This window comes from Thunnus albacares, chromosome 13, assembly GCF_914725855.1.
Source record: "Thunnus albacares chromosome 13, fThuAlb1.1, whole genome shotgun sequence".
Taxonomy (NCBI): domain Eukaryota; kingdom Metazoa; phylum Chordata; class Actinopteri; order Scombriformes; family Scombridae; genus Thunnus; species Thunnus albacares.
The window spans coordinates 17367678-17433684 of record NC_058118.1 but is presented as its reverse complement, the minus strand read 5'-3'; the positions used below and the strand labels follow the sequence as shown (position 1 = coordinate 17433684).

The 66007-nt window shown below is 39.9% G+C and overlaps 4 protein-coding genes across 7 annotated transcripts; 3 read left to right on the top strand and 1 right to left on the bottom strand.

The window, feature by feature from the left end:
- The first annotated feature begins 11275 nt into the window (after window positions 1-11275).
- Window positions 11276-20683, top strand: ubtd2 (ubiquitin domain containing 2). Of its 2 annotated transcripts, none has more exons than XM_044371274.1 (3): window positions 11276-11446; window positions 14339-14575; window positions 19077-20683. In XM_044371274.1, the coding sequence occupies exons 1-3, from the start codon at window positions 11377-11379 to the stop codon at window positions 19586-19588; spliced, it is 819 nt and encodes a 272-aa protein (XP_044227209.1). In that variant the 5' UTR covers window positions 11276-11376; the 3' UTR covers window positions 19589-20683. The 2 variants fall into 2 exon arrangements, with proteins under 2 accessions (XP_044227209.1, XP_044227208.1); XM_044371273.1 differs by lacking the exon at window positions 11276-11446 and adding an exon at window positions 11590-11693.
- Window positions 20684-23395: 2712 nt separating this feature from the next.
- il12bb (interleukin 12B, b) lies at window positions 23396-27533 on the top strand. 2 transcript variants are annotated; one of them, XM_044370898.1, is made up of 9 exons: window positions 23396-23494; window positions 24080-24173; window positions 24300-24401; window positions 24954-25136; window positions 26111-26216; window positions 26331-26500; window positions 26625-26785; window positions 26912-27030; window positions 27142-27533. In XM_044370898.1, exons 2-9 carry the CDS (start codon window positions 24080-24082, stop codon window positions 27167-27169), a joined length of 963 nt encoding a protein of 320 aa, XP_044226833.1. In that variant the 5' UTR covers window positions 23396-23494; the 3' UTR covers window positions 27170-27533. The 2 variants fall into 2 exon arrangements, with proteins under 2 accessions (XP_044226833.1, XP_044226832.1); XM_044370897.1 differs by lacking the exon at window positions 23396-23494 and having other exon boundaries at window positions 23816-24173.
- A 158-nt stretch (window positions 27534-27691) lies between these two features.
- ublcp1 (ubiquitin-like domain containing CTD phosphatase 1) lies at window positions 27692-36697 on the bottom strand. 2 transcript variants are annotated; one of them, XM_044370042.1, is made up of 11 exons: window positions 36594-36697; window positions 32705-32984; window positions 32189-32280; window positions 31740-31825; window positions 31519-31634; window positions 31090-31188; window positions 30642-30679; window positions 30285-30383; window positions 29542-29658; window positions 29307-29434; window positions 27692-29114 (listed from the first exon to the last, which is right to left on the bottom strand). In XM_044370042.1, the coding sequence occupies exons 2-11, from the start codon at window positions 32856-32858 to the stop codon at window positions 29087-29089; spliced, it is 957 nt and encodes a 318-aa protein (XP_044225977.1). In that variant the 5' UTR covers window positions 32859-32984; window positions 36594-36697; the 3' UTR covers window positions 27692-29086. The 2 variants fall into 2 exon arrangements, with proteins under 2 accessions (XP_044225977.1, XP_044225976.1); XM_044370041.1 differs by lacking the exon at window positions 36594-36697 and adding an exon at window positions 33324-33458.
- Window positions 35828-53052, top strand: LOC122995069 (RING finger protein 145-like). Its single transcript, XM_044370040.1, has 12 exons — window positions 35828-36027; window positions 41369-41620; window positions 43871-43979; window positions 44550-44641; window positions 45587-45822; window positions 45964-46139; window positions 46649-46789; window positions 46926-47108; window positions 47403-47550; window positions 47818-47940; window positions 48069-48302; window positions 48510-53052. Exons 2-12 carry the CDS (start codon window positions 41437-41439, stop codon window positions 49170-49172), a joined length of 2289 nt encoding a protein of 762 aa, XP_044225975.1. The 5' UTR covers window positions 35828-36027; window positions 41369-41436; the 3' UTR covers window positions 49173-53052.
- Window positions 53053-66007: the final 12955 nt, after the last annotated feature.

Here is a 66007-nt window from a genome sequence, read left to right as displayed (position 1 = left end):
CTTGTGAAACTGACTGTGGGACTGCAGACTGATCAGAGCAAAGTTCAGATTACTGTGGCTGCAGTGGCTGGCATGTGGGGAAGGTGGTGTTTCCTTTGCATGAGAGAAGTCACAAAGACCTTTCCTCCATTTTCTCTATCTTGTTCTCCACTTCTAATAATTTCTCTTCAATTCACTGTTTTTCTTCTTGGAATGACAGATCCACCAAAATCAAAAGCTGCCCTCCACTACAGGGAGGCCACTATGTTGGTTGCCTGGCAATTGAGGGGTTTGATTTGTTATTTTGTTTAGGCTCATTGCAGTTGCAGATTCCCACCTGGGTGGGAACCCTGGCAAATGTAGCAATATGGTGGCAACACAGGAAGTTTGCGTGACAGTGTCAAGGTCCCCCTTGAACTTTGTCCCCACTGTCCCAATGACAGAAATACACACACATGCCAATCTATAGTTTCACTGTTTCAAGATTCCCCATAACCTCTCTTTACCTTGATTTGACCCCCTCTGGTGACTTTAAAATCCCTTTGAATAAATATGGGTCAAATCGACCCAGAACACCCTCTGTGCACAAAAAGTTATACAAGCTGTGCCAAAAATAAATTATTTCGAAATATCTCCATTTTTGAATTTTCTGGGCCACTTTACAAAAAGTCATAAAATTTCAGGCTTAAAGAGGCTCTGGGGTGTTTTTATTGTTTTCAAATGTCAAAAAACCCAATCCTAACCCTAAGCCTAAACCTAACCCTTAACCTTAATCCAAATTTGACCCGATCAATATGTAAGGGTTAAGAATTCTTGACACCAGCACTGAATCGAGCATTTTGACATGAAAATAAGAGCTACCAAATCATAACTATAAATGCTTTAGTTCCCATTTTCATTAGACTTCTCACACTGGGGAAGTAAACACCATACTCACCAAACCCTTGCTTTCATTGTACAATACACTTTGTTTGAAATGCTGCTGGTGTGTACAACTCAGAAGTGTCCTGTCACCATCCTAAGAGATCCAATCACGGCATGTTAACAGCATCGGATTACCCTGCATCAGGCCAGATTAGATTTAATTAGATTAAGATTAGATCATCACTTAGACACCTTCTTCTTAGCCAGACAGGCCACTACACACCACATCGACAAAGAGGAGGCAAGACTGAGCCACTTTAATTCACACTGGCTGTCTGAGGCTGTCGTTTCTCCTGTTGTTTCATTGTGACTTTTATTATCCAATCATGCCAGGACACATTAGGAGACATCTCTGCTAGAAAAATCTAATTTGACTCACACTGCTACAGAATAATCCAAACAAGACATGGAGGTGGCTCAGGCTCATTTTGTGATCACAATTCTGTGCTGCCTGGAGGCAATCCAGCTGTGACACACACAATGGCAATGTAAACATATATGGAGAGAAATAATGTGGATACATAAGTAGAGGGAGATGCATGGGAGATGTAGTCTAGATATGTATGTATTATCGGTGAGAGTCATGTGAAATAGATCTCAAGAAAGTATATTGAATTTTAAGTACAGGGCCTCCGTCTTCAGAAGTTTGTACCAAGCTACCGATAAAATACCTATTTAATCCTCCCCCTGTCAAACAGGAGACTCCACTGGTTTATTTCATTATGTTGCTAATTGCCCTTTAAGCTCTGCCAAGCCCTACTGGATTTTTCCACAGCCAAACTGCATTGCTTATTGCAGAGAGCACTTGTGGAGACAGAGTACAAACACGTTAGCTGAAAGGTTGTGATGTTGCACTTAAGGAAGGGAAGCGCAGGATGATGGTTGCATCTTGACCCCTGACATTTCATAAAACTACCTATCCAAATGGTTTTGTTTTTGTAAGGTTTTCCCATTGTCTATATTAAAAACACCTTATTCTTTATTCACAAATGCATTGATAGTTATCTCCGCTCTTTCCAGTCCATATTAGTGCATTTTCATTTGATACCCAGGCTGCTATTGCAGAACAAAATTTATGAAACGTTCGAGGCTTCTCAGACGTCATCAAGATAAGAAATATTACTATTTGTGTTCATTATGTATTATATGAAAATAAAATACAACCCTTCACTTTGTCTTCTTGCTGGTAGTGCCTGAAGCTCTGCTGATCTTGATGAAATCTCTTCTGGTCATGTGGGTAATTGCTGCGCAAGTTGAGCAACCACACAAACAACTGACTAAAGTAAATGTCTGTTTAAGACTGTGAATAGCCAAACTATGACTACAGAGGTGTCCTTGTAAAATCTGATTTGCCCCCTGAAGCAGATTCATCTCTGCAACATGGGTTATTAGATCCACATTTAAAGTGCATACTGTGGCTTCCGAGGTTGATCATAGCGTTTTATCTGACAAACTGAAAGAACACAAACAGCTTAAAACTGTGAAAATCCAGGCCATAATCCATTTCATAGATATGATCATAATCTTTTATATAAATAAATGCATTTATTTACAGTAAATGGCCATGTCTTATTATATAAATGTCAATATTCTTGCAAATGTTACCATGCAATACTGCTTCAAACTGAGGCTTTTCTTCAAAAATTTCCTGCAGTGGCAATGAGATGTCAGGTGTTGGCTGCATTTGCCTTCAATGTGCCAAAGAGTTTTAAATAAATAAATTCTACAGCAGAGGCAAAATGGTACATCTGATTGCTCCAACAAGTCCTCCAAATTAAATGACACATAAGTCGTTTGACTATGCAATCCAGACCATGCAGACCACGACTATGGGAGCATTTTCTAAACATTCAGTAGTCGGCAGGACAACATAATTTGTCGAATCATTGTTAAAAATAATGACGTTTTATGATGCGACAGCGATGTGGTTAAGGTCTGGTTAAGTTTAGGCACAAAAAAACACATGTTTGGGATTAGGGAAAGATCATGGTTTGGGTTTAAATGATTACTTGAAATGTGGTGTGGGTTAAAGTTACTACTTCCATAAAATTAGGCAGCCTTTGTCATCATGGCAACAGTGAACACCCCAACAACTGTAATTACGGTTTTAAAAAAATTGTTCCAACTTGCAGTTGGAAGAGGGGAGCGAACAGCTGTCTCCTGTAGAGAAGTCCACTAAGTCCACTTTATGCAAGATGGGATCCCACCAGCCAGTCAACCCACCACCTCCAAATATGGAAATTTGTCACCTTATTTAGACGTCATCTGAACTTCTCCAGGTCATAATTACTACGGCTGCTAGATGGCGTCTGTTATTCAAATGTAACTATAGGTTGTTTTTGGCGACTGGCATTATGACCTATTGTGTAATTTTTCTTTGGAAAACGAAGACAGGCTTGATTGGTCAGTGCACTTAAGTTTGTTTGAAAAGAGGCCTCTGCCATTCATTTCACAGATTTTTGCATTCCACATGGTGATGTTGTATAATTCCTGTACACCAAGAGAACGACTTCATGCTATCTGTCATAGCATCCAGCCAATAGGATCTCGTATGACATATCGTACCTTATTAAGACAATTTTTCAACTTGACTTCTACCTAAAAGTGTCACATGACTACAGATTTTCTTCACTTTGAGACACATCTTCCATATGCCAAGCAAAGAATAAAAACCAGCAGTATACATTGTGGCACTAGGGGAAAAGTCAGGGGATCACCAAAGTAATTAGGATTTATCGTATGGGAACCATGAAAGTATGTACAAAAATGTAATAGTCCTTCTAGTCACTGTTTAGATATTGCACTTGACAACTGAAAACTTTGACCTGCTGGTGGAGGAAAAGAGGAAAAGTCAGTGGGCTTCATCCTCTGAGGATCATAAACGTTGTAACTAAATTTCATGGAAATCCATCCAACAGTTGTTGAGATGTTTCAGTCTGGACCGCAATGATGCGCTGACTAACGGTCAGACAATTAAACCAACACTGTGGAGAAAAACAAGGATCAAACGTGAATAACATTTAAAACAGACAGCATTTCATTTTTGAGCTCCCTACTTTAAATACTTCACTCTCCTAAATCACAAGCCAGAACAGTGAAGTTATGTAACCAAGATTGTCTTGGACATCAGTGATACACTAGTTGTGAGGTTACACTAACAGGAGTGTAATATATTAGTGTAAAAGTTTACATCAGTTGTAGCTACAGAGTATATGCAGTATATACAGCAGATGGTGTGAGAAACAGCCAGCGGACTGACAAGTCTCTGTATGACTGAGCTTTACCATAACAAGTCAAGTCTGTGTGTGGGCTTTGCTATGTGTGAGACACACACACAGACACACAAAAAGACAACAAAAGAGAGCGAGACAAACTTTGGAATGATATGATATATGAAGCCACCAGTGCTGCAGCAGTAATGCCCAAAATTAGTAAGAGGATGTCAGCTCTAGTTCTAACATCTCTCACCATATCTCTCTCCCTCTCTCTCTCTCTCTCTCTCTCTCTCTCTCTCTCTCTATCCCTCTCATAAAACTGAGTCAAATATCCCTTTCAGCTATTGTAATTATTGTAATCTAAGGTTTAATTATGGTTGTGTTGATGTATTAGTACTGTATTAGTTCTCCAAACCAGACGTCTGTTATGGTCTCATGACTAAGGGCTACTGTCCTTGTTGATATTAATGCTGATAATGTAGAGCTCATGAACATCCATTACATTATATCATAGCACCTACAGTAAGAATACAGGAAAGTGTTGAGCTCCTTTGCCTTTTGTAGTGCTGCACCCTGAGTTTAAAGCAATTTATACACATAAAAGACATCCATTACAATGTTATAAGAATTGCCAATACTTTACAGAAAGCTCTTTTGTTTTAGCAATGAATACAGCTTTGATTCATCTGTGTCAGATTATTCACATCTGCATTTCAGAATACTCCCATTATTCCTTACTGATTTGTCCCAGCTCGGTCAAAATTTCAAGGGGAGTGTCCGTGAACAGCTCCTGCATCCCTGTAAGTAGTCAGTCCATAGATTTTCAAAGGGACTCAAGTCTGGGCTTGGACTCAAGGACTTTTACATTCTTGTTCAAAAGCCAGTGCAGTGTTGAATTTATTGGATGTTAAGGTCATTGATCTGTTAGAACATAAATTCTTCCTGCAGTTTAAAGTCTTTGGCTTTCATGAGCAGGTTCGCATTAAGAACCGTCCTGCATTTGGCTTCAGTCATTGTTCGCCCCGTACCCTTAAAAGTCTCCTTGTCTCCGCACCTTAAGAGCCAAATCCCATAACATGATGCTGACTCCATGCATCACAGACAGGATGGTATTAGAGGATCATTTTCAGCTACGCATAGTGTTGAATTTTTAAAGAGACCACCACATTTTTTCCTCATGCTCTCAAAGTGTTTCACATGTAAACTTGCATGGCCTTTCACCAATATGGCCAAAGCACATCTACAGAAAGTGCCAAAAAGAAGCCATTTTTTGTTACCCAACTCTCATGCATATATTTCTGCATTTTACATATTTTGGTTTTTATGTAATACACGCAATAACACAAATGCTGTCAGAGAAAAAATGAAATGTCAGTTTTCAGACATCAGTACAAATAGAAAATTCTGAATTGAGGGTCTCAGTATGTTATTTTTTAGCACATAGTAATGACCACACACCAGTAGATGTCTAGGGTAAAAAACAAACAAAAACGTCTTGAGCTTGATGCCACTTTTATCCTCAGGGTCATTCTGTCTTCATTCTGCTTCTCTCCCACTTGTTCTAAATTTTAGACTTCCATCCTTTTCATCCTCTTCTTCCCTCTCTTATTCTGTGTCCTGTCCCCATCTCTCTCTTTTTGTTATCAGGGAAGTGTGACAGAGAAGGGCATCAGTGTGTGTGTGTTTGAGGGGGGGGGGGGTGTTGCATTTAGCTCCGACAAAGCAGGTAATAGTAAATCAATGAAAGGACAATCAACTGTGCACCGTCTGTCAGCCTCCCTCACACACAGCTGGATGTGAATGAGTTTAAAAGGTCCAAACAGCCCAGTTCCTCCAGTCATCATCAAATACATTCTGCAGTTATAGTTCTAGGTAGGGGGGGCGGGCGTGGGGGTGCTTGACAGATAAATGTAAATCAATGGATCTACTAGAAAGCCCTATCTCCCACACAGATGGGGCATTTGAACATCCTCAAATGGTCAGACAATTGGAACAGCAGCATCAGATAGATAATAGGGCAGATGTGAGGCTGCAGACTTTGGGCCAATGCGAGGACCGGGCAGTTAAGAATAAATCAATGACAAGCCTATTAACCCCTGTGTCAGCTGCTCTGCTGGCTAGATGAAAGAGTTGGAAGGAAGAGAGGCTGCTGAAGCAGAAGACAAATAGGAGAAGAAAGAGCCGAGAAAGAAGCAACAGAGATAAAGATTAAAGACAAATGCCAGATAAAGAAGAGTCAACTTCAAAAGTCTCTGAAAAGCAAAGACTGCTGGTCAACATCTGAAAAACTCCTTGTCTTTTTTAAATTCTGTCTTTTTTCCAGCTTGAAAACAGGAGCTGTGTGTATGGTTTGGTGCCTGGAGAGGAGACAGGCAGCTGGCCAATTACTGCCTCAGTGGCTAGAATGAGTGTGGCTATTTGCAATTTTCTGCTCTCTTGTTTTCAGCCTGCAAGTCATTTTTCTTTCTTTATTTTTTGCAAGCATATGCGAGTGCTACCAAAAATACCAACAGAATTGTTACAGTAGATGGTTGAGATCAGACAGCTGGACCAGCAAAAATATGCTCATAGGCTTTAATGTACTTACATTATAGCAGGAATAATGTGTTTTATTGATGTACTTTTTTTTTTTTAAATTACAGAGATTCTGTTCAAAAACTGAGGGTCTTTAATTACTGTACATCTTTAGAACATGCTTCATCCAAACCTTTTAGCCCCCATCACACACTAAAAAGTATGTGATGGTAAAAGCCTTGTCAGTGTCTCTCTGTCATTTTCTCATTCTGCCTGTCTGTCACACATTTAGCACATAAATTTGGTTTCAACAGCATACCTCAGTCTGCAGTTCAAACTCTGCAGCACCACCTACTGACTAAGCCATGTAGCAGCACAAGACTGTACATTTTCCTCTTATTACTGCAAATATTCATAAGTGACACCTCATACTGTACTTCAAAACTAAATGTTGTATCAGGCAAAGGAACTTTCCAATTGAATTACAAGGCAGGAAAATGGGTGGTATCTGCAAGAATACTATCCTAGATTAGTGTCATTATAGTGTATACCTTGACTGTAGCAGATGGTGTGCTTTCAAATTAAGGGATCTAATGGCCTCAACCTGTATGATTAATTTGAAACAAGTAAAATATGCTGGCTGTAGGCTTTAACTACACTTCGAGTCAATTCTGTCGTTTGAATCTGTTTGTAATTTAATTCTCTTGTTGGATAAAACAAAGGCACTAGAGGTCACTATATCTATTAAGAATCTCAGTCATCCAGGTCATAGCATATCCAGAAAGATTGAGTCAAAGGTTGCTGGACTTGCTTTAGATTCTTGATTGACTCTTGATTCTCATCAAAGTTTCTTCAGTCTGAATTTAAAGTTAGAAGTCACTATAGTTCTCAGAAATCAACTTGTCACAGTTTGTGTGTGTGTGTTTAGTCAAGAGCCTATTCTGGCCTTGAACAGTCAGTGTGGGTAATATTTCACAGCTTACTGTGGCTTCTGACAATGCTACAACAAAAAAAAGGCCAGGTCTTGATTTGGAACAATACAACCACATGTTTTTACACATTCAAAGCTACCTTTTAACCTTTTCATTACATGTCTGTAACAATGGGCCTCATGCAAGAGCATTTTTGTATTTTTATCTTAAAACTCTTACCTTTTTCTGAGGTTTGCTCATATGTGTGTTCCAAGTCGGATGCAACAATCTCTCTTAACTGCCTGAACTTGTGTAAATCGCTCGTTTCATCCTGACAAATTATTACATTATCCATCATATCTGTTATATTTCAGATTCATATTTTGATCATCTTTAAAGTACTGTCTGTATATACTGTTAAATATGTCTATAGATTATGTAAATTGTTCAAGTATCAATGTACATTTAATTCTACCATCCATGGATATTCATGCACCTTCCTACCTTAGCAATATCCACCTGACTTGCACTAATGTATAGTGTAATCTAGCATATTAACATCATTGAAAAGTGTATACTCAGCAATAGTATTATGGTTATATCTCTAGACTCTATTCTATTTTTATTCATTCTATTTTTCTTATAGTTATTTTGTTATTGTAGCCTATATACTTTAGTCTTCTATCTATCTATCTATCTATCTATCTATCTATCTATCTATCTATCTATCTATCTATCTATCTATCTATCTATATATGAATGACACCTGTTCATGATTAGATGCACGTTTGTGAGATATGACATTAGTATAATCCATGCCCCTAAAACAGCCATATAAGGCTTCATGTTCTGCTCCATTTGTTGGCAAGTTTCATTCACAAAACAGTTCCCAAAGAATAAAAACACTCTGTAGCATCAAGTCCTGCTTTCAGAAATCAGCAGACAAAAATGTAACAGTTTCAGAGTGTCAGTAGTCGGAGATCCAAAGCAATTAGAAAATATGAATCCAGCTGCCAACGACATGTCAACAGAGCAGCTCTGCACTGTGACAGAAGTAAAGAGGGAATGCTTTGTTAGATAAATAACATCTTTCTACAGCAAAGTGCTCCATGATAGGAGGTGGTCAAAGGATGTGACAGTCACAGAGAGAATATTATAGGCTACAGGTGATGTTGCACTGTCAGCTGCAACACAACATGATGCTGGACAAAGACCTGCAGAGAGACACTTAGGCAGCTGTCGGAGTGAGAGAAGTTTCCAACAACTACTGAAATGTAAAAGTTGCTGTGCCAAAATATGCCAATAAAAACCATAAAATCTAAAAAAAAACAACAACCTTTCAATAAATTGGCAGCCATGATGATGAAAATATAGTTAACAGAATATTAATTTTGCATTAAATTTGTTTTAGTTTTATTTTCATTTTTTGTTATTTTCAGTATCATTTTAAACTCAAAATTAATTCAGATTAGGGCATTATAAATGTAAATCAAACAAGTGTTTCTCCCCAGTGAAGAAAGGCTGAGATGATCTATTATGACTTGTACGACAGGTCTTGACCACTCATGAATTTCGTTTGTACCTCAGAGTAAATTCCAAGTATGAGAAAGGTGATAAATGAAACGTTCATAAATCACTGGTATGTGCATCTTAAGAACGAATCTGTTCATACGGGTAGTTCTTGCATGGGGCCCAATGTGGGTTTTGCAAAGTGTAAAGTTTCACACCGTCACTTATGTCAATATAAAATCACTCTTTGATCCCGAATAAAGTCACTTTCCTCAGGTCACCGATATAAAAGGTGATATTTCATCATTTGCATCCTGGACAGGAGAGTATGCCTATAGGATACTGTACAGAGAGTTTGCTGAATGTCCTGCGGTGACCTTGATTGAAGAGCATGTTATGACATGTCAAGTGTATTCTCAGTGGCGTGTACATCATATTGCATCATGCAGTCAATCAGAAAATGGATTTCCAAGTAAGCTCTCTCTTGCATAAACATGTCTTCTTTCAGTTCCTAGTAATAGGAAATGGTTGTAATTCCAGACAGCTTTGTTGTAAAATTACCCTCGCTATCCCATTGCTATTGTGTGTGTGCGTGTGTACTTGGGACATGTGAGTGACTCTGTGTGTGAATGTGGGTGTGTGTTAGTGTGTCAAATTACACTCAAGTCTCTTTAGGACAGTCCTAAAGATAGTGACCAAGCAGGAGTGTGTTCATCTGGTGTAACATTGCGGCATTCAAATGCAGACATGCAGCGAGTAAAACTGCTGAGACAGAAAGAGAAGAGAAGATTACAGCACAACGTTGTGTGGAACATAACATACTAGAAGTGAAGAGGATAGAATAGAATAGAATAGAATAGAATAGAATAGAATAGAATAGAATAGAATAGAAAACAAAATAACTACAACTACAGTATATTCAGTGTCATAAAATCTGATGTTTATGTGCAATAAATTCAAAGTATGTGTTTGTTTGAACCAGTACTGGTCGAACCACTGAAATCCTGGAACAGAATAGAAAATAATCAAATAGAATAGAGTAGAATAGAATAATAACTTAATTTCTCTCTGTTTCAAAATCTAATCAACCGATTTTGCGTGTGTTAAAACCTAAAAAATAATCCAATTAATGAAGGCCTTCTAAGAGAGACTACAATAGAACAGAATAGAACAGAACCGAACAGAATAGAATAGAATAGAACAGAATAGAATAGAATAGAATAGAATAGAATAGCACAATAACTACCTTTCGCTACCTTGTTGTAAAATCTGATCTTTAGCTTCAATACATTTAAAGCCTGTTTGTTTGAACCAATAAAACTACTGATAGTCTAACCACTGAATGCAAGAGACTGAAATAGAATAGAATAGAATAGAATAGAATAGAATAACTTCACATTTAACTCTATTTTTCAAAATCAGATCAACCTAAAACCAACCTAAAAATATTGCCCCATCGATGAAAGCCTTCTATGCAAAAGAGACTAGACTAGACTAGACTAGCCTAGACTAGACTAGACTAGAATAGAATATAATAGAATAGAATAGAATAGCACAATAACTACCCTTCACTACCTTGCTGTAAAATCTGATCTTTAGCTTCAATAAATTTAAAGCCTGTTTGTTTGAACCATTAAAACTACCGATAGTCTAACCACTGAAATCCTGAGGTTTAAGTATGGAGTAGAAACAAATAGAACACCAATAGAAATAATAACTACATTTCACTCTATGTTGTAAAATCTGGGCTTCCTTGTCATTCAAGGATAGGAGGATAAGTGATGTGATGTCTTCTTCAGGACAGGAAACAGCTTCTCACAAAACATGATGGCACGTGTCAAAACACATTATCATCAACACAGTCCAAAGCAAACTGAACCCAAAGGAGACAGCATCCTTTTTTCTTTTCTTTTCTTTTTTTTTTTTTTTTTTACAGTGTACTCCTTTGTAACCCCCCCCCCCCCCTTTTTTTTTCTCTCTCTCTCTCTTTCTCCCTTTAATTCCTCTTTCGGTCACCTTGTAACGACGTGAGCCTCGCTGTCTTTTTTTTCTCTTTCTCTCTCTCTCCGCCTTCCTCACCAGATAAGGATGATGATGCCGGCGGCGCCCCGCGAGTGAGGAGGAAGCAAGGAAGGAGGAAAGGAAGGGAGAAAGGGAGGAAACGAGGAGGAAGGAAAGGACGGGAGGGAAGGAAAGAAAGAAGGGAAGGGGAGGGGGGGAGGAGGAGAGAGACGAAAAGAGAGAGAGAGGGGGCTAGTAGATGTAGCTCTAGCTGTGGGCCGGGGGGTGAGCTACCCAGCCCGGGCTGCTCTGCCGAAACATCCATGGGTGGCTGTGTCGGGAGCCACCACGACTCCTCCGGCAGCTTAAACGAGAACTCGGACGGAACTGGAGGTAACTTACGGGGCTTATTAACGTCTTTTAGTGCCTACAAGGTTGGCTTTTTTGGGGGTGGAAGGGGGAGGGGGGCTTCCTCTGGGCTCTCTGCATGTTGTCCTGGCTGGAGGTCTGCTTCCCTTCCCTTTTATTTCCGAGCCAGACAGAGCCAGGGACATACACCGCAGCCCGCCCCGGTCTCCCCCCTGCTCACAGCGGGCCTCGAAGCGAGAAATGACGCCTCGTCTGCTCGCTACTTTACAAAGTGGGAAATATTGTCTGTGCGTCGCTGCCTCCCTTTGTTCTTTGCTGTTGACTGAGCTAGCCGGCTAAAACGTAGCCTAGTTAGCTTGCTAGCTTTTCTGCATAACAAATATGGGTCACAGACGGCGATGGCATGCAAGTGGACGCGCAGGAGTCATACAGTCTGATTTAAATGATGTCCTGACTCTACTTAACAAGTTAACGCTAGTTTACGACACGCTGCGCTTAATGTTACTAATGCATGTCGTGTTTTTTTATTGACTGTTTGCATAAGCGAAGTGGTGGAGCTTTTGAAGTGCTGCAAAGTGCAGGGGAGAGAGGAGGAGGTGTCAAAACTTAAAGGGTTGTTCAGCTTTATGATAAAGGGAAGTGTGTGTTTTTTCTAACAGTGCAACTTAGATTGCGGTTATATTTCTGCACCATCCTGTCCATTGACTGTTAACAGAGCAAAACAGGAACGGAGAACAGAAAAGCAGATCAGGTTTATTTATTGAGCTATAAACAGAATTTCATGCGATGCCAAACGTTGTGGGGTATCGAAACTGAAGCTGGGACACTTTAAAGTGTGGCTTTGTGAAATGAAAAATGCTAAAAGAAGGTTATTTTATTAGAGAACATCAGTTATTTTAAATAACTTTTGAAAATAGCTTGGATTGCAAGATCAAGTGAAACTATTTTGATAATCTAGTCTTTTTCTTTCTTTTTTTTTTAATCGAAATGCCCAAATTCTCTAGTTCCGACTTCTCAAATGTAAATATTTTCTAGTTTCTTTAGTCCTCAGTAATAGCAAACTGAATATCTTTGGGTTGTCGACTTTTGTTCAGGACAAAACAAGACATTTTAGGTTGCATCTTGGGCTTTGGGAAATGGCATTTCTCACCATTTTCTGACATTTGATAGACCAAACAACTAATCGGTTAATCTAGAAAATAATCAGCAGATTAATCAGTAATTAAGATAATAGTTAGTTGCAGCCCTAACTGGTATACAAACTGGCATAATTTTGCTGTTTATTACATGGGAACACTGACAGGAAACAGGGGGGGGAAGAGAGGGGGCTATGTCATGCAAAAACATCCCAGGCTGTCCCAGATTGTGTGCATCTTTCTCTAACTATTATCCAAGGCCACCAGGACGCCCGCTCTGTCGGGATCTTTATCAATCTGAGGTGCTGTAGACGACTGTGATCTGTAGTTTCGCAGTTGTCTGGTCTGAAAAAGGGTTCTGCCACTGGCCAGTGAGTTATTTTAATAACAGATTGAGAGATAGAGCTGAGTTGGGGGGGGGGGGGTGTTAGAGACTGAGCACTTAACAGTAGAGATGCTGAGATATAGCCTGGTTTCCTGTACTGTATGCCCTCCTTGTGAAAAAGCATGTGTAGTAACAAGAGGCTTTGCGGATAAAACAGATGCAGCTGTTACTTGACACCTTGCTTGATCATGATGACAGAGGCCATTAGACCAGAAAACATGTGAATTCATCTCTGTTTTCACTAAAGCAGGTGTCTTAACTTAGGTTTAACTGGTTCAAGCATAATGATATTTTAGTGTAAAGCTGTCTTTTTGCACAAACTGGCCCACATACGTACATCCCTAAGGATTTCTGGGGAATTACTGAAAGACAGCCAACTGGGCTATGGCGTTTAAAGGTAAATTATGGGCAGACAGATGAGCTAGAAAGTAGGCTAATGTAGAAGTATGAATACAGCCCAGCAATCACATTGACGGTAACATACAAGTAAATACACAGCAATTCAAGCAGGACTTCCTGGCAGATCACTATGACTGTCAATGTACATATCCTGTCTTATGTGTTACTGACTAAGTACCATATTCTGATGTCTTTATCATCCGTTTTTAATTGTGCAACTCTTGGTATAACAGGTAAATTATATCATTGTATACATTACAAAATAAAGTAAAAGTCAAGTATAGACAGTCAGCCAGTTAGAGGTCTTATTTACTACAAACAGTCAGTTGAAGGTTGGTGTTATCAGACTGTGCTGTGTGATCACCAGAGTACATGTGTACCAGCAGCAGGTGTAACTCAATACCTTGATCCGTCATCCTCCTCTCCTCTGTCTCTGTGTTGCACACACAAACACACACACACTTGTGCACACACTGTCCTGTACCTGTCGTCCCCTTCCATTGCGATCCAGATGGTGTTATTCATCAGCCATTCTGCTGCAGATGGAGCGCTGTCAGATGCTACAGCTATAACCTTTTAACTGGTTTTAGTGATGAAGCGTTTCTGTCAGTTCTGCTCAGTCTTATATTGTTTTATTATATAATGTTTAAACTGTCATCTGAGCTTTTTTGTTTACATCAGCAATCTTAAAAGACTGCTGATCCTAACTTCTCATTCCTTCTTTCTCATTTTCTCTTTATCCTTACTTCTCTTTTTATCCTCTGGTTATTCCTCCTCCATGTCTGTGTACTTTCTCTTCCCTACACTTCTTCTCCTTCAAACCCCTACTCTGTTCCTCTAAAAAATTTTCATTTTTATTTTCTCACCTCCCTCCATTTCCCTTCCACTGCCTGACTTCTGATTCTCTCTTCTTCATCTGCCCTCCCTCCTTCCTGTCTTCCTCTATCTTTCTTTTCTCTCCATCTCTACTTTCCTCTCTCTCATCCTCCTTCCCAGTGGCTCTAGGGCGTAACCAGCCCCTGAAGAGAGAGCGGCCTAAATGGAAAAGTGACTACCCGATGACTGAAGGCCAGCTGCGCAGCAAGAGAGATGAGTTCTGGGATACAGCGCCAGCATTTGAGGGCCGGAAGGAGATCTGGGATGCGCTGCGGGCTGCGGCCAGTGCCTTTGAGAGCAATGACCACCTGCTGGCTCAGGCCATCCTCGACGGGGCCAGCATCACACTGCCGCACGGTAACACACATCTCAATGTTCACAGTGGTAGAGTTAGCAGATAGTTTTTGGGGGGGGGGGGGGGGTTTCCCTCTCCATGAAATATCAGCTCTGGGGACTTTATGTAGGACATTGCAATTGGTGATTACCAAACTTAGGAATTTCAACTCCCTGTTCCCATGCTCTTGAGAGAAACTGAAACTGAACTGTTTAGAATTTCTTTGGAATTTGAATCTACTGGAGGTTGCAGTTCTGTTTTTATGTTTGTTTTCATTTTTATAGACTTTTAGTTTTCATTTTAAATTTTGGAAAGGGTTGTTTCGTGATGAGTTAATAAAAATCCAGGAAGAGACACGATTGCACTTTCAGAAACATCAAGCAAAGGCCTGAAACTTATGATATGCATATGAGCAACCAATAATATTAAAATGTACAAAGCTAGTAGTGTGCATAAGCCCTGCACAGACAGACTGCATCTCTGAGCTCTGTTTTTGCTACCCAACCACCTTGGGAGTTTCTGTAGTTTGTGTACAGTATGTTCATAACAATTTCCAGTCAAAACTCTTAGATGTACAATAGAGTCCAAAAGTCTGAGACCACTTCCCTTTTCACCTCAATGGGAAGGTGGTCTCAGACTTTCGGACATTACTGTACGTGTTGTGGATATGTAGAGTATGAAGTGTGACGCCGCAACCGCACAGACATTTCGTTGCCTCAAAGCAGCCAAATTCTCGCTTCAAATTTTTTCAGACTGGTTTTGGTTGATATTTTCACAACATCCCCCATGTCTCTCTAGCTAATTAATTTATGGCCCTGAAAGACCTCAATGCGCAAAGCAAAAATTGTGAAATGGCCGTGCTGAGTGATGACATACATTCTTGCCACCAGAAAACAGCCTTTACCACTGGGGGTCACCTCTCAAATATTAATAGGTCACATTAATAGAGTAAGAGTTTAGAAGCTAGAGGATGTAATAAAGCTTCCCCAGGAAATGTCTTATACATCCTCTGTAGTTTTAAGTATCTGCTGAGGTTTCATTAACAGGAAGTAAACCACAAATGTAGTAGAGTATAGAGGGGGGTTAAAGGGGTTAAAGATGCTGAACCTCTAAGTGAATCTCAATGACAGCATTTTAGAGTTTCGACTTTATCTATTAGGAGGTATATCCTGCAGAAGGAATCAATAAATAATAAATGGAAAGGGGCTTATCCTTGGTTTTCTGAAAGTAGGATTTAACGTCATAATCACTCACGTAAGTATACCAAAGATAGTGCATCTTCAGAAACACATGAGAACACTCACATAGAACAAATCAATAAAATTGACATGTCTCCAGTTCAAGAAGCCCACACAATACTTATTAACTGCTTGAGCAGGCTTTCTATTTGTGAATGTGCGTCATTCTCTTTCATACCTAATTCATATCACTTCGGAGTCACGTGACCCACTTGAGGAGAGAAAAGGTCGTCGCTTTTCCTGTTAAATGTAGGTGTTGTGAGTTTCAGAGGTTGAGCAGGATCCGTTGATATGTTTTGTCCTGATGGTGGCAGTGTAGAAGTGTGCTTTTTATGTATCAGTGAAAATAAATATGATAATGTGGTTTAAATGTGCCAGTTAAATACTTATTCTCAGCAAACATGTTTATATTAGGATCATGTACCTGTTATTCCTTACCACACTGGCACAGTATCATGTTTATTTTAAGTCAATAAATAAAACACTGGTAACTTCACTCTGGATTATCATTTATTTCCAGTTTATCACAGGGTACTTATCTCTGAGGGGCTAGATGGTAGCCTGCACCTTTCAATTCATGTTTACAGGTGAACTACTCTGCTGTAATGGTGGGCAGGAAACCAGAGGTGGACAGAATGATCCCATGAATGGGCCAATAGGGAAACTAAATCTGAAGGTGTCAAAGATGCAAAACAGCTTTACCTAAATGAGATTTGAGCATAGCAGTTACCAAAAGAACAGGCTTTTTGTGAACTTAGTTGGTGTCTTGTCCTGCTTCTTTCCTCTTAGTAGTTTGGCCAGGTCAGATCAGATCCCGCTGAGCTGCAGCTGTGGATTCCCCAGACCTGATGTCACCGTTTCACTCATCCAGCACTCCAGTACAAAAAACAGCCAGATCGCTTTAATATTTTCAACACTCACAGCTGTATACTACACCCCTGTTGCATTTAAGACTAGAGCTAAGGTAAAGGTTGGTCTCCCTGTTCTTTAGTTTTTTGTTGCCATGTTTTTCTTCTCAGTATTCCAGCTTTCCATTTGATTGTTCTGAAGCAGAGAATGGGAGCCATTTGCATCAGCTGTTGGTTAACAAATGAAAACATCCTGTTCACTGTTAGGCATTACAAGGCCTTATGTTTTCCACCATAACAAGTCAAACAACATTTTGGGTGTAAAAATACATATAAACAAATGTTTTCTTGCTTTGATTCTAACATTAAATCTCTTTACTTTAGTACTGGGCTTATCCCTCCTTTCAAGGCTTTTTATCTATCTGAAGTTTTTAATGAAATCACACAACCAAAGGCATTAGCACCACCTGCAATCCATTAGCATTCTGCAGTTGAAACATAAACACTATATTAGAGCCAAATGGAGAAGTAATAACCAAATGAGATATACAGACACAGAGATTCATATCCAGATCCTGTTTATACATCGTCAATGAACCATGTTTAACATATTAGTCTTTTGTGACGTTAGGTTAAGCTTCCACATATTCAGCTGTCTCTGCTGGTATCTTATTGTTAAATGAAAAGTGAAATATGTCATTTGACTGGTCTAAAACCAGTTTAACACCCTTGAATACAGTTAGGTGTGCTGAAATATCTGAGGACAATCTGAATCCTCAGATTTATTTGCACATGACGACATTTCGGCTGCGTCCCAGAGAAAATCTGAGAGTTTTAATGCCTTAAAAACATACCAGTTATCTCACTATGTTGGTATGCCAGCACATTATTTGGTTGCATAAGTAGAAAGAGTTTGTCTACATATTGTGAAAAGTTTTTTCACAATATGGATGAAGTATATTGTTGGAGTTGAATCAATTAGAGTTCTTTTCACACCAAATGGCTTTTGTTGAGTACTGTTAAAAGTTGCCGTACACTTGTTATCCACATTACTACGTATTTTAGTTTTAGAAACAAAGTAAGTCAAGCTTTCTGTCTTTAACTCACTCTCTCACTCACACATTGACTCTGGTGGAACCATAGCAGAACGTGTCGTGAGGACACCGAGACCTAGTGTTGTCTCGGTGTCCTCACCTTGACCACAGCAGCCGTCATCTAGAGAGTAGAGCAACATCCTGTGGGCGTCTGCTGACTCATCTCAGTTTTGCTTACCGCAAAACTCAGTGTCTCTCTAAAGCGGCTCGTGTCTCATTTTAAGTCATAAAACAACACAAGAGCAGTGCAGTGACCTTCTTTAATCATTGTTTATACAAAATGAATGTAGTTTGGAGCATCCCATGCTATTGTGGGGATTTTTGACCCTCGTCTTATTATTATTTTGTTCTGAATGTCTGAAGGGCACCGTCATTACTGATTTTACAAAACAATGCATAGGACAAACACTTAGGAAGATTTTTGGATTATATAGTATTTTGAAGGGTAAACAACTGAGGCAAGCAAACCTTGTGATTTGCCACAATAAAATTACCTGGTATTTTTAGGTATGACAAGTAGTAACATTAAAGTATTGTGAGGGGGGACCTTTCTGAAATCCCCTTGAGGACCCCTGGGGTCCCCCCAGCGAATACTGAGGTATTGAGTTTCTGTTTACAGAATACCATGACCTCTTCTCTACATCTTATTTCCCTCTTTCCCTATCAGCTCTTTACTCTCAGTTGGTCAGCAGTGACATAATGTCCTCTAATGTGTTACTCCAACAAACAAACAGTATTTCCTTTTCTCCTGTTTTCAGTTTGATTGTTCATCAGTCTTTGTCCTCTGTTAGGACTGACTCTCATTTCTCCATTCTATTGTACTACAGCATCATGAGTTATGGTTTAGGTTTTGGTTATGTTTGATGTCAAAATGTGACTTTCAGTTTATGAAAGCGATAATGAAAATATAATAGGGAACACATTTTTTAAAAATATGACATGGAGACTATATATAATAAATAATAAATTTAAAAAAAAGTGTGTGCAGTATACAAGGAAACAAGGACTTTTATTATCATCTCAGCACAGTTACATTTATACTTTTCAGTTCAATTCTACATATGATGACATGAAATTGCATTTCCTGGGGCTTTGGTGAGAAAGTAGTGTAGTACAAAAGAAGTATTTAAGAAGAATTATCGCTACAGTAAGAACATTAGATTCAATCATTCCTGTTGAAGTTGAATCCTTAAGTAACCTGAGTTGTTTCACTGAGGCTAATGTTCTGTGGCACCAGTAGACCCACTGATAGGAATGATGGCCCAATTTGTGAAAACAAACTGTTGTAAAAAGAAGAAAAATTATAATAATAATGTAAGTTGACCCTTTGTCCTTTTCCTCCAGGAGCTCTGACTGAATGTTACGATGAACTGGGGAATCGATACCAGCTGCCAGTCTACTGCCTCTCTCCTCCCGTCAACATGATTGAAGAGCGCTCTGATGAGCCTGACGGTTCAGATCCAGACTCCGGGGCCGCAGACCCGTCCACAGGCAGCGGCTGCGACCCTGGCTCAGGAGGAGAGTGCCAGCTTCGGCTGCGGCTCTCCACGGGTCGTGACCTCCGGCTGGCGGTCCGTTCCACAGACACAGTGGGCATGATGAAGCGTCGTCTGCAAAGTCAGGAGGGCGTGCCTGCCGCAACCCAACGCTGGTTTTTCTCAGGTCGGCCACTGACAGACAGGCTGCGCTTGGACCAACTCAACATCTCCAGGGACTATGTAGTGCAAGTCATCCTCAGCCAGCCGCCACCGCCAGAGCCGGTATCTACACCAGGACATACACCAGAGGCCTTTGGGCCAGTTGCAGTGGAAGGAGTGGCTGCACTGCCGCAAGAGCCCACACCGGTGGAGAATTAACTGCGCCCCCAACCTGGCAGCCTGGAGGTGGGCATACCAGTGGGCTGGCAGTATAAAAGAAGGACGATAACAAGGGAGAAAAAAAGAATGAAAGTTGATTCTGTCTTTTCTCTTTTGGTTTGTTCTCTTCTCTTCTCAGTTGTTTTTTGAAGGGCTTTGTTTGGGCAGGGGTTGGCTTGTTCTGCCAGAGAAAAAGGACTCGTGAATTGAGAAAAGACTCTTCCCTTTGGTTTTACACGTTGAAATTTTGACCTTTTTGAAGTCTTTTTAACTGTTCCTATGGAAACCAAACAACAAAACGAGAACTTTGTCGGACGGCTTAAAGGTTTTTCTTTGCAACACTGCTGTTCGAATGTTTCTGTGTTTCAGTTTCCATTTTCAGGTTCTGCTCTCTGGCAACGTTGGGTCAGCAGAAATCTGTTTGTAAGGCTACAGGGTTATATATATATATATATATATATATATATATATATATATATTTACATTTTCATTACAAACATTTTCCACTCTGACAATTCAGATAGAAATGAATAAAGATAGTTAAAAGGACCAGCGTGTAAGATTTAGTGGCATCAAGCGGTGAGGTTTCAGATAACCAACTGAGTACCCCTCCCCTTCCCCTCGACTTCCAAGCATGTAGGAGAACTTATGGTGGCCACGATACTCGTGAAAGGCCCTATAGAGGGTTCATTCTAAGCTAACAAAAACGCCACGATTCTTATTTTCATTGGATTATACACAAATTAAAACAGACTTCTGAATATTTTATTCCATTTCTGCCAAGTCTGTCCCGCTAGATGCCATTAAATCTTACACACTGCACCTTTAACACTCTAATGACAGTTATTCAGGCAGTTGTCTTTAATTATATGTGAATGAATCAAATCAAAAACCCCTCATCACTTGTGGATTAAGTCAGTATGCCAACAGCTGTAAAGAAAGGTTGGTATTTCTAGTTAGCAAACAGATGTGTCCTCCCTCCTGTCAAGAGTTTGCAGTCAGGGCACATGACTGGATGTCGCTGGATTAGACACTTTATTTCACTCTGCTTCACAGAACAATCAGAGCAATCATTTAATAAACATTAAGTAGTCAGCCTATGTGTGCGAGTGTGTGTGACTAAGTGTGTGTGTGCGTGAGTGGATGTTCATATATATATATACATATATATATATATATATATGATCAAGACACAACCACACTTATTCATGTGGCAAATGGCTGGGCATCAGAAACACAGTTGCATATTTTGATTAAAAATAGAATGTTTTTAATTAAAATTGATCATTGTTTCTATTCCTTGATCTCTGTCTAATTGTTTGAATGTTTTCATGTCATGAAGTAGAGGTGGGAAAAAATCATGGCAATATGTTGTCTTGGGATAAAATTGCGATACCTTTTCTCACTGGTTTTCATGGCAGTTGAATCAATGGCTGATAATCATTGTTAAAAAGGCTAAAACTATGCAGTTGTTTAACATCTGGTCTCAGATCTATAAAGAAGGGACTAAGGCAGTTGGCCCATTTTAGGAGATATTTACAAATATCAGGATGTATTAAGGTGACTTTCTCGCAATATGTCACACATTCCAAAATCACAATTTTCATTGTGTTATAACAATATCATACTGTTATTCACACCATGATTTCCATCCATATTGTGGACAGGTTCAAACAACAGATCAGAGCAGGAGAGACTGAAAGACATGAGCTCTAATTAGAGTCATGACTGTATTTTTGAGGTCAGTATCAATAGTTGAGAGTTTAAAGGAATAGTTTGACATTTGAGGGGGGGGGGACTTAAATGAGAAGATCAATACCAATCTCTGTACACCTATTAGCACCTCTAAAGCTCACTAATTAATATTTTATATCTTGTTGTTGGTTCAATTCATACACAAACTAAATTGTTAAAATGATAAGTTATGGCTTGATGGATGTGTTTTGTGCTGGAACTATTTCCTGGAGTCTTGTTATCAACAGTCAACTAGCAGAGACTCAAGAAAGTCACTGGACTGACCAAGAAACAGTTCCAACACATAATGTTAGCTTTAAAGATGCTGGTTGGATTTTTTCAGGCATGAGACTGATATCGATCTTCTCTCACTCTTGGCAAGAAAGTGAGTAAATGTTCCTTTACAGAATCTGACATCAATATATTGGTTGATATTTTTTTAATATAAAGACATAACAGGAAAGGAGCAGGGACTTCTTGTCAGTGCTCACTGGTGGACAAACTATGTAATGGCAACACTATTTCTCAAAAAATATCTTTGGCATTTCTTAACTGCAATGTCTAATAACTTCTTGCTTGTTGATGCCGATATATAAAAATTAAGCTAATATCATAACAATATCACAGCTGATTTAGCCCTATAGCAGAACAGCTTCCCTTTTCCATTGATTTCCTCCTTTCTGTTTTTCCAACTTCCTTCTTCTAAATCTCTACTCATTCCACCCAAACATTAAAAATTCCCATGATGCACTGCTGTAAGCATTGTGATAAAGAGAGGTACTGCTGGCATTCCCAGCTTGAGAAACAAATAAACAAACGTCATGCAGCCAGTGATGGGATGAGGAAGGAACTTCCACCTGTCTGCCAGCTCACAGGTTCTTCTTTTGGTCAATCACGTAATCTCATGTAAACTAAGCTTTCATTGATTTAGAGGAAGACGAAGAGTCAATGGCCACTTCGCTTCTAAACGTGAAAGGTCACACTGCACATGAGTGTCACAGAAGGGAAGTGGATATAAGATATGGTCAGTGTGGCAGCATCCGATCCTCAATTACCTTGCAATCTGAAACAGGTTAGTGGCTTTTATCGGGAAATAACTCTGCGTGTGACACCTGCCCCAGGTTACAATAAAAATTTCATTTTCTGTGTTCTGAGACACGCACACCAGCGAGAAAATGTCACGTCTTTTTAGTATGACAGCATCATGTGATGTATTAAAGTTGTGTTAAAGTTTTCTTTGCTGGAAAGTGTTCATGGTGGGGCAAAGAGGCATTGGAAATAGTACTCCCTCTCTGAGCAATGTACAAGTGAAAATATGATTCAATACAAATATGAGTTTGTGTGAAACCGCAACACATTGCAATGTTGAATTGAAAGAACCTCTATGACTATAATTAGGTTTGATGTTTACTTATAGGAAATGGTACTGGCTGTCATTTCAGATCCATTGGCATAGTTAAAGGTTAGTAGGAGAAAAACTAATAATGAAAACTGATAAATCATAGTACTCTCCACAGGTAACTTCCCAAATGTGTCATTTATAAAGGTGCGTCTTTTTTACATGATCTATGGGATTCACATTACTAATTGTGATTTTTTCAATTGATCTGGCCTTTTTTTTCTTTTATTTCAGTCCAGGGACTCCATTTCCCTTTTCACTTCTATGGAGTCATCGCTGATGACAGCTTTCTTGTTCCTGAGAAATTTTCATGATCATTTTCCAAGGTACCTGTTGCATTGTCATGTCCAGTTCCCTATTTTCTATCACAGGTTTCTTTCTCTCTGTTGGTCAGTGTAGCTGCGCAATCATGGACGTGGAGTATAATATGAACAATACTTTATATCTTCCTCATAACTGAGTTAACAAAAGATGATCAGGAATCAGGTTTACTGAAAATTTATCATCATTGTGACGGATAATGTTGATCTGTTGGAGTTGATGATGATCAGGTAAGCTATAGCTCACACACACACACACACACACGGTTCCTTTGAAGTTGGGACTTTTTTCTCCTCCTTCTGCTTCTGCTTCTGTCACAAATATATAATGGTGTGTGAGTTCAAATACAGACATACTGAACACACACTCTGAGCTCTCATATCTCTCACCTCTCTGATCTCATCAGGTCAACTTTCAGCTGTGAAAATTTTAGATCAAGTCCAGTTGTCAAGGTAAGATCAACTATACTCATGCTCATTTTCTTCTCTCTCTTGTGTTTTTCTTTTTCTTCTCCAGCACTTTGTTCAGTCTATTATTTAAATGTATTGAGGTTAACACCTGTTTTTAACAGTAGCCTATTAAGTTCACTGAGAGAAATTGACTGATTATTAGTATGAAAAAATCATTGATCATCCAGGTGATATCTACAAGTAGTGAGTCAAATGTGTTTGAATTTTAAGATATTTTTCTCATCCAACATAAATGGATTTTCTTATAGTTTCTTTAGAAGTGGCAAGTAAAAATAAGTACTGAAATTACTTATATACATGCTTTACTTGAATAGCCAAATAGTTTTTTTCTCCACAATACTAAACAGATTTTTTTTCCCTGTAATTACTAGTTACTTTTAATACTTAATCTGTTTCCAAGTCCTAAATTAAAGCCTGGTTATAAATTAATCATCTAAGTTTGGTTACAGTTCTATCTCAGCAGTAAACTTTTACTACCACACAACAGGTAAAATGCTTTATTACTGCACAACTTGGTTAATTAGTGTTATTGAGAAAGCCACACTAACTCATCATCTTTCCCTCCAGATGCATGCGTTGCTCCTTATAGTCCTGCATGCTGCACTGTGCTGCGCCACCACAAACAGCCACCAAGAAAACATTGAGACTCTAATGGATAATGGTTAGTAACTCGACCTCTCTCTTTACTGAATATCATGCTTCCTTTCCACTGGTCTCCTCACCTCACAGAAATATTGATTCAAATGTGTGTGTGTGTGTGTGTGTGTTTTGTCTATGATTAAACCAGTTCTGGTCCTGAGGGTTCCTCATAGTCTGGGTACCAGGGTGAACGTTCCTCTGACCTGCTTAGAAGATTATGAAAACCAACCTGTGTTTTGGAAGAAGAACGGTAATACAGCTGTTACTACTACTGATACTACATCTACTACCAAATCAAGTCAAAAAATGTATTATAGCCCAATATCACAAAGTATGCCTCAAAGGGCTGTACATAAAATAAAAACAGTAATGAGCAGCATTAGCAGAATATATAAAAATGTAGTGAGACAAACTATATATAAAGCATTATAAACAGAATATTTGACACATACAATACATATAATAAAAACAGTAATGAGCAGCATTAGCAAAGTATATAAAAACACATAGAAGTGAGATAAACTACATATGGAGCATTATAAACAGAATAAAAGTAAAAAAAAAAAACAAAGCATGTAAATGAGACTCATGAACATTCACATCTGGATAAAGATGAAAACACATATATACAAAAATATGTAATATACAGTACATATACGCAACCATAAACACCAGTACATTATGATACTAATACTAATAAATCTTAAATATAAATCATATTTTTTCCTCTGCTTTATAGGTTAACAAGGACAATTGTTGTTGTAAATAAAAAAATGACTTGACCCATGTCTGTCTGTCTCAGGCATGGACCTTAATCCACCTCTGCAGGGGAACCAGGTCAACATACTGGTGGAAGAGATGGATGGTGGAAACTACACTTGTCACCACGGTTCAGACGGATCATACCTCAACCACACTATGATCCTGATCCAACTAGACCCGGACAACAGGACTGTCATACTGAAAGAAAAATCCCCTGAAGACGGTAAGATAGAGAGAGATAGAGGGAGGGGATGGAAAGAGTGCCATAAGAGAGAGAAGTGAGGAAGGAGGGAAAGAACAAAGAAGGCACACATGGAGAAAAAAAAATAGAGAAAGATAAAGATTTGTTGTGTAATTGGATCTGGCATGAGGTATTTCACTGGAAAAGACAGAAGAGATGTCACTGAATAGATGAGATAAGAAAGATTGGTGGAAGAGGGAGATAAGATGGGGGGGGGCAGACAGAGGTAGTGGGATGTGATCCAAAACCAGACAACACTCAAAAGATAAGATGAAGGGCATGTGTAAAAAGAAATGAGATAAAAGGAGGACCAGAGGTAGAGTGATGTAAGCAAAGGGAAGACACAGAAAGAGGGAAAAAAGAGACACAGAGACACAACAATTGCAATGAAGGGACCAAAATGAATGAAAAAGAAAGGAACATTCAAAATGAGGAGAAGGCAAAGAAGGAAAGCATGTGGTCTTTGTTATATTTATGGTAATACCCAGATGACTTACATAATTACTGTAGCACAAACCACAGCGAGGCTGACACAATGGGGAGGAATTATGTCACACCCATCATCATATTGTTAGTGCTGGCAGTTCTCAAAAACACATCAAACCTGTTGCTTCTTAACAATAGTGTTTTCATAGGCCTTTTGTCAACTTTCACACATTACACGAATCTGTGAAAGCTGTGAAAGGCAGTATTTTTTTGTGCCTTATTTGATGGAGCAAAATATAAAATATAGTGAAGTGGCTGGTGTGAAGCCGGTTATCTTCTCTGTAGTTGTTCACAGTACTTATATTAAATACTTGAAATTAATCTTTCAGTGATGTACTGATGACCTGTAAGTGCTGGAAACTTCAAGGGAAGAGCTCAGACACAAAAGATAGACATAAGTTGCTCATAAGAGTATTGAACACAAAAAGAGGGAGAGACTCAGAGTGATAACAGTGTTTCTTCTCATTCAGGTCACATCCACTGTTCAGCACCGAACTATAGAGGCTCCTTCCACTGCACCTGGACAAGAACAGAGTCCAGATCCAGCGCTGCTGTGCTCCTGGTGAAGGCAGAACGGTGAGGACAAAAAATGATTTCTCACACATCCTACTAAAGTTAATCAGGAGGCAAAGGATTATACTGTATCCTGCTCTAGAGTGTATTGTCCCAACCAGTTTCTGTTTAATACAGTAATTTAGAAAAGATACCTTGTGAGCTGGATGCTGATGGATCAGGGGTTCACTGCCAGGATGTCAACTGCCCACACGAGGAGGAACAACACCGCATATCCCTCAAAGTTTACATACACAGCTACTCTCGGCTAGAGGCGTACACAAAGGTGTTCTACCTGAGAGACATTGGTAAGTCGTAGTGTTTTAATGTCTGAGTCAAAAAGAGTTCATGATTTCATTATGAATGAACGCTGTCCTGTATCCCTGCTCTGACTTCTCTACCTTAATGCCTCTCCCTCCTCATCCTGTTTAGTGACGCCGGCAAAACTCCCTAACCTGCAGTCCAGTGATGGGAAAATTTTCAGCTGGAACTACCCTGACACCTGGGAGAAGCCCTGCAGCTACTTTAGCCTGCAGTTCCAGGTCAAGGTGGTCCAAAACGGACATTCCTGTAACAGTGAAGAGTACATAATGGTAATGAATACATGCATGATGTTTTTTTTTTTTTTTTATCAGATTAGCTATTGTCAAAATGTATTTGCTGATTTCTTTTTAGACACACTTCTTTGTCTTTGATGTGTCCCCTCTTCTCTTGTGTAGCACAAGACCACTGAGGAAACTAAGTATGTGGTGAATGTCAAAACCAAGAGGTATGTCTTCTGTGTGCGGGCTCAGGACAAGCACACCGGCGGGCCATGGAGCCACTGGACTCAATGCGTGTAAGTATATAATTTGGACTATTAAAGATATATCCCAGTAATCCAGATAAGTCATGCCACCAATATTCCATCTGATCCATACTGTTTCGCTCCATCCTGTCCTCTCCACAGAGTGAATAAACAAAATGTGAAATGCTAACTTCTTTCACTGGACTGCAGCCATAAAGGAAGAAAGAAAACAAGGATGGAAGCAAAATTTTTCTAAGAATTACCTAATTATGTATCATAGTGACATATGAAATATATCTAGTTACTCACTTTTTTTTAAGCAATTTACAAAACGTTGTACTTTGGGAGTCAATGTATACCTGTACAGTATTTATTCCTTCATTCATTTAAGTAGTCTGGATTGAATTACAGTATATTTTTGAAACAAATGTAATGATTAAGTTGAAATATTCATTCATTTATACCCCTTGTAACTTATTTATAGATATCCTTTGACATGCAGATTTCTTGGTAAAATGTTAACATTTATATAATAAACTTATATTTGATATTGTGATTTTGAGTATTACTTCAAATACCTTCATAGTTAGTTACATAAAAACCAAGAATATATTTCAAATACAGTGGTAATTCATTTTGGTAATAAAATGTTTAAATATAGCAAAGATTACTCAGTTTAAACAACCTATGGAACAATGAACTCCACAGGCAATTTAGGTACAAAAAAAGGTTTATTGTCGTATTTACAGCCAGGATGTCAGGGATGTGATGAGGAAAACACAAACAGGCAGGTCTCAAGAAATGAAAAGGACTTGAAATTCTAAGAGAGCTGTAAACCTGACAAAATCTGAGAAATCACATCCCTGATATTTCTAAGAGCTTCAGGTGCTACTTGGTGTTCACCACCTTCCCCTTCCCCCAACACTTCCCCTTCTTCATCCATAACTTAAAATAAACATTGACAATAAGTGCAGACACATTAGTTTCAGGAGCTACCAAAAAAAAACATAAAATACACATGTTGTTCTGTCAGTTTCTTGCAATACCGTCATTATCCATCATCCTCACTTTGTTCATTAAAATTTGAATTTAACAAAACTACAGAATCTATTGAGTTCCATATAAAAAAACAAAAAACCCAAGTAATCCTACACGTGTCTTGAGTGTGTGCGTCCACGTGTCTTGAGTGTGTGTGCGGTAAATGTAACAATTCAATGCACAGAAAAACACAAATACATTTCTCTGCAAATTTGCACACACACCCAAACCTGACCATCTATGTGCGTACAGTATGTAAATGTGCAACATCCTCCGACCCACTGGTCTGTGTCCAGTGACCCCTGCATACAAGTAACAACAAATAACGGAAGTTTACCATCAAAACATGCACGACAGTAGATTGTTTTGATGAAAGTATTTTAGCTACAACCAGTCTCAATGTTATCAACGTTTAAACTCACATTACCTTTCAGGATTATTTGCATATTAATACATGTCAAGTTGTGTAGGTTGCAGGCATCTGTATGATGCTCAAGGGCTTAGATTTATCTTTGATTTTGACCATTACTCTCGACACGTTCAAATTTAATTTTAGTATGCATATTTATAATCTGTTTTTACTTGCTAATGTACAGATGCTGTAAAGCCCACCCATCTGGAAAACCGAGCAGGTTTACAAGATCTTGAATATTTCCAGACAGTTTAACTGTGCACTTGATGCATCTTACAAACCTGACTGAAGTAGGTATGTAGGAGTTTGTGGGTCATGGTGGCCTGTGGTGTGTAGTTTTTTTCTTTTTTACTCCACACAGGCATACAATCTATAACTTAGACTGGTAGTAACTGCCGTTGTTAATGTAAACAGAAACAATACTTGGAAAAAATATGAGAGGCTCGGGAGGGACAGAGAACATGCAAATACATAAATTGGGAAGCCCATCTCAGTCCTGAGCTTTTCAGTGGTAGCTGCAGGGTTAATGTAGGATATGTATTACGGTTTGGAATGAAGGACTTGTAATTTGCCGACTTAATGTGTATCTGTGTGTGAGAACTGGATGATGGGATGGTAGCGTCCAGCCCACGTTATTGCCAAGGATGCAGTCCCTCCTCAGTGGTGCTGCCTCTTAGATAGGTACCTACACGCACACGCACACATTCCATACATATAATACTGATGTACATATTTCATATTTCAGACATATTCTGGTAAATTAATAAAGATTTGAAAAAAATGTGTTCTTGGATATACAGTATATAGATATATACATAATATTTGCATTATATTGGCATATTTAATGTACAGTTTAGCATACAGTATGTGAGCCTACCTCTCCCAGTGTTTGTGGTTGAGTCCAGTGAATTCCTCAAGTTTTGCAATTTCTTTTAGGTACTGAGCCAGTTTATACAGCTCCCTGTCCTTCTCCCTGTTCAGATGGGCCTTCATGAAGGGGCGGATCTAATACATACAAGCGTATACACAAAATTAGTTTCAGCACAACATGTGCATAATGCTGACAATTATGATGAGGAATAGGAGAAGCAACAACGCTGCTGGCAGCCTACCTTTAGTCCGTTCTGTGGATTCATGAGGAAGTTTCGTCCGATGTCATCAAACATAATGGTGTTTTTCCTGTTGTAAAATTCTTCATACTTCCCCCATATCACACCCAAGGGCTTCACCTGGAGGTGTACATGCCATCAAACATGCTGAATCAGTGATATCATCTTCTCACACAGCAACAAACCTCGGCCGAAAACTTCACGTAGAGACATGTTATTCCTGTGTGTTTCTGTGTTTTTGTATGGCCCTTTCTCAAACTGATCTGTCATCACTAGCACTCCAGTGTCCCTCCACATGAAGTCACACCCACAGAAGTGGAGGGCTCTCCAGAACATAAATAAACAGGTAAAGTATGTGATGCACATATCATTCTCCACTTTATACGGGAAAAATAGCCCTCACTGTTTGACAGTTAGACACCATGCTTGCCATGCTGTTGCTGTATATTAAGTGAATTTAAGGACAAAGAGACATTTTCCCCTTTTGTAGAGTTTTAACCTCGCTACACATTCCATGATTTTCTATAAAGCCATAGTAAAAGTGCAGAGTAAAGTGTAGCACAAATAAAGGCATAATACATAGTCCAAAGGTAAAGCCCCACCAAACTAGACAAACCCTAAAATTAAATATAAATGCTTTCCTCTGCTGTGAAAGGTTTGTTTCCATCAGTAATGTATGCCATATATAATCACAGCAGTGAAACAGGCCAATATTTTAATTTATAAGGAACTGTGTGTGTACCAACCTCCACAACCCCTCTCTTAGGGGTGTGTACCGTGATCATGGCTGCACTGTCCAGCATGAACGTTATCTTGTAGTTAGGGTTGTCTGTCACTCCCAACTCCTAGACACACACACACACACACACACACACACACACACACACACACACACACACACACACACACACACACACACACACGTAATGTTATCTTCCGTTCCCCTCTGAACCCAAATACTGTAGGTTAAACTGATTAACACTGCCACCTTTTGACAAAAACGGGTACAGTATAGTAACAGTAACAGACCAGTGACACCAGGTGATACTTTGATCTTTGTAGACGACACAAAAAAAAAAAAACACAGCAAGAGGAATACGTACCTTCATTTTGGCATCAATCCACTTCATACTTGTAGCAGCTAAGGAGAGAACACACACGTATGAGATGTATATTCCATAAGCAGATTGATTGCTGGGTATCAGCACACAGAGGAAGTAAAAAGCAACTAATGGTTACAAGATATGCATTTAGTACATGAACAAAAAACAAAAAAATTAGTTGTACTGGAGGCGTCCTGTAACCTAATGGTTAAGACACATACAATCTAACTGCAACATGCCCGGTTCAATTCCAGCCCAGGACCTTTGTTACAAGTCATACCCCATTCTCTCTCCCCATATCTACTGTTTGTATCTGCACTGTAAATGTTGCACTTTCAAAGAAATGCAGTGATAAATATTTTAACAACCACTCTCTCATACTCATCTTCTGTAATGGATGCAATTTTTCCCAATTTAGACTATATTAAGAAGAAGAGAAGATACATACACCAGATCACGATGTCATAGTCCTCGTAGGCTGATGTCAGAAACTCATGAAGGAACGGCCTCATCAGCTCCTGACCCGTTTCTGCACATGACTTGTGATCTAAACACACATAGGAGGCAAGCATCAATGCACAGTGTCTATGTGAGGGGATGGATGTGATATATTTCTGTGTTGCAAAGCATCCTGTACTCCTGAGTATAGCAGCAGTCAGAAAAATTTATATCAATCTGGCAATATTTTCTATCTGTCATGATATTTTCTATCTATATCTGGTACTCTGGCATGAGTACATGTGGAAAGAAGAAACAGTCGGAGATGTTGTGTGATGTAAAGTTACATTGAAAGTACAGTGTTTACAGAAGCATGCTATGCTTTAATAAGCTGTACAGTCAGTGGTGCCCCAGTTAGATGTGTGTCACTGTAACTCACCAAACAGTGTGTAGTCCACATCCAGCACCAGAAGCCTTTTGCCTTCTCTGGGAGGGTTCAGCTCCTCCACCTTATAGTCTTTCACTCTGCGGGCTATTTTAGCCAGGTTCTCCTCTCTAGAGAGAAGGATCAACATTTTTTCTCAGACACACACAAATATATTTCCTTTCCTTTCCACAAATTCGACCTTGCTTCTTTACAGACACATAAAAATATCTGACCTGTTCTCGACTTCAATGACCTCCTCCTCGATGTCAAAATCATTGACCACATCGTCATTCTCTGGGGGAGGGGCTAAAACCTCTTCCTTCACAAAACAAAAGAAAACACATGCACAGTTTAATTGTACCAGTAAGCCCCCTGGAACCATTAACACAACAACATAAGAGAGCAAAGCATCCAGTTGACTGGTTAATCAACATGTGAGCCCACAAAAATGACAAAACTGTAGTTAACAGCTAGCATGATCATCACCTAACCAACCACTTACTGACCAGTCGATCAGAGCTAGCTGGTCCAATTTCTAAAATAACCAGTCAGAAATAAAATGTGATGCTTTTCAGTTTACTCTTTCAAATCAGGCACTTTGCCAGTTAACTGGTTCGCCAGTCATAGTCCCAACCAGATATCTTTATAGTCAGTTAATATCGTCTGTCACCATACCACCTACCAGGCTCTCCTCTCTGGTACCCATCATCATGATTTTAGTGTTAGGCTTCAGCTTCAGAGAGCCCAGTTTCACCTCATCTTCTGCAGGTTTACCTGGAGGCAGGGATCAAAGAAACAAGGAGCAGAAGGAGAAAAGGGAGATTAATTTAGCTATAAAAAAACCCCCACCAAAGCTTAAGTAAAATATAAATGATTTACAGACTACAGACAGGTGCAGAAAATAGACACTCAAGCATGTTGAGAAATGGGCATGTTTGTACAAATAAAACACTGACTGATCATGACTGTGGATTAATGTAGCCAAAGCCTGGGGAAATGTAAGGGTGAATTTATTTGATCAAAAGTTTATTTCACTCAGGAGAGGAGTTTCTTACATATACTTTAGTTAACAATAATGCACGAGTACGAAGGTGAATAAAGTCCTGATATCTTGTCAGCCCATTCTGGATATCATATGGCATTATTTACACTAGCTCCCCCAAGTATAACGCACCTGCGATCACTGATGCCCTCTCACCTTTAACCTTGAGTCCCAGTAGTTTCTGTCTCTCTGGCAGCACCCCAGTCAAGCTCTTAATGGACTGTTTCAGGTCCATCACTGTGTCCTCCTCAGACAGAGAACTTATGGAGTACTCCTGACCTCCCCACTTTATGATCACTGACACTGACATGGCTCACAAGGGCTCTTCACACACACACATATACACTCACACACACTCTGCTGCAGCTGGCGCACAGACAAGTGCACACACTTTCAAGCAAATATTTCCGGCAGCTACAGTAACAAACATGCACACCTTGCAAAAGAGAGGAGAACAGGCAAAGTAACAGGAGAGATGTCAGGGTGTAGTTACCACACTTTAACTGGTTGTAGCTTGAGCAAAAACACAGAAAGTAACTAATAATGAAACACAGAGAGCAAAACTTGACATCACGTCTATTAAGCGTGTGTTGTTTTGGCTGGCTAATTTAAGACACAACGGCCAAAATGTCACCTAATCAGAGAAGATAGTCTGACAGTCTCTGGTGTTGATATTTTTAGCATGAGATGGCTAACACGGACTAGCAGCAATGTAAGGCAATCAGCCAACCAGCTAACATTAGCTGACTAAACTAAACGGTTTGGGTATCCTTACCTGATATAGCAAGCTAACATGTAATGCTTGGCAAACACTCAGTTTTCGTCGAAAAGTTGAATGAATGAATTAAGTTTGCCGTTCAGTTTCATTCATCGAGGGACGCACACTGTGTTCTTCCTTGCGTCCTGAAATCTGCCGGTAGTGACGTAGGAGCAAAGCTTCGTTACCATAGTGACCACGCTATAAGCTCTAGCTTGAAATAAACTCGTTTTATAATTACAATAAATATAATAATGTATTTAATTCGTACTGCACTTTTCATTCGTAGTGAATCTCAAAGTGCTACAGCGTTAAAAACATACAACACACAACTTAAAGAAAATAGTTAAAAGAGTTCAAATGAAAAAGCGCTCCTGAATAATAATAGTAATTTATGATAGTTTCTGCTTACTTAATCCTTAAAATGACATCTAATGAAGCCAAAAAAAGAAAAGAAAAGCTTTTGATCACTAAAACATTAGGGGTAGCCTATTTTATGTTTTATACATTTTCTATCATTAATCACGCATGTGAAACACTAGAAACAACAGAGATCCTGCAGTCTTTGTTTACTTAGTTTGTTTAATTTATTTTCATATATCTGTATCTATCTATCTATCTATCTATCTATCTATCTATCTATCTATAAAAGACAATACGAATTTAAAAAAGTTTGAACATTGTGCAGGAGAAGTTGGAAGCCAAAATGGCTTGTGAAGATACCTCCTCTGTATAAATATCAATAGTCTTACTTAAAAAGGGGGGAAATATTGACAAAAACAATGATTGCATCATCATCGAAGTTTCAGGACTAAGAAAGATAATAGGTAATAATACAAAATTGATAGAAATGCACAATTTATCAAGAAGCTGGTTTACAAGTTGCGATACATTACAGTGAAATTCATGAAGCATTATAAATCTTTGCTAATTAGAGTTCCTTTTAGATGTTTTTTGAATAATGATAATGTAGATGTTGACTGTAACAGATGTTGACACTCTGCAATTCAATCAGTGAATTCAGGGCAAATAATGTGCACACCCTATTCTTTTACAGGAAAACTTTGTTCACTGTTGACCACTAGATAAATACCACTGTACTACAAATCAGTACATTTGATTTACAGGCTGCACAGTCTGTAACTACTGTTTGGTATGTTTAATGGTTTATTTTTAATATACTCTCTGGACTCCCTGTAAAGTAGCAGTGGTATTGAGTGCATTATCCTAGTGAAATGAAGTATTTTGTGTCTGTGCACTTAAAGATGTCAACTCTGGTCCAGTGAATGAGATGGGGTCATATTTTACCTGCAAACTGATTTGCCTAGCATGTCATCCGTTCTTATTAAAATTCATTTATATTAAAGAAGAATATTAATATCATTTCAACTGCTTCTGAAAACTGAACTTTGACTACATTCATTTCTAATCACTTGTTGTTAATTGTTTATTTGGATCCATTATTTGTTACCTCAGCAAAAATTACAGTTCCAATTCAAATATACAGTATAAAAAAAAAAAAATTACAATATCCCCCAAACTTCTAAATTTTAACAACACTACAGCTCAGAGACTGACCTACACTCTAAACCTTATCCCAACTCTAACTCTGATCACAATCTCAATGCACAGATGTTAAAGGACAGGTTCACAATTTTTCAAGTGTGTCTTAAAACAACATTCAGGTGTCCATATGAACACTGAAAGAGGTTTTCCTCACTGTAATCATTCCTCCTGTTCATACTGGCTGTTAAAAGATCCCCTTTCAATGTAAGTGAAGGGGGCCAAAATCCAAAGAGTGTCCACACAGCTATTTAAAGTTTATCTGAAGCTTATGTGAGGCTTCAGCAGTTTGAGTTAGTAAAAAGGCCTAAAAACCTTTCTATTCAAGAAGGCTTTTTCATCTTAACTCTTATTAGTTTCTTTATGTTGTGTTTTGTATGTTTTAATGCTGTAACACTTTGAGATTCACTACAAATGAAAAGTGCAGTACAAATGAAATGTATTATTTTATTATTATTATTATATTAAGTGCATATCTGCCACATTTACAGTCTTTTTAGCATCAAATTCCCTCTTTGTGTTTTCTCGGACAGTGTTTCCCTGTTGAGCTGCAGTGGAAGTATAGATATCTACTTGATTTGACTAATTTAGATGACTGGAGCTTCATATTAACTTCAGGTAAACTTTAAAATGCATTTTTGCACAGAGGGAGGCTTGTGAATTTTGGCCCCCATCACTGACATAGTGCATTATGAAGGGATCTTCTAATTAATGGTCAGTATGAACAGGAGGAATGATTATGGCCAGAAAAACCTGTTTCAATGTTCATTTGGGCACCTGGCTGTTGTCTTAAGACAGACTTGAAAATTTTTGAACCAGCCCTTTAAGACTATAGCTAAATACCCAGGCTAAGTAGGGTCCATAATTCCTCATCAAGATTAAAGTACTGAGCAACAACAAGGGATCAAACTAGTTACAATTTTCCAGTATGGGTTGGTTTAACCACCATGGGCCATACTGCGCATGCCCAGTACATCCTCATCGGTACTTAGGGTAATGGCTGCTGGGTGAGATGAGCGGACGGGCCGCATCCTTTGAGTGTGAGGCACTTCCATCGAGAGGACCGTTAACTCGGGCGGTGCCGAGTTAAAATGGTCGATATCCGACCCGAAACGCATCCCGAAACCGTTGTACATATTGCAAACATCGTCCTTCAAATGTAAGTTGTCTCTTTTTCTTATTAGTTTTGGCTGGGCGCCAGTCTGCTTGCTAGCTAGGCTACAGAAGTACTTAGTGGCTAACGTCAGTAGAGGGGGGGGCACTTTGTGCTAACGCTAATCTTCAAATGGTTTGAGCTATCTTCCTTTACGTGAATATTTGTGGTGGCTGTTGGAGTCTAGCTATAGTGTCGTCTTTGTTTTTATTCCCCGTTGTGTTTAAATGGGCTCGTTTGTTGACAGTAGCTAACTTCACAGTGAAGCTAGCTGAGTGCGTTAGCTTGAATTGTTGGCGCTGTGCCTGCTGCCTGCTCGATGCAGCTCATCATCCCTTCACAGCACGAACATGGTTATAGCTATCTGTGTGTCTCTTCGTATGTCTAACTTGACACATCACGTGTAGAGACACCGAGGTCGTTTATTTCCTTTGTTTGTGCTCTATTGCCCTGCAACATACAAACCAGCCTAGTTAGCAAAGTGTTGCAGTGTTTTGCGGCGCAGAGAGGGGATAGTTTTTTTTCCTCTCTCTCCCGTCGAGACAGCAGGGTTACTAGAGTTCATCACGTACCATAATCGATGCAGCACTCACTCATCCATGACGTTTGTAGTACCAGTGTTTCAGTTAAGCGAGTAATAATATAAATACACTCATTTAGACTAAGTCCTACCACACCATGTCCTGTAGCTGTTAATGGATTATGACAGATAAAAGTAGAGTGGTAGACGGCTGTGTTATATAAGATTGGATTCGGCGAAGTGATCTCTCTCTAGCCAGTGATAGTCGTAGTGAATTCACAGTTATGTAAGTTATTAGGATCCTGTCCAGGGCTGCAGGGATATTAATGGATGGAAACTCTGCTATTAGCAACCTTGAGGAAGTCTCAGGCTTTGGAAACAGGCTGGAGACTTGCTTTCAAAAGTGAGAGACTGAGCGATCAAACTTTATTCTTCTGTGAAATAATGCGTGTTGACCAACGGAGGACAGCTTCAAGCTGTTTTTTTTATTTGAAAAGTAGCACCCCTGGTGTGTTTTCCCATAAAGTACGCCTGAAGCAAGATACAGCCTTTTGCAGTACCTAAATTGCTGGGTTGTAAACAAAAGATCTGGGAAAAGCCAACAGGAGCTTTGTAGTCAATGTCCTCCTATCCCTGTTAGTTTTTAGAGAAAAAGGGCAACATGTTGCTCTCTGAAATTACCCTTTTGCGCACTGTGAATTCACAACAGGCTCAATGCTGCTGGGTGAGAGCATGGCTATCAGTGATTGATTTATCAGAGGTCTTTAAGTCTTCCAAAAAGCAGACAGATGTAGGTGTGTCATGGATAGATTTACAGCAGGATCACTTAACCTGACAGAAGCAATATATTCAGATTGTCTTGAAGTCGATGACCATGGGAAGTTTCTCATCACTTGAAGGGTTAAATTAGATTCTGACACAGTGATTACATTAGGAGTGTTCGATTTACATAAAGGTCTAGTGAATCAGTTTCATTGATTATTTGTTTTGATGCATTTAATTCTAGATAGGGAATATGGTCTTGCAGCAGTAATTTGAATAGAATATAAATACAAATCTTTAGCTTTAGAAATATAAAAGTGGGAAGTAACATATCTGATGTTATATACAGGTGGCACTCAGGTGTCTCAATTAGTATTTATTCTTAAAGTAGATAAGTATGGAACATGTCATGAGTGTTTGCATGTTTGGTGACATGACAATATGCAAGGAGATAGAAATGTCAGCCATCAGAGTTTGCCATACCATATACATACAGAAGTACTATATGTATCCCTTTTTAATATCTTGGATTGTGTTAGGCTATTGCGGCAAGGCAGTGTTGCAAATCAGAGAGCAGGACAGCTTTATGACAATATTGGATTTTTTCATCAATATATTGAAGTACCTCCAGTACAGATTTTTTCAGATATTTATTTGAAAGACATTCCCATCTGGTTGTTTTGCAAAAGATTTCCAAATTGAATTTCAGATATTTTTCATTATCCAAATTATATTAATATTTCCATATAAAAATTTTAGCCCACATTGACAGTCTAGTAAAAGTGTAAGCCAGTGAAGAAGTGTAACTGTTATGATTATATAAATGTAAACAGAACAGTTTGTGAAAAAACTGAGGAGGCATATACTGTACGTGAATAAGCAGATTCTGCTTGTATGCCTAATTTGTCAAGTCTGATGTAGAGTTGCACCTGCATGAAAACACCTGGTAGTGTAACATAGAGGTTTTTGACAGTTGCTCATGCAGCACTCATGTTAAGTTCTGTGCAAGCGGTTGGTGTGTGGCAGCAAACACGAAGGCCTGGATGCATTTGCAAGTCTAGATTGATTATTGACCGATAGATTTGACTAAGTAAATCATAGTTGTGGGTGAATCGTTCAGTAGCCACGTAGCCACTACTTGTACAAACTAGTCTTTGGGTATTGTACTGTATATAATCTAACTTTTAGAACTGGAACAACTGTGCAGCATTCCTGTGAACTCTGCTTAACGTCCTATTCCAGACTAGCTGTTTACCCAGGGTCATGTTTCCTGCATTCCTGTATGAGCAGCAGAGAGGATCATGACACACTTAAGTGTGGGGAGGAGGAGAGTTGTATCTGGCAGTAGTGTTAGGTAGTGGTGTGAATCTATGGGAATCTCATGATTCGATTTGATTCAGATTCTTGTGTGTCCTATTCAATGCAGATTTGATTCTCGATTCAAAACCGATACACGATTGAATGAATATAAAAGGGACACAATTTACAGGCTCTTGTTCAGGTAGACTTTGTGCAAAACCATTCACTGGTGTCCTCAGTCCACTAAAATACAATATGAAACATAACTCGCAGATAAGATAAATGGTCCATGGTTTCCCATACATTCATTTGTTTGTGGCAGACCGCCACAATATCAACATTGCCCGCCACATATTGATTTTCTGTTGTTGGAGCTGCGCGCCCTGCTCTTTCCCTCTCTCTCTCTCTCTCTCTCTCTCTCTCCCACTCTGTCTCTCTCCTCCTCTCTTTCTGTCTCTCACAAACACATGACAATGGACCTGTCTGTGAATAGCATGATGTTACACACTCCGATACACTAGGTGGCGGCATGCACCTTTAACGCTGGTTTGTAGTCCACCAGTAAAACCAGAGAAAAAGAGGAGGACGTGTCTCCTCGCTTCCCTTCCTTGCGTCTCTTCCTTGTGTCTCAGCCCCTCTCAGCGAAGATGTGAGAGAGAGATGTGAGGAAGAGACGTGAGGACGGAGGAATTTAATTAATCAAACGGGACGTCCTCGCTCACTCCAGCGTCATTTTGAGGAGACGACAACTACTCAAGACGTACAGCACCTTAAATGTCAAATATGATTCAGCTATCAATATGTAGAAATTATTAGGTAAAAGTTAAAACTTAACATTCATGTACAATTAATTACAATTAATTAACACACCTGATAACTGCTCCAATGCTTTATTATTTGATTATAGATCCATAACAGTGTCTGGCTGTTACAGAATAAGACACAAATAGACTATTTAAATCCGTTAATAAGTGAAAGAATAGAACAGACGTAAAGAAGCAATAAAAACAGTTGTAGCCTGCAGATTATGTTTAAATGAAAATGTAACTTATTTAGCTTGTGATAGTCTGACATTCTTTTCAGGCTGAGGATGATTTTTACAGGAGACACGCAGCTGTGCGGCGTCATATTTTCCTGAAGGAACTGAGACGTTCTTGAAATGGAAAAGAAGAAAAGAAGCCTTTGGCTTATGAAGAAAAAAAGTTGTGTTTTTTGTTATTGATTCATGATTCAGTAATTTTTTATTTTATGTATATGAAAAGCTGCTGTTGGTGCCGTCATTCCACAGGTAGTTTTCCTGATCTGCTGTATTACAGTCACATATATTAATATTACTACATTAAAGCTGTTTCTACAACAGCTGACAGATCAGCTGACCATTCAAATGACATCTTGGAGTCTCTTCAAATAAGTTATTAGTAAGTATGCAGGGCTCAAGTGGACCTCCCGTCGGCACAGGGAGGGTATAATGTTGAATTCATTTTGTGACGATTTTGGGACGAGAGTTGGGAAAAAAAGGATAACACAATGCTTTACATAAAATGACAATACATTTGCAACATAACTCTTTAATTCAGTTACTTATTTGTCACAAATGACTTGGAAATTGAAATATTTGCAGATAGATTAGACTAATTCTAATTCTGTGGGAAACACTGTGGTCCGCAGCCTCTTTATTTTAAAAAGTTGACAGCATCTTGCAGTCTCCTGCCTGTATGAAAATATCAAAATGAGGGGGAGACGGAGACTCCGCTTTGTCTCCAGCAGTGGAGAGCAGCCTCTCTGCTGCACTGTTAGCTCCAGGGAAAGTCATCACTGTCAAAGACGCTGAACAGACACAGGGTTTTTGAGGTGAAACAGACTGAGCACCAAGTTCTTTTCTTCACCTCAGAGTTGGTTATAGTTGTTTAATGCTGCAGTTTGTGTTGGTCAGCTGGTCTCATTTGTTACTGATGATGGCTGCTCCACTAATGTTGGTCTCTGGTTGACAGTGTAGAAAATGATCAATATGCTTCACATTCATCTCACAAAGGTAATTATTTAGTCATTAAATCAAAAAATACTTGCAAGCACTGCCTTTTTTGAGGATGATGATGTAACTTATGTTAACTGAGCTCCAACAAGTATGTATTTTTCCAAGTGTTGTTTTAATAATCTAAATGGTTAGATAGTAGTTTTATAGGCTCCAAGTAGTAGTTTGGCTCTCTCAAACATTTACCCATCAGTGCACTGAACTAAATAGCCTAAGTGTCAATTTATATAAATTATAGCGTTATTCTCCCATGTTTTGGCAGATGTTTTGAGTACATGTACGCATTTGTTTTGCTAACCCTAACCCTAAAATGCGAATAGACTTATGGAATTGGATGCATAACAGTTGTTATCCAAAGTGGTAATTTAGCACCACCCACCCGTGAAATGCTGAAACCTTGGCTTTTGCTGGTTGGTTTATTGATCTATACTGCCAGCCACCAAGAAATTTACTATTAAGAAAAAAAAGTAATTTTGGGTTGTAAAATAGTTAGCTGTTAGCTAACCAGTTGCTGATAGCAGTATTGCTTCTTTTTGAGTGTTTGTATCTTCTGCTTCCTTCTGCGCTTCCTCAGTCTGTCTCTCTCAACCTTCCTGTGACCTCCCTTCACTCCCACCCCATTCCTCCTCCTTTGCTACCGGTTGCCTTTCATCCTCTGTAACTACTGCCTTTCTCCCTTGCAACCTATTAAATTTCCACCTTCTTTCTTTGCCTTGTCCCCATTTTCTCTGCAGCGCACCCACTGTTAACTTCCCGTCTTAGTGGTCAGTTCTGCCTGCCGATCAGAGGTTAAGCTGAGGCCATGGCAGTGAAGGACCGTGTAGAGGCGGTGCTCAATGTGGGTCTGCGTGTTCCCAGCATTATGCTGCTGGATGTCTTGTACCGCTGGGATGTCAGCTCCTTCTTCCAGAAGATCCAGCGCTCCAGCCTCTCCAACAACCCCCTGTTCCAGTACAAATACCTGGCGCTCTACCTGCACTACGTAGGTCAGTACTGGTGTCACACACACACACACGCACACACGCACACACATATCCTGTTCCAGTACAAATACATTCCTCTCTGTATTAACACTTCTTAGAAGATTGGGATTAGCATTTTACACATTTGGATAAGGTGACACATTTATAATAGGCTGTAGCCTTTGGTATGTCAGTGTTATCAGTGAAGTTATCATAACCCGCAGTGTAGGTGTTTTGTTTGGACTATTTGACTGGGTTATCAGCTAAAGTGGCTCATGTTCTGCTGGCTTTATCAGTAGCCTCCAACAGTCACAATTTGGCCTCTCTTGGTTTGATTTGCATGTTTTGGGTTTTTTTTCTTCATTCAGCTATTCAGCTCTTCTGTACCTAACTTTGTCATTTTCAAAATGCTCACACATGGTGGTAGGCAGTTAGCCATGAGGCTGTGCTTTGTAGTGATCTCAGGACAGTTAAGAGGGATTGTCTGGCATGACGACAAGTGGAGTGTGACCAAAACCATCTGATTTAGCTGATGGTAAAATAAAAAAGATGGATGCTGCCTGAACCCAGTTTTCCTCCTCCAGCTGTGCGGTTCTGGCCCGAGCAGTGGTATTCTGGCAGTGTGAGTCAGCTTTGCCAGTGAGAATTAATGTGATACCAGTGTCAAGTGTGTAGGTAGCTCTGCCAAACAGCAGTCAAAGATTTGGCTGGAACAAGAACAAAAAAAAGGCTTTCTGAGAGAGATCAACCTCCGTCAACATTGAACTGTTATCCAACTTTTCCCTCAGTTTTGGGTTGGCCACGTCCCTGTACACTTTAGTTCATTCTCACCTGCCAGTGGAAAGCTACACAAGGAGAGAACAATGTGAGTAGGGGCTCACGCCATCTAGTAATTGCTAGTGCAGTGACAAGAACATGACCTCACTGGCTTTCCACCTACCTACACTAACAATTGTTTGCAGGGGCATCTGCCCAAAGCAGAAACCCCACGTCTGGAGTTGTATGCTGGGAATTTGATCTGTGATTGTGATAGTGTAGCTTGTATTCACTTAAATGAAAGGGAAATTGATTTCTAAAATAATGGTAGGATCAAGTCTGTATCTCTTAGCGTAACAGTTAAAATACACAAACCTTGTAGTGGTGGATCACCACCACAATTCTACCATGTCAAAGTGCATTCATCCATCAGATTTCACCAAAATCCATAACTGATTGGCATCTCCTGTTGACAGTGAGACAGACAAGCTGGTAAAAACATAACCTCGGTGATGAAGGTAGCAAAGTGATGAACATTCCCTCAGTGCAGTGAAACGTGGCTCTAAAACATTCCTCCTGGCTGTGTCCCTGGGTTGAACTGTAACTGAGTGGCTGCCAGTTGTGTCATAAGTCATTTCCACTTAAATGTCAATTAACAAATGTGTTTATATTTGCCAGAATGTTTACATCTATTGTTAGTCTATCTCTGCGGTTAACTATGTAATCCAAATAATGACACACCATTTTAACAGGTGTTGTTCATTCACAAAAGGTCAGCAAACTCCCTGAACACAGTAAAATAGGCTTCATAAAAGATCCTTGAGTCATATTGCCGCAGAGCCAATCATGGAGAGATAAAACAAGGTCTTTGCAGCATAGACACTGGGAGCTAGTGAGGCATAGTTGGAGCAGGCCAGATGTATTTCCAGTGTCACAGAAGCACTGAAAGAAAGTAACAGCAATGTGAGGGTGAAGTTGACACAGCAAAGTCTGATGGTCAGACTGTGATTTGAGCAAGCTAAAAGAAGACCGACAAACACAGTGTTGAGTTTTCTTTGTGTATTTGTGCATGTCTGTGTGTGCTGTCAGAGTTGGCTGCAGTTGGTAAATGAGCCAATAGGCTTGGTATGTGCTGATGAGCGCTGCGGGTGGACAGACAGAAAAAAGGGAGAGAGAGGCAGTAAAACCAAAGTAACTGTTGCTAACTGCGGTGGAGTTTTTTTTGACGTGGTTTTAGTTAGTTGACTGTTGTACAATAAGGCTATTGGCAGCAGTGACTGTTCGATCCACAGCGAACATCAAAAACAGTTCCCTACAATTGCATAATAAAAACATCTGTCACAGACACATTCAGTACACCACTTCTGTGATTGTCATAATATGGTCCTCACACAGGAAGCATTAGAGATGCATTTGTAATGGATATATTTTCACTTTTTACTTTTGCTTACTGTCTCATACTGTATCTGTTGCGTGTGTGTCTGTTTGTGTGTGTCTGCGTGTGTGACTACGGTACAGGTTACATCCTTAGCTTGGTGCTGCTGACCCTGCCTCGTCAGCACCTGGTTAAACTATACCTGTACGTCCTTACGGCCCTGCTGCTGTTTGCTGGTCATCAAGTCTCAAGGTACAAATACACTGCACACACACACACACACACACACACACACACACACACTACTTACAATACAAGGAGCAGCCTTCCTAACCATCTGAGGGCAGCCATGACCCTAGACTCTTTTAAAACAGGTGTAAAAACCTTTTTATTCAGGAAGGCTTTTTCATCTTAACGTTTGTTATTTTCTTTATGCTGTATGTTATATGTTTTTAACACTGTAGCACTTTGAGATTCACTGCGAATGAAAAGTGCAGTACAGATTAAATAACACTATGGCACCTGGTGACCATAGTGTTATTTACAAATCTGAAGCAGACTTTAATTGTAACAGTGACATTTTCAGGTATGGGTGGTTGTATTCCTTCAGATTTAGAAAAATTAATTTATACCATAGTGTCATTACAATGGCATGTTATCGTTCTTAGATAGCCTTTAGTCACTGCACAGTACAATGTACTGTATCAGTTTGATGGCAAGTGCTAGAAATTTTTGGGGTTGAGCTGTACTGTAGGGCAGTGGTATACAATAAGTCATAATGAATTTCCCTGTAAATTGAGCATTTTGACCTCTCTGTTTCAGGGATTATGTCCGCAGTGAACTGGAGTCTGGCTATGAAGGACCTGTCTACCTGGAACCCCTCTCCATGAACCGATTCACCACCGCACTCATAGGTATGATATTACATGAAGACACATGTATCCATGAGGAGGCATGACTGCACCATGCACAAACCCAAACACAGGCAGGAGGATGCAGTTCAGTAGCTCCTTTCTTATCTAATGGGATAGTCCAACCTCTCATTCTTTCCTCCTTTATGGTAGCCCACGCATCTGGAATAATATATGGACAATGAATTGCATAGGGAGGGAGAGACATAACCTCAACTTGAGCTTCCAGGCTCAAGTCTCAGGCTGTGACAGCCAGCATCCATTCTCCATGAGGAAGACACTGAACCCTTAACAGCTCCAGAATTACTGGTCTTTAACTTGTTGGTGCTTCAACCTTTCTGTAGAAAGGACAGTTAAAAAAGATTAAAATTTCTCGGCTATGTTAAAAAGACACCCCCCCTCTTTAAGGTAATATGGTAATATTACTTAGCCACTTTTTGTACAAACCGCACTGAACACGAACCTCTACCCCAACTAGAAATATTATAGCTGTTGTGTTCCTGGGTCTATAGGACCTGTTTTCTTCTTACTGGAGAGTAGAGATGGAGTCTCCTGTGCTATAAATAGGACATACTGAGTGCTGATTTCACTGCACAGTGAAAGCCTGTGAAAGCGAAAATAACATGGTCTTAGTGATAAAGATATACTGCTAGAGAGAGAGAGAGAGAGACGGGTGGGGGGTGGATTAAAGCTACTTAATACAAAAGCGGCCTCACTAAATGGTTTCTTTTCTTTTTGAAATTTTTTTTTGTGTTTTCTACCTGACATTGATACAGATATAAATACTCTCACACAAGGTTTGTTTTAAAAATTCATTTTAAGCTCTTAATTCCACAAAAATAACAAACACATCAACAAAAGCTGTTTGAGATGGAAATTATAGTGATAACAATGTGGATATTCATGTGTGCATATTTTTGTGTATGTGTGTCTATGCACCTCTTTCAGGTCAGCTGGTAGTGTGCACGCTATGTTCCTGCGTGATGCAGACCAAGAGGATATGGCTTTTCTCTGCTCACCTCCTCCCTCTGGTGGCCAGACTGTGTCTGGTCCCACTGGAGACCATCGTCTTCATCAATAAGTTTTCCATGATCTTCACAGGCCTGGAGGTCATTTACTTCCTGGCTTCTAACTTACTGGTACCATATAACCTGGCCAAGACTGCCTACAGGGAGCTGGCTCAGGTAATACAGCAGTTAACTGGGTCGCTTTAGCCTAATATCACAAGCTTTTTCATTTTTGTACTATTATTTTCTCATATATGAAGTTAATGTTGCTCTGTCTCTAATTTTCTCCATCTCTGTGTCTCTCTCTCTGTTCCCCAGGTGGTGGAAGTGTACGGGCTGCTAGCTTTGGGTATGTCTCTGTGGAACCAGCTGGTCCTCCCAGTTCTCTTCATGTGTTTCTGGCTGCTACTGTTCGCTCTGCAGATCTACTCGTACTTTAGCACCAGAGACCAGCCTACCTCAAGAGAGAGGCTCCTTTTCCTCTTTCTTACCAGGTAGGAGCATAGCATCACTATAAAACTATGAAACATCACACATTATACATCAGAAGCTCAAAGGTGTAGAGTGCCGTTTTGCCAGAACTTCACAAATTTAGTCCCACTTAGTATGTGTTACCCCATGTTTGTATGACACATGCCTTATAGAACGCATGGCATAAATATGATGTACTAAACTACCTGAACTAGGATGTAGAAACTAGTATTGTGTATGAAAGTAAACACCATATAAGACAAACTACACAAACATTGTACATGTTTGTACAAACAATGGTAAAATATACTTTCACTTTGCTTTGTACAACTTTCATGGAAATCAGGAAACTTTGTAATTCCTTGTTATTTATTACCCATTAATACAACAGCTTGATCAAAACATTTAAAACTGCTAATAGGTAATGGTAGAGTTCATGGTATGGTAAATATTTTTCTGTTTTTGTTTGTTGTTTATTTGCCTTGTCTTGTAATTATTCTTTACTCTCTTTCTCCATCCTTCCTGTCCCCAGTATTGCAGAATGTTGTAGTACACCGTACTCCCTACTGGGTTTGGTTTTTACCGTCTCTTTCATTGCTCTGGGAGTTCTCACACTCTGCAAGTTCTACCTGCAAGGCTACAGAGCCTTTATGAATGACAACACCATGCACAGGTCAGTCAGCGTGTGTGTGTTTGTGTGAGTGTGTGTGTGTGTGTTTGTGTGCGTGCACACAGTGAGGATGTCTGTTGGTATGTTTCTACGTACTTTTAATCACTTGCTGTGTTTGTTTCTCATCTGTCTGTTTTAGAGGGATGACAGAAGGCATCACCCTGCTGATCCTCGCTGTCCAGACTGGCCTCATTGAGCTGCAGGTCATCCACCGAGCCTTCCTCCTCTCCATCATCCTCTTCATTGTTGTTGCCTCCATTCTGCAGTCCATGCTGGAGATAGCAGACCCCATAGTCCTGGCCCTGGGAGCATCCAGAGACAAGTAAGATAACTAACATACATCTTGTTTCTTATTAACAAAAACACTTTTTATGTTTGTATTTTAATTGCATATTTTTTCTTTACCAATTATATTCTTGAATCTTAAACAAATGTCAATTGTGGACAATACAGTGAAAGATGAAAACCAGCATATTTGTTTATTACCTCAAACGGCAGACATTGCTTTGGAAAACAATAGTACCCTGAGCGTGACTGTGTTTAAGTAAAATGCCCATGTTGGGACAGATGGAGCTGATCATCATCTCTTTTGCGCCCTCCTCTGTCTGTCCTTTAGGAGTTTGTGGAAGCACTTCCGAGCAGTGTCTCTGTGTTTGTTCCTGCTGATCTTTCCAGCCTACATGGCCTATATGATCTGTCAGTTCTTCCACATGGACTTCTGGCTTCTCATCATCATCTCCTCCTCCATCCTCACCTCACTGCAGGTAACAAGGACGCGGACAGCAGATCAGACACACACACACACACACACACACACACACACATAGAGCACAGAGGTGTTTGACATCCTTTTTTGTGTTTGAAGGTTTTAGAACATAAAATCACAATGAATTATTCAATTAATTTGACTCAAATAGTCAGAGATAACATAATAAAATGCCATCCACTGCCTGTGGATCCTTTAGTGTTCATAGTCTGAGATTAATTATTGGATTGGATAACATCAAATTGCTTTCTCTCGTCACCCTCAGGTCCTCGGCACTCTGCTGATCTATGTTCTCTTCATGGTCGAGGAGTTTCGTAAGGCCCCAGTCGAGAACATGGATGAAGTTATCTACTGTGTCAATGGCACCTACAGACTACTGGAGTTCCTGGTGAGTGTTGCACCAACACAAGCTGACAGTACACAGTATCCTCAGGGAGCACAAACGAGAAGGCAGCATGTAACAAAAGCATTGTCATACGATACGGCCTCACTGTCACTGCTGTCCTCCTCTGTCAGGTTGCAGTGTGTGTGGTGTGCTACGGCGTGTCAGAGACGGTGTTCGGGGAGTGGAGTGTTATGGGCAGCACCATCATCCTGGTCCACTCGTACTACAACGTCTGGCTCAGAGCCCAGCTTGGCTGGCAAAGCTTCCTGCTCAGGAGAGACGCTGTAAACAAGATCAAAAGCCTCCCCACAGCGAGCAACACACAGCTGGAGCAGTACAATGACATCTGCGCTATCTGCTACCAGGTAGAGGCCGGTTCTGTGTGCATTTGTTTATCTAGAGAGTATGCAGGAAGGATAAATTACAGGCTTCAATTTAAAGCTATGCTAATGCGAAATTTGCTTAAACATCGACCAAAGTGGTTTTGAAACAAATTAAATGTCAAAGGAAACTTAACAACACAACCTGTGTGTTTTGTTTTGTTTTTTTTCTTTTGTGCTCATTCCTTCCAGGACATGACCAGTGCTGTGATCACTCCATGCAGTCATTTCTTCCACGCTGGCTGTCTGAAGAAATGGCTTTATGTCCAGGAGACATGCCCTCTTTGTCACTCACAACTTAAGAGCCAATCACCAGCTAACACTGTCCCCAACCAAGACACTCCTGCAGCCAATCAGAGCCCTGCAGGCCAGGAAGAAGCACCAGCCAACAAGAAGCAAAAAGAAGAAGGCGTTCTTCCTGACGACAGGAAGGAGGAGGGAACAGGAACGCAGGAGGGAGATAATGGACCTGCCATGTCAGCTGGAGAATCTTCCTCCTCCTCCTGTACTCCGCAGCACCTTGACAAGGCTCCCTCATCGTCTTCTTCTCCTTCTTCCCCACTTGTGACTGAGTCTCCGCAGAACCAGTCGCCCTCAGATCCAACGTCTTTGTCTTCTCCCTCTTCCTCTGACACATTGGACATGCTCCCCTCTCCTCCATCTCCCTCCATATCTCAGCACTCAACCTCACAGCTACTGGCCCAGTCAGACACGACACCTGCTGAACCTGAGCCTGAGCCCACGCCTCAGCAAAACCCAGACTCCCCACCGGACAGCAAGGGGTCATCAACTGGTCCATCATCACAGCCGGACCAGACCTCTCCATCTTCGGAGGAACAGTCTCCTCCTCCATGAGTTGAGCCCCATCGTAACACACACAACGTACATGCATGCACATATAAAAACACAATCTAAATACTCCATCTGCCAATTATCTGCCTATATTCTACTTGTCCAGGGGTTTTGCTGTCTCGTCATTACAGAAATTCAACCCCCAACCCCATTCTGAGAGAAAAACAAACAGATATTCATCTCTTTGCATTAAAAAAAAATTGCTAAATATTGCCAATTTTTTAGGGAATTGTCCTGGAAAAGCTTATCTAAATGTGTTCCCATGACAACATTTATGCCACTAATGATTTTATCAGGGTAGGCATATTTTTTTTAATTTTAATTTAGTTCAAACTTTACAACCACATATGATATCCAGGGATGTGATAAGAAAACGCAAAAGGGAAAGCAGTAATCTCATCTCAGAAATAATTGGGAGTTCAACATCAAGTCCAAGAAATGTGAAATCCTGGAAGAAACTGAAGTACGGCATCACTCATTACTGCTGTTTCCTGGACACATAATGACATTTGTGAAATAATGCTTATGTCCTTCTCATTTCAATCCCAGACATTTCATGTGATGGTTGCTCCCATCCTGCCTTTGTTTGTGCAGCTTCACTCTCATCACTGTACATTTCATAGTGTTTGGGTTTTCTCTGTTGTCCCGTGTGTGCCATGATTTAACGAGGAATGGGTGGGGTGTTTAGGGAGCCTTTATAGACTGTTGATCACTGAGGGTTGCATTTTAGAACAGTGACAAAGTCTTAACATTTCAATAAGTCTACAAAGATCTCCACCAGTTCTTGATAAAGATTCTTGTTTTCACTTTTGGATGACAGTAGTTAGGCATATTTGTGAGTACTACGCATTAACAGAGACTGAATGTTGTTTCTCGAGGCCATCACATGACCTAAAGCCTGGCGCTAAGCAGAGGATACATGGTGTGGTCGTAGTCGAGTGTTGCAGTGAAGCTGTCTCTATTACACTGCTTCAATAACTGAATCAAAGTTGTTTGGCTGGTCCCAGCAAAAAAAAACAGTTCACTCCTCATCGCCAAACTTTTGTATCACTGTTAAATAAATGTTATTTTTAAGATCATTTTTACATTACTGCTTTATTGGACAGCACGCAAATGGGCTGAAAACGAGGTGTAGAAAGAGAGAGGGAGTAGGTGACATGCAACAGAGGCCACAGTTGCATTTGCAGTCGTATTTTGATCCTTCAGCGTTGTCAGAATGTGGAGTGTAACAGAGGTGGCAAGGAGCTCAGTTGGTTTTACTTCATTCATGGTACTCATCCTCCTGAGCTCAGCTGACTCGTAAATACATTCAACCAATCCATCCCAAGTTCGCCATCGATCCAGGGATCGTTGAAGCTCTTCCATGGCAGTAGCCAATCACTCTGCTCCATCCAACTCCTTCTTAAACCGGTCACATCAAAGTGTTTTCAAAGACGATCATTATCCTCCTGCTGCTCAATCACTTCACTCCATGAAATGTTACTACCAGCAAATTGAGCCATTTGATAGGAAAGCATCTTTTTTTTTTTGTTGTCCCCCCCCCCACGCATGCTAGCACACACACACACACACACACACACACAAACATACACACACCCACCCAGAAGATGGGGCAGAACGGGGAGGAAGAAGTGTGTGTGCGGAGAAGTCTGAGTGTTTGAAAGACTTCCAAACTTGATAATGCTGATGCACGCTTATACGTACAGCTTGCACGCTGCCACTGTTACCATAGCATCTATTTGTTTGTCCCCAGTGTGCTCTAACCTTGCGACCAACTATGTTTTTTCTGCCATTTTTTAAATTTTATTTTAATTTTATTTTTTGGGTTGCATTTGCACTAATGTCATTTATACTAGCAACGCTCCAAAGCTGTTCTGTGGCTGTCGGCAACCAAATACCCTCTGATGTGTTTGTGTACGAGGAAACAGCCCAATCTGTTTATGTGTAATGTATATAAATGTTGCTCTGTATGGCATCTATATTAAACCAGAGGAGTGTTGATATATAAATAAGATCAGGGCTTTGATTTCTCCAAAGCTTCCTAGTGGGTCAGTGTCCTTTGTTACATTACATGCCTGTGAACAAAGACAAAGTTTTGGCTAAGAAGCTTTTTGGGGAAACCAAGCCGTCTGATCTGTGAGACCAGCCAGTGTTACTGCGTCTCCACTCTGTATGACGCGTCCTCAAGCTGGTGTGATCACTCCAGTGCCCTCTACTGTTAGGAGTGGGATCAGCATGACGCAGACGGACAGGAGATGCACTAGTTAACTCTCAACAGTATTACTTACTACCACTATTACTTAAGGTCTTATTACGATGAATGACTTTATTCTCGACATTGGAAAGCGTTGGCTGCAGGGCTGAGAATGAATACATGATCAATGTAGGATCACACCTGGCCAAACGCTGTTTAACTGTGTTTTTTTTTTTCTGTTTGTTTTTTTTTTTTTTAAAGAGATGAAATGTAGAGTTTGATGTATTTTGCACATGTTCTTCAGAAAGGTGAACATATATTCTTGAATGACTTCTCATTTTATTATCAGCTCCATTCTGTCGACGTCGATTTCAAACGAAGCACTTGAAATGGTTACAAAGATTCAATCAGTTTCATACACACATTTGGTTTTCATCGTGGAGCACTTGAGTTGTGTCATTGCAAGCGAGAGATCACCTGCAAGATAAAAAAAAAAAAAAAAAAAAAAAGTCAAATGCCACCACAGGGTGATGACAGTCATTTGCAACTGTATGTGAATTTGCATTGCAGTATTAAACAATAAATAACTGGCAGAGATGCCCGTCAGCTATTGATTCCAGATGTATTTGCTCAGTTTATACTCCATGTTGGAGAAATTGCAGGTGTTGCAGTCACTCTCCAGGCTATGAACTGTGACAAGTATTTTCATACTGTCTGGGACAGTTTAACATCAAATGTGTTAAGGTATTCTATGCTCATATACTTAATATTCTGACTACATAACCTATTAATCTGATAACTGAAAAAAAGGTTTAGGGACATTCAGTATTTTCAACGTTTAAATGCATTATTTGCATTCAAGTACATCTCTGAGATTTCAGCTGTGGGATTGACTACATGTAAAATCGGTGACAGGTTAGGCTATTTGTCTGTGAGCTAATGTGCCAACCAAATGCATAAATCCTCATTGTTGCTCCTTTTGCCATCAATCCATGCACTGCATCTCAATTAACATCAGTTATTTTTTTATTATTGCTCTCGATTGACTTGCTTCTGAATTAACGCCACAGAAACAAGCCACTGTGCTCTCAATGTCGTGTGTGCATTTTCTTATACATTATATTTTAATTTAAAATGGTCTTCAAAAAACTAGGAGAAATATGGATACCTATTGCCTGTATATTAGCTGTCCCTGAAATCAATCTCACATCTGAAATCCAGATGTTACAGTGCAAGACACTCCTTTCTGACACTCAATTTATCAGAATACTTTGCAAAATCATGATTCTATAATGTTGAAAATGTAAAGCAAATATGGGAATGGAATCTAAAGCTGACACAGTGCACTCAGGCCACATATTTATTTTCTGGATGCATTTTTAATGAGCATTTTTGTAAAAGAACAGTTAGCACTGCTGTCTAAAACCGTTGCCTCCGACTTGACAGATGTGTTGAGATTTACCTCAGAAAGCCTGATCATTTTGTTTCTCTTATCAATTATCTTTTTCTTTTGTCTCATTAGTTTTTTTTTCCACACACAAAGTTAGGACCTGATCTGTAAAAACCTGACTCTGAATGCCAGTTGTGTTCTGTTAAAATGCTCCACGGTTTTGGACTTTACGCCTGGCATTGCCTTGGTTATTTTACAAAAATTGAATGTCAGAAATAAAATGAACCATCCACTCTGGACTCAGCTTTTTAATGCTTGGATTTACTGTATATTATGTTATTCTATGTACATTTAATAGTGCAGTAGCATAGCAGTTTTGTAGACATTTGTGAGGTGGTAATCAGTGTTATTATGGTTATTATTATCATTATTATTAGTAGTAGTAGTTAAAATTAGACTTTGAAATCAATATAATTACAGTAGAAAATTACATGCACAGCATGGCAAAAATTATGGATACTTAAAGCGAATCAGAGCAAGAAAATAGTAGTTTTAAGAAATTAGAAGCATTAAAAGATTTTATCATTAAATATGCATTTTATTTATATTTATATTTTTATTTTTAACAAGACAAGATCAGGAGCTAAAATGGCCTGTTTTAGACAGAGGCTGAACTGAGGGGCTGCAAAAAGGGCCAGTATAAGATAGATAAGGAGTTTTTTGAACTGAAAATCATGTAAAAAATATTCCAGATTAAAATATAGACCCGGGAATGTGCATAATTTGTCCCCTTTAAGTGAACTACAGAAAGTTTCACAGTTTCAGTGTACTTTGACATATTGAAACTCAATACCACCCTCCAGTGATTAAAGTTTAGTACTGCATCAAAGTGTTTGACTCATCAAGGAGAGGATATGGGCTTGAAGAAACTTGACAAAGATCTTGAGTGAAGATTGTAGATTTTAACTTTAAGTCCAATAAACTGTTGTGATACATGAACCTGAATGATGAAAACTCTCCACAATCCACTAATTTTGCAATTAAACAACTGAAAAATAGTTTAAAATCTTGCATCTGGATCTACATCAAAAATATTTAACTAATTTAGATGTCAAGTCAGTCAAGACACCACTGAGATATGGCCATTTAAATTCCTCCTTCTGCTGTACGTCGGTATGTGCACATGTTAATAATTTGGTTGAAGTGATTGCGCAAAAGTTATGTTCAAATTGGCCACACCGACAAGAATGCTTTATCTTCAGTGAAAGAGCTGTCATTACTGGCCTCTGGATGTTGTTCTTAGTGCCTATAAAACGTTCTCTATTCTGTTTGACTTGTTTTAATTGCTTTACAAAATTAACTCACTGTGTAGGTTTTTACACTGATCAACAGAAAGGATCAGAATTTTTCTTCCACCACCGTGTCATCCTGAAAGATATCGACACTCCAAACATTAACCTCACAGTCCAAGTATTCATGGCAGTAGTACATTGATTTTTAGAGAACATTGCTGCTGACAAAATCTGTCGACGTCTGCAATGTATGCTGACTCGCCACTAGACAGCACTGTAATTCTACTGTTGCTTCTATTGCTGGGTAAAATGTGATCTCACTTATACAGTGACATACAGATGTCACAGTCGCGTCACTTCAGGACTAAAAATTTAAGCAATGGCTGTGGGGCCTTGGAAAAACATTATTTTCACTGTTTCAAACTCGATAGAAACGTGCTGTTTTACACACTTTTTTTGCTGCAGTAAAATCATTGTTACTGTTATTTACACCTGGATGAACAAAGGTTGAAGCATATACACTAAATATTGCTTGTAATGTCGCCATTTCAAGTGAATCTTGCCACCTTTAATGCAGTGGTTGATTAACTCATGTCATTTCTTCTGCAAACACCTTTTTTTTTGCAGGGTGGAGTAAAGGATCTTTCACAAATCTTATTAATGTCCTTCAATGTTACTCATTTTCATATACACTGAGAAGCTATAGCACTCCATCGACCTTGTGGATGCAGTTTGCATTTGCTGGTGTAACTAAATGTGCTGCTGCAGTCTTGACCAGGTCTCCCTTGTAAATGAGATCCTTAATCCCTGTGGGACTAACCTGGATAAATAAAGCCTTACAACACCCACAAAGCATGTAATGTACAAATAGGGTGTACGTGGTACAGAGAGTTCAGCTGGACCAAGAAAACAACACTTGAACACTATGTTCTCTGTTTTCTAATAAAGTAACACAGTTTAAAAGTAATGCAGTGACATTGTGTGAGTCAACAAGGAGGTGCAGACAGAAAGATATGGGATAGGAGCAGAGGCAGAGGAGGAAATGGACAGAGCATGTGAAGGGAGGGTCTTTGTGTGAGTGTGTGTGTGTGTGTGTGTGTGTGTGTGTGTGTGTGTGTGTGTACTCTGTTCCCTGGAGTCCACCCTGGAGATCGCTTGGGAAAAAGACCTCTAGGTCTGCCTGAGGTCTGACTTACAGCCAAGAAAAGCAAGACTAAAATAGTGAGAGAGACAGAGAGAGAGAGAGAGAGAGAGAGAGAGAGAGAGAGAGAGAGAGACTTTAAACCTGAGAATCAAAGACGTGGGCATGGAGAGAGAGAGAGATGGAAGATGGAGAGGGCGTGAGAGGAAGGAGGAGCCAAAGAGATGGAGAAAGAGTGTGGACAAAGAGCTTTGTATCTGAGGAGAAAATGTATGGAAAATAAAAACATTCACATGGTGTCACACACACACACACACACACACACACACACAAATACACACACACACACACACACACACACACACACACACTGCTGATTGGAACCATATGCTGACAGACAGAGAGAATAATGGGAAACTTGTGAATTGTTTGATTTGTTTTCCCTCTTTGTTGCGTTGCGATGGGGAATGGGCGAGATGGCGGGGGTGGAAGGCGTCCGTGACCGTGTGATGATGATCAAGCCATGGGAAATTCCAGCGAGTAGATATGTCCGCTGTGCAGCATAGACAGGTCTGCTCCATTAACTGCGTGCACAAGGGGGGGGGGACTTCCACACTGTGTGAACTAGGAACTTGAGCAATGAGGTGCCAAAAACCTCATGTACTCTGTTTGATACTGTTCTGATACTGAGCGATCACAGGCCAATACTGCTGCTGACCAATCTGTCTCTCTTTGTTTTCCCTCTCACACATAAATAACACACTTTCACTGCTCCTGCGCAACAAACCCAAAAACATCTGTTTTTAATGGCTAAATTCAATTAACTGTTTAATGGAACACAGAGAAAATAAGTCAACACCTGTGTAGTTTGCATCAAGGAGGACAAACATGTCTCAAGGACACAAAAGACAAATGTACTTGCTACTATCAAGTAAAACATACAACTGTGCACACATACATAAACAGTGGGTGGCATGGATCAGAGCAATGCCACATTATGATGGAATTAAAAGAGTAAACCTCTTAAAGAGGACAAGGGAAAGGAATGAACCAGCTCTTCCTTTCCTTTTGGATTCTCAGGGCAGCAGTGTGACTGAGGACGCAGGGCAGGCTGAAGACAAGCACCTGTGCATGACAGCAAACATGCATTAGGAGCTAAAATATGTGTATCTTTGTGCATTTGTGTGTTAGAGAGCGAGAGAAAGGACGTTTTGGCCAGTTACACTTGTTTCTAATAACAGAAAAATGCAAAGAGGGAAAAGTAGAGGAAGAGGGGGGGTGGGGGGTGGGTGAGTGGGAAACAGAGGGAGAGAAAAGAGGGAGGTGAAGGGAGAGCGAGGCTGATTTGCTGCAGATGCTTCAGTCTACTGGGAAAATGACATAAGGATGATCTTTTATGGAAATGGGTGTGTTTATATTGCTGTGTGGGTTTGTGAAAAAAGGCATTGTCTCCCATGTTTAGAACAAAGTTTGACCAGCTGAAGGGGCCAGCAGTAGCTTAATGGTTACAGAATTGAGGCTGCAATCACGTTGTGGTTTAGATTTTTCCAGGGACGAAACAAAACAAAAAAAGGATACGGAAGAACAAATGAAGTTATAAACTCCTTTTACCCTCAATAACTGCCACTGTGAGGCCCTTGAGCAAGGCAGTGTTGTCTCTTCATCCTCATTATTGTTTTGGTCTTGTCGAATGCAGTCATGGCAGAGACGATTGGATCAATGTCAATCAATTTATGTAAAATCACCCTTTATTTTCTGTTTGGTTTTTAAAACTAAGACTTTGTTTAAACAGCTCTAGAACATGATAGCATATTGGTTGAATGCTTTATTTTGATTGCAAATAAAACATTATTATCATGACTGCAACTTGACCCTCTTTCAAAATGTTAAATGGGACATATTTTGCTTTCTGTGATTTTCTGTTGTTTTTCTAGTGTTGTGATGTCAGATGTTTTTGTTAAACATGGTCAAAGTTCCAAAACTTGAGGTGAACTTATGTAAAAATGTTTCCTGAAAGTAAAAAGCCAGAGCTTCATCCCAGATAGCATACAGAGGTGGGCCACTTCAGGTAATGATGCCGCGCTGCTGGCCTTCTTCTGGCCCGAACAAAATGGATGTGAGCCTGAAATGGCCCACATGTAAAATAGCAAATACGCCCAAATATCTCAAATCAAATGTGGGCCTTTTCTGGTAAAGATGCGGTGTTCTCACTGGATGTGGGCCAGTTCTGGTTAATCTGGTTTGTTCTTGGTTGACGTACAGCATTGTTATGGCTTGCTTGTGACTCAGATCTGGGAAACAGGGGCGGACCACCCAAGTGCCATCATTCCACGCAGTATGTGGGCCGGATGAAAGTGCCGAAAGTGTCGGGCGTGGGCCGGATCTGGGCCACAGCAATTTTGTTGTCTGGGAACCTGCTCTGAATGCTCCGTTTACAATGTTACCTCTACTTCCTTCTCGTAATGACGTTGGTAGCCCTTGTTGCTAAGGTTGTTCAATGAGAGGTTCCAGGGGCGGCTGTGGCCCAGGTGGTAGAGCAGGTCGTACACTAATCAAAATGTCAGCGGTTCGCATGTCGTCCACATGTCGAAGTGTCCTTGGGCAAGATACTAAACCCCAAATTGCTCCTGATGGTTGTGCCAGCACCTTGCATGGCAGCTTGCTGCCATCAGTGTGTGTGTGTGTGTGTGAATGGGTGAGTGAGCAGTAGAAAAACATTGTGAGGTGAGTTGGATAAAAGCGCTATATAAATGCAGCCATTTACCATTTTTACTATGGGCTGTTTGCATATTTCAGGCTTGAACATATAAGGATGTGTTTGATAAGTTTCCATTCCAAGTAAAGAACAAAAAGAAGAAGCAAAATCCTACTACTTCTGTTTGTTTATGTAGCCTCCTGAGCATCCGGAAGTTGACCTATCAGAACAGATTGGGCTCATCGGGAGGGCAGCCTTAAAGAGGCCTGTGTCAGGCAGAGGCTGAACTGAGGGGTTGCATAAAGAGCAAATATATGATACAAAAAACATACACCAAAAACATAAGCACTCATTTTAAGTCGTGTTTCTGGCTTCAGCTGTTAAATGCTCCGCTATATTCATCAGATAGTCGCTAACTTTGTCTGCCATTTGATGTAGGGCAGGTAACATACAGTCAGTTTTTAGAGCTTTTTCGCTAAAATCAACTGCAAACAGGAAACAAGACTGATGAGAGCTGTGAGAATGAACCAAAACAGTAAAACTGCAGGAGATAAAACTAAAACAATGAGCCGAAAGATGCAAGAAAGCTCTGCACAACTGCTGGGAGTGAACCGGCCATATAGATGTATGCAAAACTGATTAAAATACGTTTAATGATGAGGAATGCATGTAAAAACTATGTCACACAATTAAGAAGGCAGAAGGCATGAAAATGAAGCTACAACTCCAATATGGCTGATGCTGGGATGATTTTTTTGTGAATGTGCTATATGTTTCAGCCAAGACAACAGCCATGTGAATATGTCAGGACCACATCTCTCTCTCCTTCTTTTTTCTATCTTCTGTATTCTCCCATGGGAAATGTGGTGCTGTATCCTGTGTGTCTGATGATGTGCTCTCTTTTTTACACGGAAAGTATGACTGTACAGACACATATAAACATGTTTTTATCACTTCAGAGGACATTGCATTACATTAATTCCCTTAGAGACTAAATGTTTGTTTACCTTGTGGGAACTGGCTTTTTGTCCCCAAATTGCTGGAGAGTCTTCATAATTTGACTATTAGTCTGATAGTCATGTCCCCACAACGTGAGTGATATGTATACAAGCATATACATCCCAGACAACATAAAATGTAAACACGTAAGCACAGACTATAACTTGGGAAAGACAGTTTTGTGAAGCAAAACTAGCCGTAGTTTTCCTCTGGATTGTAGTTTAAAGTTTTTCTCTCTTGCAGCTGGTCTTAAAACTTGACAACGGCATTAATTTATAAAATGAGTGTTCACCAAATTTAATGGACCATATTTTAATCAATATTTTCCTCATCAAGTCAATATTAAATGCAACCAGATAGTCAATCCAAGAGCCGCAACCATTTGGCCCTGGACATTTGAACACTACAACGGTGTCTCTGTTTCTCCCGTGAGCTGGAATCATAACTCTGACTCTCATTATGTCTCCTCTGCTTTAACACTACGCCTCAGGCCCTCGGTTGTTATTTTAAATCTTTGCTAATTGTCGGACTTTGGCTTGGTTCCTTTCCATCACCTTATGAAATCCAGTTCATGCAATTAATGTGTAGAGTGTTCTCTGTGTGTGTGTATGTGGCGAGTTTTACTGGCTGGTGATATCAATGTATTCAGGGCATGCTTGTGTAAACAGAGTGAAGTCACATGCAGGGATCGTTTCCACTTTCCTTTACATGAATAATATTATTGTAAACTATCTGTGACCTAACCTTTTCTGCTATAACTTTCCTGCTGAATAAAAACACATGTGGCTGGTTTGGGGAAGGCTGGCTGCCATTCCTACGCTGGGTTACTGATTGATGACATCACGGCTCCCCGGTGTGAAAGTGGCAGATTAGAGTAACTCCGAGCACTCATAAAGTTGAACTCTGCGCTGCATTTTAGCTCCTCGTCATGAAAACAATGCCATGATTTTCCCCCTGTTTTCACAACTGATAATTACAGGTGTGAGGCATGTTTATCTTTGCTGGTGATTGTGTTTGCCAAGTCCCCTTTTTATTTATTTTATTTGTCAGTGAACAAAATCGGGTGTTATGTGAATGTTTGTGTGTATGTTACGCAAAAAAAAAAAAGGATGTCTTTTCTTCAGAATGCACAGTGCATGTGGGGAAACAGGGTGTGTATGGCGGTGGGTGAGGGCCTGATTTCAAGGTCGTACAGGAAATGCCTGTGCAGATGGAACAGTAACGTCGACACACTGAGAACTGTGTACAGGAAACAGCCCACTCTGCAGCTGTGCGTGTGTGTATTTATATGTGGGCTTGTGATTAGCAGCAGCAGTTTGCTATTATATACAGATAAGGGAATGGATAAATGCAGTAACAGTCAACAGAACTAGGTGGCATTATATACTACAAGTGAAAATGTCAGTCATTCCATCTCTTTTATTCTCTCCTCACATGATTTATTTATGCAAGACTGGAGACTACAGTGGGTTTTATCACTAAGCTTCTGTTTTTATTCTTTATATATGTTTTTAAAAAAACAAAACATTCCAAACACATGTTCATGACATTTGTATTTTATGATGTCATGTTTTTCATATCCATTATTAGAAAAAAAAAACACCACGATCTTACAAAACTATTCAGTGCACAAAAAGCTAATAAGTAAAAATAAAGCAGTGGTTCCCAACCTGTGGTTCTGGAACCCCACAAGGTGTCACAAGATGGATTGATGATAGATGATATCAATGATTTCGGGGGTAGGAAAGAAGAAAAATATAAATTCTGGTTCAAAAAATGTTGTTATTCTGCTTTGTATTAAGGGGTCACATGCAAAAATGGTTGGGAACCACTGAAAGTATGTCCTCACTTGGCAAAATGATCACACTTCAGGGACTTGAGGTTGAACTTGAAGAATGTCAGTCAGTCAGTCGGTCCACCTCTTTGGTCCAGACTGAAATATCTCAACAGCTATAAAATGGATTGCCATGAAGTTTTCTACATACATTCATCGTTCCCAGACGATGTATCCTAAAAAACTTTGGTGATCCCTGACTTTTTCTCTTCTGCCACCATGAGGTTGACTTCTCTGGTTTTTAGTGAAGTGTATTGACAACCGCTCTGATATTTAGTACAGGCATTCATGTCCCGCTCAGAATTAATTGTAATAACTTTGGTGATTCCTTAACTCTTCATTTAGTGCCATCATCAATCAAAATTTGAATTTGTCCAATACTTTCTGTCTAAGTTTTAAAGCACCAATTAAGTACAGATTCAGAGAGCCGTTAGTGTAGCTGTAGACTTTTAAGGGGCCAGTATACTCCATCAAAAATGCTTGTTGGATGACCGTCGACATCAGAATTGTGCGGGCTGCATCCCAAAGTTTCCGTAACTTTTCAAAAAACAATCTCATATTCGCACCTACTTCACTCAACAATTGGCCACAGGTGAAAAGGTAAGCAGGGTTTGAACTTCTCTCTAAAGCTCCTTTTAAAAGCTGCTTTTATGTTTCACAACTATTTCTGTTACTTTTCGTGAGTACAAACAAGTGCAACACTATGAATACCTTCCAAGAGACACTATCTGAAAATGTGCACTGTTAACCCTTTGTTTAAATAATTATGATGTCGTCATCCCACCTTCAAGTGTGATCTAGTTCTTTTCTAGCATAAACCCACACCTAGTCTTGTATAAAATAAGACTTAATGTTACTGTGGGCATAATAGGTCCTTTGTTCTTTGGTCTCTAGTTGGGATTACTGATTGATTTTTATTTTCCAAGGTTGACATCTATAAGCTGTTAAAGCTACCTTTCACCTTCGGTCTGTTTGGCACATTCGCCATCTGTGCTTCTTTTTCTCACGCTATTTGCACTTTTCAAACCTGTGACTTTTGGTGCACTAACAGATCCATGTCACCTTGTTCTAAGTACCTTCAGGTGCTGCCATTTTCAACAACTCATAACTGACATCTTACAGCGTATTTGGTAACTACCAGACCCTCATTAAAGCCCTGTTGTTGTTGTTGTCACCAACTCCTCTTGCTGCTGCTGATACTCTCATTGCATATATTTAATATGTTTATGTTTAGTTTGCTGTCATACGGTATATCCTGCCTGTACTGTGTGTAGGGTTCAACATACACTATTAAATGTCACAACATGGATTCAAATTCTGGCACATGTTCACCCTATAGAGGTTTCCTCTTACTTCTGCTTCCTGTCTGTCTGTCTGTATATATGTATGTATGTATATATATGTATGTATGTATGTATGTATGTAATACAACTGGCCACTTGTACAGGAAACCACACATCTACCAGTAGGACAATGGGAATTCCCCCCTCCTCACTTAAACATATTCAGAGAGAGGAGCAATGTTTGGTGAGAGATAACAGATTTTCATATAAACTGACTAATATGCACATTTACAGATCTATTTTGTATGTTTGTGCTCTCATTAAGATTTAGGGCAATTCAAATTTTACTTATATGGCTGTCTGTACTGTGAAATGTCTGTAAATGGGTTTTTTTTTAAGTAAAAAAGAGAAACAACTACTCATTTATCTGCTAAACAAGTACCATCAACTTAAAATAAACCCAAAATAAACAGTCTTTTAAGGAAAATTACATACATTTTTCGGGCATTCATTATATTCAATAAAAAATATTTTGGATAATAAATTTACTGGTTTATTGGTTTATTTACTGGTTTGAGAAGTAATTTTAAGGACATACACATAGACAGAGACACACAAACCTTCCTTTACTAGATTGCCGCTTTGATTGACAGACAGACAGGTAAACCACAGGGCATTCCAAGACTGCTCAGGTGTGTGTGTGTGTGTGTGTGTGTGTGTGTGTGTGTGTGTGTGTGTGTGTTGTAGCCTCATCACTATTCATCAGGCTCTGCTGTATTTGCCTCTCATCTGCATACTGGTCCAACAGGGAACAGATTAGCATTAGACAGAGAGAGAGAGAGAGAGAGAGAGAGAGAGAGAGAGGGAAAGATGCAGGGAAGAGGAATCACTTTAATTTTTAACAAGATGATATGAAGGAGACACAAAGACCCAAGTGCTGCTGCTGACACAGCCAGGAGAGAGAGAGAGAAAAAAGAGAGGGCCGGGGTGGGGTGGGGTGTGTGTGTGTGTGTGTGTGTGTGTGTGTGTGTGTTTGGATGGTGGTGGTGGTGGTGGTGGTGGTGGGGTGTAAGACAGCTACACCGAGAGGTAAGGAGCACCGCTGGCATCAATCATAAGAGAGTGAGGGGTGTAGAAATTGAAATAAACATTGGATCTGTGTCTTCCAAATGAAAATAACATTAAAGACAATCCTGTGTTAATGTTGCATATTGATCTCTGTGTGTGTGTGCCACGCTCATTCACCGTGTGTGTTTGTAGGAACTCCGCTGAACTCACACATCAAATGTTCATAAATAAATAAGTGGGATAAACAATGTACAGCAGTCGCAACGGAGTCAATATCTCATTAGTGGACTGCACACAGGCACACATACAATTTCCAACACACGTTACTTTGTTCACTGCATGTTTTTTAGTCAACCTTCATATTTTATCTACATGTACTGGTGTGAGTGAGTAAATAAGATTTCCATTAAGTTGTTTTTAAACTGTACATAATGTCTGTGGTGGTAATGTAAGTTTCTGCACCTGCTGTGGTCATTTTTCATTGCAATTGCACTGATTGGATGTTTAGTAAATATTTTTTTTAAGTAAATATAGAAATTTCGACAACAGTCCGACTCAGTGCAGGTCTGGAGTCGGGGAGAGCAGCAGGTGAGCCAACTGTCAATCACAGCTGTCAATCAACGCCTGCACAGCAGACATCAAAGCTACTATAAGTCTGCAAATCTTATTAATGGAGCAATCATTTCCAAAATGACCACCAGCACATTTATTAGACGGCCCAAATTTAGCAATTTAGAAAATAATGACTTGGTATTTCTAGAGAGAAGTTGAGTTTTTTGAATGGGAACAAATTGGAGCCATTGGAGCCAGCATCTGGTGGGTGTCAGTGGCATTGCACTTTACGGTACTTTAAAACTGGATTGTGGGACTTTTACATATAAATGAACGTCTGTTACCTTTAAGCCCTTGGCATATGAGTTCACACAATGCTGATTAAGCCTATCACTACCAGGTAAATCTCTCTGTATTCTGCTGTGTACTGGAGTTTGTAATCCGGTGTCTGTGGCGACTTTCCTGTGTTGGTGCACCGGTAGTGATATATTTTACGTCAACCAGCAATGATTGGTTTACCAGAGCTGAAGGGTGCCTATAGAGCATACGCACCAGAGACCTCCATCTATCTTCTGGATTAGCCCTCCGCTAACTTTTTAATTATTTAACTAGTTACTCTCACTGCCAGAAGAGGGAGACAAAAGTTCTGCACTGCGGGTTTAAGGCCTTAAGCTGGGGTAGTTGCCGCTTGGGATGTGCCTTGTAGTTGACCTTTGAAAAACAATATAGAAAAACATAGAAAAAGATGTTTATTCAAGATTTCTGATGTGAATTTCTTTCATGATTATCAGAGGTTTATTGCTTTCTTTCGTCCACAGCTGGACACAATGTAGAGACAGATGGAAACCCTTCACCCACACTGTAGTCTATAAAGATCAATGAAATCCCAGTTTCCTCAGCTTCTGTGAACTTTGAAACACACTCCATGCACTCTTCAATGGAGCGAAAACACTGACTTCTGAACTGTCACACTATCACAGTTCTCTTGCTGCAGAAAACCCTCTTGGGTTTGTGTGATGTGCACATCTATGTCTCCATCATGAGAACATCAAGCCCTTGGTGTGTTCACATCAGTGCCCTGGAAATAATTAGTACCCTTCTCTCTCTTTATCCTCTCGTTTGTCTCTTTGACTCATACCTCCCCTCCATCCTTCACTGTCACCTCTCCCTTGAGGTCTTCACGTACATTGATCTGATACTTCCTCGCTGCTGTCTTTCAGCAACATTCATACCTTTTATCCATGTAATGTATAATTTTCTCTCTCTTTCTATCATTTGACTGCCTCAGTGCCTTGTGGTCATTTCATCTCTTGCTCTCAGCTCATTTCTACACTCTTAAGTAAATAGTTTACACGCTACAAAACTGAGCTGGTCTCTGTAATAAAAGAAAATGTTTGTGGTGACATAAAGCAATACTGAGTGCGCAGGCTTAACATCTGTCCAACAAACAGTCTAAACAGGAGCTCAGAGAAACTTTATAAAGGCATGTTTGTCTTTACCATAACAGTCAGATTACAAATGTTTACAGTCTGATTTGTCTTTCTGAAAATCTGCGTTGCACTCTTGAAATGTACAGATGGGTGACAAATCTAACAAAAAACCAACGTTATGTCAAGTGTTTTTGTAAGGAGATGGGCCACGAGCCTCCAACTTTGACTAGTGGGGGATTATAGCGTTATCTAATGCGCTGCTACAAAATCTTACATAAGCATTGAGTTGGATTGAGATCCAGTGACTGCGAAGGCCATAGTGTATGAATCAGTTTTGCAGACTGTGTGTGCTGCAGCAGAGACCAGCAAATACATTTCCGTCACACCCCCACTGATCCTGCACATGGTTTTTGTTGTTTGGTTTTGTTTGACTGTTCTTGGACTGCTTGTTTGCAGCAAATTTACAGCAATGTTGAATAGTGAACAATGGACCCAAATGGACAAAAATACCACAGATTTAAGGTCTGAAATCATCAAACTTACCCTTCAAGTTATGAGTAACTGTGCTGTTTGTCTGATTTCCTCAACTTCCTTTATCCTCTTATACTCCCACTGGAAGACTAGTATGAGAAGTGATTTGTTTGACTGCAAGTTCACCTCTGATGGCTTTTCATGCATCCCTTCTTCATCACACCCTTGATTTTTTACCCACCTTTGCATATATCAATCCATCCTCCCTTTGGGCCCCTTGATGATGATCGGGCCCCACTGTTCCCCAATCGACCTCCTGTCTCTCTCACCCATACGTCCCTCTGGGCCCCTTGGCAGCGATGCTTCCCCACTGTAGTGCCACTCCTAAAGTGTCAAGGCTCCCTGAGGACGTAAACTGGATGGTAGTCCCTCAGGGGGCTGGCACTGGCATATTCTCATCTCTTTCTCTCTCACACTCACACTCACACT

Excerpts from the sequence above, each read along its gene's own strand:
- LOC122995069 (XM_044370040.1), top strand. The coding sequence starts at position 41,437 with ATGGCAGTGAAGGACCGTGTAGAGGCGGTGCTCAATGTGGGTCTGCGT. Across the intron at positions 45,823-45,963 it reads CCTACAGGGAGCTGGCTCAG|GTGGTGGAAGTGTACGGGCT; the intron begins GTAATACAGCAG and ends TCTGTTCCCCAG. Across the intron at positions 47,551-47,817 it reads CCATCCTCACCTCACTGCAG|GTCCTCGGCACTCTGCTGAT; the intron begins GTAACAAGGACG and ends CGTCACCCTCAG.
- ublcp1 (XM_044370042.1), bottom strand. The coding sequence starts at position 32,858 with ATGTCAGTGTCAGTGATCATAAAGTGGGGAGGTCAGGAGTACTCCATA. Across the intron at positions 32,281-32,704 it reads ACTGGGACTCAAGGTTAAAG|GTAAACCTGCAGAAGATGAG; the intron begins GTGAGAGGGCAT and ends CCCTGCCTCCAG. Across the intron at positions 29,435-29,541 it reads ATCCACAGAACGGACTAAAG|ATCCGCCCCTTCATGAAGGC; the intron begins GTAGGCTGCCAG and ends TGTATGTATTAG.
- ubtd2 (XM_044371274.1), top strand. The coding sequence starts at position 11,377 with ATGGGTGGCTGTGTCGGGAGCCACCACGACTCCTCCGGCAGCTTAAAC. Across the intron at positions 11,447-14,338 it reads GAACTCGGACGGAACTGGAG|TGGCTCTAGGGCGTAACCAG; the intron begins GTAACTTACGGG and ends CCTCCTTCCCAG. Across the intron at positions 14,576-19,076 it reads CAGCATCACACTGCCGCACG|GAGCTCTGACTGAATGTTAC; the intron begins GTAACACACATC and ends CTTTTCCTCCAG.
- il12bb (XM_044370897.1), top strand. The coding sequence starts at position 24,005 with ATGCTTTATTACTGCACAACTTGGTTAATTAGTGTTATTGAGAAAGCC. Across the intron at positions 24,402-24,953 it reads TGTGTTTTGGAAGAAGAACG|GCATGGACCTTAATCCACCT; the intron begins GTAATACAGCTG and ends TGTCTGTCTCAG. Across the intron at positions 25,137-26,110 it reads AGAAAAATCCCCTGAAGACG|GTCACATCCACTGTTCAGCA; the intron begins GTAAGATAGAGA and ends CTTCTCATTCAG.